The sequence below is a fragment of the Sciurus carolinensis genome, chromosome 16 (genome assembly GCF_902686445.1).
Source record: "Sciurus carolinensis chromosome 16, mSciCar1.2, whole genome shotgun sequence".
NCBI classification, from domain to species: Eukaryota; Metazoa; Chordata; class Mammalia; order Rodentia; family Sciuridae; genus Sciurus; species Sciurus carolinensis.
The window spans coordinates 11,516,041-11,577,569 of NC_062228.1; the positions used below are offsets into that span (position 1 = coordinate 11,516,041).

General features: G+C 47.8%; 1 protein-coding gene across 1 annotated transcript; it reads left to right on the forward strand.

Annotated features, from left to right (window-relative positions):
• Positions 1 to 3,266: 3,266 nt before the first annotated feature.
• Fa2h (fatty acid 2-hydroxylase) lies at positions 3,267 to 55,253 on the forward strand. The gene is made up of 7 exons (XM_047528982.1): positions 3,267 to 3,583; positions 31,931 to 32,023; positions 41,968 to 42,110; positions 42,701 to 42,807; positions 49,334 to 49,506; positions 52,403 to 52,655; positions 53,834 to 55,253. Exons 1-7 carry the CDS (start codon positions 3,314 to 3,316, stop codon positions 53,911 to 53,913), a joined length of 1,119 nt encoding a protein of 372 aa, XP_047384938.1. The 5' UTR covers positions 3,267 to 3,313; the 3' UTR covers positions 53,914 to 55,253.
• The last annotated feature ends 6,276 nt before the right edge of the window (positions 55,254 to 61,529 follow it).

Genomic DNA, 61,529 nt, shown 5'->3' on the forward strand with positions numbered 1-61,529 from the left:
TGCTCTTTATGCCTTGTTTGTCTTTTGCTTTTCTTATATCACTGGCTGGAACCTCTAATCATAGAGGTTTAAAATAGTATAATCACTTAGAAGTTAATTTACATTATCTTGTAAATTTCAACACTTAAATATTGTAGGACACAGTAATTGTACTCCTAATACATGTACAAAAATGATCATAATAGAAATAAAGAAAGAAGCAACTCAAATTACTGTTAAGAGGAAAGGGAAAGAGAACAAATAGATTCACATAGTGGAATATCACACAAAGCAAAATTGATGGACTGCCGTGACTCTCAACCACATGGACGAATTTTATTGAGTGAAATATTCAAAGTCACATAAAACTAAAACAATCAATACAAATGATTTTCGTAAAATTTAAAACCAAACTGATCTAAATATATTTCAGAAGCATACACATAGATGTGATAAAAATATTAAAAATAGATGAATAGTTAAAGAAAATGTGGTATATATATATTTGATGGAATATTACTCAGCTTTAAAGAAGAATAAAATTAGGCATTTGCTGGTAAATGGATGGAGTTGGAGAATATCGTGCTAAGTGAAATAAACCAATCCCAAAAAACCCAAAGGCCAAATATTTTCCCTGATATGTGGATGCTAATTCACAATAAAGAGGGGACACTAGGGAAGAATAGACTTACTTTAGATTAGGTAGAGGGAGTAAAAGGAGGGGAGAGGACACAGGGATAGGAAGGATAGTAGAATGAAGTGGACATTATTACCTCATGTACATATATGACTACATGACTGATGTGATTCTACAACATGTACAGTCAGAAATTACACCCCATTTATTTATATCAAAGTGCATAAATGCATTCTACTGTCATGTATAACTAATTAGAATATATGAAAATTTTTAAAAATATTAAAAATAAAAAACAAAGGAGTCAGTGTGGTGGCACATGCCTTTAATCCCAGTGACTCAGGAGGCTGAGACAGGAGGATCATGAGTTCAAAGCCAGCCTCAGCAATGTAGCAAGATGCTAAGCAACTCAGGAAGACCCTGTATCTAAATAAAATACAAAATGGGGCTGCTCAATGGTTGAGTATTCCTGAGTTCAATCCCCAGTACCCCCAAAAATAAAAAAATAAAAAGGAAAGATAAGCACAGAAGTCAGGACATTGATTACCTTTTGGTAACCAGGAGGCAGAGAGGTAGAAAGTTTGGAGAACAGAAGTAGATACAAGTTTTTGGTAACATCTTAGCTCTTGGGTGGAAAACAGATTCAAGGAGTCTATTATATGATTTTTGCTTTAAAACTTACATATACAAAATACTTTGAGAATAATTAAAATACCAAACTAATCCTTAGCATGTTGTACACACTATTCTTTGTTGTTGTTGTTGTTCTTTTTAGGTATACGTGACAGTAATACACACTATTCTTGTTGTAGTCTATTACAAGGTCCTGAAGATTGTTCCAAATCAGAACACATAAGTCTTTCTCATTCTTTCTAATTGCCACATGGTACTTCATGATCTGAACATACCATAATTTATTTAATCGGTTCTCCCTAATGATGAATATTTGGTCTGTTTCTAGTCTACAAATAATAGTATTATCAATAGTATTATCCATGCATCCTGATACAGTATGTCTATAAGATCAAATTTCTAGAAGTGGAATTACTAGGGCAAGAAATGTGAGTGTTAAAATTCTGAGTAGATGACTAGCCTGTTTGTTCAGTTTCAGACATTGAGAGTTTAAGCCAATGGTGAGAAACCTAAAGGGGGTGTCCTGCAGATACTGTTGGCGGGCATACCCGAGTACACCTGAGTGTTGCTTGGCTGCTTTGGCACATGCAGAGTATTTGGAACAGAGTAGGAGTGGAAGTGAGTGAGGGTGACTATGTGTTTGCTGTTTGAGAAAAGCAGTAAGTCTAGTGACCTAAGGCCTCAGGCCTGATGGGTAGCTGTTTCATAGCAGACCCACAGACTCAGTAGAACTCTTGCCTACTCCCTGAGGGTGAGTCAGGAGAGGTCTAGAAGGGAGACAGGAAAGGACAACTATTCTGACCTTGGGCACTTCTATTCTTAGGGTGGCCCCTGAGCCATCTGATCCAGCTTCCCACTTCCCACTGGCCCCAGCAGGGCATAAACAGAAACAATCCTGAAAATACCATTTCCTGAGAAGGGCAAAGGCCAGGGGAATGTGCTAGCCCTCAGAAACAGGAGTCTTTGATTACCAATCATGAGTTCAAGTGGGATCCTCCAGGATTGGGCAAGTGAAGCTGTGTGCTGTTGGGCCCTGTTCTCAACAAAACTGATGAACACAGTCCTGTCGCTTCAGCACGACCCCCAGTCTTTACTCCCACCAAACCTCTTATAATGGAGACAGTATTATCTGTTCTTTAGATTTCTCTTCCAGGGACCACAACTAGAAAATGTGATGTGTGTATATATATATATATATATATATATATATGATGGAATATTGTATTTGAGGGAATGAGGCACTGACCTTTGGTGCAAAATTGAAGAGAATGTCCAAAGATTCAATTTCGAGACACTATTTTAATGTAGCATTTGAAGAATTGAAAGTAATGAAAACAAACAAAAAATCCACAATGAACAGGACAGCCAAACTTCAAAATAAGAATGTGATCCAGCCATGCACTTTCACTACCCTGTTAATACTACCCTTGGTTTCAGTAAAACTTTATTTACACACAAAGTTGTCCAACTCAACCTCATTTTTTAATTCTTTTAAATACTACATTAAAATATTATATATTGTGATTACTGAGTTCTGGGTGACACCTTCGATTTTATGCCTGAGGCTAGGGTCCCACTAGCCGTACCCTAGACCCCCGCCTGCTTCTCCCGCTTTGGCAACTCCAGGGGCCGGAGGATCCCATACTGTCAATTTCTCCCTGGTAGCTGCAGCAGAAGAGTTACTAATTCCAGTGGCGATCAGACTGGACAGCCACCCGCGACGGGAAGACCAGCTCTGCTCGCCTTCGCCCGCCCTCCTCCTGTGACTCGACACACCTGGCCGGCACGCCCTCTACCTGCCCAGGGCCACCTGGCCGGCCGCACTCAGCGCCTGGCCCGCCCCACTCGGGTCGTGCCGGGTCTTCCTGCGGGCCAATGGGGAGGGGGCCCCTCCGAGCTCCGGCCTCGTTCCGCGGAGCGGCCAATGGGAGCGCGGCATGCAAATGAGCAGGTGCGGTGGCGGCGGGCCCGTTGCGGCCGCTGGGCTCCCGGGATGTTAGAGGCGCGCTGGGCGGCCGCCGAGCAGACGCCCGGGCTTCAAGCGGAGAGCTCCGGTCTCCAGCCATGGCCCCCGCTCCGCCCCCCGCCGCCTCCTTCTCACCCGCCGAGGTCCAGCGGCGCCTGGCGGCCGGTGCCTGCTGGGTCCGCCGCGGGGCCCGCCTCTACGACCTCACCGGCTTCGTGCGGCACCACCCTGGGGGCGAGCAGCTGCTGCGGTCGCGGGCGGGCCAGGACATCAGCGCCGACCTGGACGGACCACCGCACAGACACTCGGACAACGCACGCCGCTGGCTGGAGCAGTACTACGTGGGCGAGCTGCGAGGGGACCTGCAGGTACCGCCGGACTGGAGTCACACCCTACTCCCCCCCTTCCCCTCCCCCAGCTCTCCATTTGAGGGCGAGTCCGGAGCACCTGCCCTCTAGGAGGACGCAAGGTGACAGCCCCCGCCCTCTCCTCCCTCTGCTATCCCTCTTTTCTTCCCAGGTAACAGGTCACTACCCTCCTTCCTTTCACCAGGAGCTTGCTCTTCCCAGCCTCACCCGATTACCTGCCTCCATCCTCAAATTCGTCCACCTCTGGAGTTACCTGATCCTTCCAACTTGTTCCTTCTGCGAATCTAGCCCTCTGACAAACTTGGATTCCCGTTTCTGTCTCCAGCCCCCTACACGCCCATTCTTTCCTTCCTTTCCCCGATCAGCCTCTCTTCTTTGCAATTAGTCTACTTTTTGTTTGAATAATAGGTTTCAAGTCCTCCCCTCCCGTACCACCCCATTCCTGCCTCAAAAAGACACACATCCCAAGCTCTGCACAACTAACTTGCATTTCCTGGGTTGGGGTAGGGGGCTAGTCTTGCACCAGAGCAAGTGGGTGGGTGGAGAGATCCCCACAGTGTTTTGTGTGGACTGTGTCTTCCAACTCCTCAGACATGCCTTTATTTCTTGTCCTACATGCTGGTGTGGGTGTGGAAGAGTGAAATGAAAGGCATCTGCCAGTTTTGCTGAGGAAAAGGGATTAGTGCTTTGAACCCAGGCTGTGTTCTAAGTTGCACATTGCTGTATAATGTGGGCTCATTTTGATATTTAAACCTTCAACGGATCCGGGTAGGTTTCGTTATCCCCATTTGAGAATGTGGAAGGAGGCTCAGAGAGGCTCTGTAAATGTCTGAGGTCAAACATTTAGCTAGTGGAAAAGCCAAGTGTATCTGACTGCAAAATCAACCCAAGGATTGGCGGACAAAGGGTGGGCGGGCAAGGGATACAGTGCCTATCCACAGGACTCCAGGTGGACTCAGGACAGAAGCGAGCTGAATCCTTGTTCTCCCAGCCTGGTGGGAGGACCGGTGAAAGTGGGGCCATCATGCTTGGATATAAACCAACAGTTGTTCCCCACTGCCAGCTCTTGCTTTCAAGTGCTTTTAGAGCTTTGCTTAAAAGGACTTGCCACCCACTATTCCAGGTGGCTCCTCTTTGGGCCATCTTGACTAATTCTTCAGTCTTTCTTTAGTAACTTACTTGGTTTCTTAATGGGTCAACAGCATTGCTAGGCACAGGTGGGTACCAGTTAACAAAATGAATATGGTTCCTGCCTTCATAGAATAAACCAACTAGGGGGAATGGGGAGAGAACATACTAATCACATAATTATTTAATTACATAGTGCCATCAAGTACAAATCTGGAGGAGAGGGGTTCAGAGAAAGCTTTCTTGAGAAGGTGACGTTTACATGGAGAACTAATTGGTGGATAAGGCTTAGCCAGGCAGGTACTGGGAAGAACATTCCAGACAGAGGGAACAGCATGTGCAAAGCCTCTGAAGAGAAAGGGACAGAAATAAAACCAACATGACCAGAGACTGGTGGGCAAGGAGAGGGATGTGGAAGGAGGCCAGAGGTCAGCAGAGGCCAGATCACACAGGGCCAATAGGTTGTGCTCAGAATTTGGGGTTTGATGATGGAAAAATGAGAAGCCAGGGAAGGGACTCAAGCAGGGCTGTGACATGGTCAGATTTGTATTTTTGGACGAGTATTCTCACTGCAGTGCCAAGAAGGAAGGGAGGGAGCCCAAGTGGCTTTGAGGAGACCAGACAGAAAGCTACTGAATGACCTGTACTGCAGGGACTGGGATGGAGGGAGATGGGTATAAATTTGGAAGTCTTCCAAAGATAAAATCCAGGATTTGGCATTCTGAAGTGGGAACCCAGTCTAATTTTGGAAGTTGATATTTGGTGTCAGGTCCTGATGAAGGGGCAGAAGGTTCAGATATAAGAAAAACTGAGTGCAGAAAAGAATACTGGAGACTGCCAGGCTTGTGCTGGCTCATGGGTCCTGATCTGTACTGTAATGTGTCCTACAGGCAGGAGCCTTGGGCTGTGGCTTTCCCTCTCAGTACCCTTCTGAATGTCACTCCTGGCCAACTCCTCTGAATGACCCCACCTGCCAACTGTGCCAACCACCTAACAGTAGGGTTTGGTTTCGCTCTGCCTTACTTTGTCTTGCCTTGCCTGACCCTCAGGGAGGACTCAGGGGGAATACTGAGTCCTCATTTGCTTCTACCCCTGCACTCACCTGTTACCCTAGGAATTCTAGTGTGGCCATGTTGCAGGCATCCTTATTTCTGGGCCCCAACCTGAGGATGTGGAGAAAACTAAAAAGGTAACGGTGCACCTGCAAAGTCATGGCCCAATCTTGACCAGGGCCACAGTCATCCCACACGGCAGAGCCTGTCAGCTTCTGTAGACAGAGTTCTAATCTAGGTACTAGTACAAAGTACAAGGTTCTCCTTAAATTTGGTGAGAGAGGTGGTCAGAGGAGAAATCTGGAGTGGGATATCATTTTAGAAACCTAGATGGAGAGGAGACATTCGTAAACTTCTCTCTAGCTAAGTCCTCCTAGCAACCCTTCACCATGTCCCTTCACCATGTCCCTCCTCTCCTTTCTACCAGGGGTGCTAACACCTGTTGAGGTGAGAGTCCCACCTGCTGCTGTAGTGGAAGGAGCAGGAGGGAAGTGCCCTGGACCAGCTCTGTTGTTTGGGGCTCATTTCTGAACGGTGCCCCCTGAGAAGGCCCCTGCCATGTTCACTTCCCCTGTTCCCCACTTTGCCACACCCCCTCTATCTACGCACTTACACACACATTCACACTCACATGAAGGCACACACACAAAACAAGTCAAACTTGTTTGAGTTAACATGCTGTGAGGGGAATAAGACAAGTTCTACTGTGGTCATGGCCTTGAACTTGGGGAAGCTGAGCTGCCCACTCTGAGCAAGTGAAAGAGCCATGGCTGAGCTGGGAAGTCTGGCCCTCTTTTCATCACCCCTGGCCTCTCAGGGGCCAGCAGGATCAAACACCTCACGCCGAGCAGTAAGAGCAGTGTTCTTCCAACTGTGGACATGAAGTTCATTTCTTGAGCTGCAACCAGAGTTTTTTTGAAAAAGAAATAGAAAAACAAGATAGATATTGTGTTTTCTAGACTTTGATCATCCATGAATTGCTGCCCAACTTGACATTTCACTTGAACTAAATATTCTTAATATTTATATTGACTCACTTTTAATTTTACCATTTACTCACCATAGGTGATAAGACCAGTGAAATTATAGACTTTATATACATCTTAAAATAAATATAAAACTATAAAATAAGAAAAGCTTACCCTTGTGTTCCCTAAATCATCGTGGGCTCCACCAGTGGAGTACATGTCACACTTTGGAAAACATGCAGAACAGGGCATCTTAAACCTTACATTCTATGGATCATTTCTGCAAGTGATGAAAGATATGAAATTTTATGTGAAGAACTTATGAATGTGCATTTTTCTAGTAAGGTTTTATCACAGTCTAACCAGGGTCCTTTTTCAACCCCAAACTTGCTACGAAACCATAACTGTCAGAGAGTGGCTCATACTTTCTCCACATCACACACATACATCTGGATAAAAGTCCTCTGTTTGAGAAGACAGTGGAAGAAGACTTGCCAGATCCAACTCCCCAGCCACGGATGTTGGGGTCACCTGATGTATGAAAGTCTCTGGTCACCATGACCTAATCCCACAGCATAAGTCTGTCTCTCTAAGTGTCTGGGAAGTCTGCAGATTCTACCTTGTGTGGTTCTGCCAGGTTTGGGGATACCATTTAGAACTTTGGGACTGGAGTAATTAAATGGGGATGGCCAATAGGGAGAATATCTAAGTGCAGGAAAACCTGAGGTTCCCACCCTACCCTAGGTCTCAGAACATCTCCAACACAGCCCAACCTGGAAAGCTGGTCTGAGCTGAGAACTCAGATTAAAGCTGATGCTTGGGGAACTTGCTACACTGCCTACCGCCCCCACCTGTAGCATGGATGGTGATGAGATGTTGCCTAGTCCAAAGGGACTGAGATCCACTTGTCCTACAAGTGAGCCTACAGTTGGGCCCTGCCTGGCCAGTCAGCAATCACTGCCCTTCACTACCTGCCAGGGACTGCCGAGCTCTGGCAGCTGCGGTGTCAGGCAAGTCTTACCTGGAAGATGAAGCCAGGGTCCTCTGACAGCATCAGGGGCCATGTCACTGGTTCTGTGCCCACCCTGGAGTAAGCAAACATCCCAGGATTGCTTTCTGTTGTTACCTCCAAAATTTAGCAAATGGCTTCAGGACCCAGAGTTGAGAGAGAAGGTCAAAAACTAGGTTTCCCTGGGAAAAATAGAAACTATGAGCAGAAATTCCAGAAACACAAGAGAAATCATTCTTGAGAAGACTCCCAGGGAGTAACCTAAACTGATGCCTGAGCAGCACCCTTCATCCTCCCTTTCCTCCTCCGTTTTTCTTTTGACACTTGTCATTGGTCTATTGTAGTCTTCATTTATGTAGACAGGTAACAACATTGCTGTTCTCTTCAAACCCACCATGACACTGAAGCAGCCCTCTCCAGGGTCACCAAAGCCTTCATTTCCCCAAACCGGTAGTCCATTCTCACCTCACCTCACCTTACCTGGCCTGGCAGTGATTCCTGCAAGCTGACCATAGTCCCTACTTGTACTCCTTCCTCACTTGGCTTCTGGATGTCTTGCTGTTTTGGTTTTCTGCCTGAATCCATTTTCTTTTGGTACTGTAATTAAATACCACAAACCTGGTGACTTAAAGCAGCACAGATGTATTCTCTTACAGTTGGAGGCCCGAAGTCAGGAATAAGTGGCAGAGCAGTGTTCCTTCTAAAAGCTCTAGAATCTGTTTTCTAACCTCAACTCAAGGAGTCCTGGCCCCCAGTCAGCAATCTGGTTACTCCGGCCTCCCCTTCCATCATCACTTCTACTCTGATTCTTCTGCTTCCATCTTCCATTTATAAGTGCCCTGTGATTACATTGGGCACACCCAGATAATCTAGGATAATCCCTCCATCTCAAGATCTTTAGCTTAATCACATCTGTAAAGTGCTTTTTGACAAGTCAAGTGACATACAGGTTCCAGATACTGGGACAGACACTGGGGAGGGAAGGGAATTATTCTGCCTATCATACCACCTATACCCCTCATCATTACTTCTGAGTCTCCATTGCTGGTCTCTCTTGCTTCTCATTTCCCAGAAAAGTGGACATAGCATAAATGTACATCCTGGTGACTTTTTTTTAAACTCAGGTGAACCCTTCTGTCACCACCACCCAGATCCAGATATAAGGCTGTCCCAGCGCCAGTGGTGGGCTCCTCCCAGCCAACAGCGCCCCCCAGAGGTGGCCACTGTGCTCACCACTATCACCACTTGTGCCTGTGTGAACTGCACAGAGGTGGAATCATGCACTCAGCTCCACCACCTCCATTCACTCAGTATCATGCCTGGGAGGTCATCTGTGTTTTCCTCACTTTTAACAGCAACTGCCTCCATTGCCTGCCCTGACCTAAGGAATTTATATCCATGTGAAGGGAAAACACAGGGATTAGCTGGAGAAAAAAGGGTCAAGAGGCAGTAACAAGGGCTGGGGATATAGCTCGGTTGGTAGAGTGTTTGCCTCGCAAGCACAAGGCCCCAGGTTCAAATCCCCAGCACTGCAAAAAAAAAAAAAAAAAAAAAAAAAAAAAAAAGAGTCAGTAACTAATCAGCTATAATGAAGAATGAAATTATGGCATTTGCCAGTAAATGAATGAAACTGGAAACTATCATGCTAAGTGAAATAAGCCAATTCCCCAAAATCAAAGGCCAAATGTTTTCTCTGATATGTGGCTGCTAACAATAAGCAGGGAATGGGACAAATAGAAGTTCAGTGGATTAGACAAAGGGGAATAAAGGGAAGGGGAGGGGAGGGGATAAGGAACAACAGTTGAATGACTTGGACATTACTTTTCTATGTTCTTATGTGAATACACAACCAGTGTAATACACATCATGTGCAACCACAAAAGTGGGAATTTATAGTCCATGTATGTATGATATGTCAAAATACATTCTACTGTCATGTGTAAAAAGAACAAATAAAAAAATTTTAAAAAGAGTCAATAACTTAGATTAACTCAAGAGCCTGGTTCTCCCTTCTGTAGCATTTCCCCCTTCTACCCTACTTTGGCAAGTGCTCCATTATGCCTGTGAAGCTTTTTAAAGAGAATTTGATTATATGATGGCAGTGCCCCTAAGTCTTCAATGGATCCCTATTGCTGTAACTTTTAAGTCCAATTCAGATGCTTTGTCTGCCACACAGAATCTCCTTACCTCCTCATCTAGAACTGTTCTTCCTTCTCCCAAATTCTCATAGCACTTTACCTATACCTATTTTATGTCGTTTATAACATTCTTCCCTATTTAAAGTTCTTTCACTCTATGTCTTATCTTCTCTGTTCTCTTATCTACTAAACTATAAACTCTGTGAGGAAGGAATTATCTGATTCACCTGGGTTTCTCGAGGACACCAGAACACTGGTGCACACCAATAGGAACTAAAAAGTATTTGAATAAGTGAGTGAATGAGCTGCTTGGAAAACTCAGCTATGTGCATACAGCTCGGTTCATAGAGTGCTTGACTAGAGGCCCTGGGTTCAATCCCCAGCACCGCAAAAAAAAAAAAAAAAAAAAGGCAAATATTCGCATCCACAAGATACTCCAAGAATTAAAATGTAAAAAAAAAAAAAGTAAAAATCTCTTTCCTGTTTATTAGCTGAAAGAGTTAGGAGTTGCTGGGAAGAAGGGAGGGCTAGCAAGGGACTCGCTCATTTCTGCCATTACCCTCAGTCACAGCCAGAATGGGCAGAGCATCTTCTATGCCAGGCAGTTCACTTCTCCCGGGGATCTCTACAAGGGATAAAGTGAAGTTGACCATTGAAAACACCAACCAAGAGCCCTTGTTGTTCATAGGGCCGTGACCAGTACCCCTGTGGCTCTCAGTGCCTAGATAGCATGCATAGGCATGACCCAGGCTGCCTGGGTTTCCAGTCCTGTTTAATTTTTCTGATGTCTTTTCATGTAAATTTGTAATCTCAGAGCAATGGTTCTCCACCTTCTCTAATCTACTCATCTGAGGTGAACAGATGACTTTGACAACCACTCTCCCCACTTGCTCTTTCTTCTGATGGAAAAAGAGCTCTGTTGTAATAAAAAAAAAAAAAAAAAATGTCAGGAAACAAGAAACTCTGTGCTCGCAGTACTCAGAAAGCTTATAACTGAGAAATATAAACTTCAGACTCAGAATTTTATATTGTGAAGCATTGTCCCAGTGCGTAATTATCCAAATACTGTGGTTTAAATAGCAGTACCAGGTAACCAAATTTGAGGGAACTTGCTTTAATGTTTTTGAACTACATTGCATCCAAGATGTTTTTAAGTCCTGCTATAAGAAAGTCAGGCCCAGTGCAGTTGCACATACCTATAATCCCAGTTACTGGGGAAGCTGAGGCAGGGAGATCACAAGTTCGAGGCCAGCCTGCACAATTTAGCAAGACCGCATCTCAAAATAAAATTAAAAAGAGAACTGGGGATGTAGCTCAGTGGTAGAATGTCCCTGTGTTCAATACCCAGTACTATGAGAAAAGAAAAAAGAAAAAAAGACTAGTAGCCAGAAATTCCATTATTGCAAGTACACAAGATTACATAGAGTCAGCCATACAATCTACCAAACACTCAGTTGATAATTATCCAGGTGAATTAGTCATACTTTCTCCTTGAGGATGAAGAGTAGATAGAATTCTCTTTCTCTGCTTTCTCCTGTGTCCAATAGGACCTTTTTTGGCATTGCTTAGAACTACATGATGCTAAGGCTTCCTAATGAAAAATGGATTCTGAGTTTTTAGGAGGTTTCTAGTAACAGCTGATCTCCACTTGTGAATTCCAAATGCTAATAACTTATAACAACCTCCTTAGTTACTCTTGAGTAGGGGTTTCAGTATGTAGTAATGAAAGTTTATGAAGCAGGCCATCATTTATTCACAAAGATCAAAGACCCACCTCAAATTTTTAAGTCAGTTCATGGTCTACACTTTGATGCTCATTGCTGGGGTAGAGTAAGGAGCTCCTACACTGTACAGAATAAAGGTGGCTTCTGTGATCCTACACGATCCCAAATCAGGGGAAAGACCAGACCAGCCTGGCTTTCTGGATGATTCCATTCCCATCCCAGACAAGTCCTCTGGAGGACACGTTGGTTGGACACAGGGCTCTATAAAAACATTCAGCTGTTCCTCGGATCTAAGTAGAAGAGACCCCAAACACTAGGATAAAAGGCCTCAAAGTGCATCTACCTTAAATGAAGACCAAAATCCCATAGGAAATGGGACTAGAGGCTGGGGAGTAGAAATTGATCACCTATAAAAAAGAAACCAAAAAGTGTGTGCGTGTCACCGAACGATGGAGATAAGTTCTGAGAGATGTGCCGCTCGGGGATTTCGCCAGAGGAGCATCACAGAACACGCTTACACGGTGAAGACTCGGCGATGCCATCTTAAGGGACCACGTTCATACATGCAAAGGATTGCTATGCAGGGTGGGACTGTATTCAGGATGAAGAGGGCAGTTGTGCACCAGTTCTTAAACTGGAAAGACAATGAGTCAAGTAGTATTGTTTTTGTACAGAAGTTGATTTTTCTGACAAATCTGTGCCAAAGCACAACATGATGTTCAAAACTCCACTTTGGACATTCACAGTCCAATTGTAAAGCCGGTTGAGCAAATGTACATGAAGGCGAAGGGTGTCCTGATCCTTTGATAAGCAGGTCAGTCTCTTTTGAAGGGCCTCATCCTCTGTTGATTACCTGTCATCTGGCGTTAACTGGCCTAACTTTGCCAGATCCTTATTTGGCAATGGAGTGGTGAGTCAAATAGTGCTCTGTAGCTTTCATTGAATTCATGACATTTTGATATTTTGACATCGATTTTTCAATTTCACTTTGCATTTTGTTACATTGCATTTTGTCAAAAGATAGCAACTCCAACCATTAAAGAGAGAACGCGTTGCCTAGATGGGCTGGGCAGAATTGGGAAAGGAGGTGGTCAGTGTGCGACCAGGGACTGAACTTATGTCATCAACTGACTCAGGTTCTTTGCTGCCCTTTGCAACTTGAATCTTCAGGGACTTACAGAATGCTTGAATGACAATGATCCTTGTAGAACGAACAGTAATAAACCTTAAGTTTGTATAGTGATTTACATTTAAAAAAAACATTTCCCTGAGATTTCCATTTGAATTCTTCGAATGGGTGGGGCAAATGAAGGAACCTGTAGCTCAAAGAGATCTTGAAATGTGGGTTCCTAGGTGACTGGTATTTCCATTATGTAACCATTAGGGACCATCCTTCTGCCTGAGATTAAACCAAGGAGGTGCACATGTGTTTCTTTTGGGGCTCAGATGGATGAGGTGCAATTTAGGTTCTCTTGTTATCCCTCTTCTGGGACTGAGGTCAACCTCTGAAGACAGAAGAAGAATCCTTAGGCTGGACCTGACTGTTTTCTGGACCTCACCAGCTGCCTCTGCCTTCTGGGATGACGTGTGGCGATGTGTGTACTTGTGCGAGGGAGATTTCCAGAGTGGAGCCAGCACGCCTTCCCCCACCACGTGACTCATTCCCTGCATATTCAGTTACTGATTAATCCGAGGGTCAAACACTCCAGCCTCCTGGCAGCTGCCCTTCCATAGAGGGGCTGGAAGTCAAATTGTGAGAAAGGGTGATGTGTTGGCCTAAAAAGACGCATCTGGAGTCACTGGAAGGATCCTTATTTGCTGCAGCCGTACCCTGGAGTCTTATTTAGATAATTTTAGTTGAACCAGGCTAGAGAAGTTCTGCCTTTATGAGCAATAGGGCCTGTGAGACATCCCAAATCTGTGGGGTACCTGAAATAATAATGATTCATGGCCCCCAGAATGCTCCCTAAGAGGCCTGATGTTCTAGAGGTGAGTCTGATTTGCTTGGAGTTATGGGTATCTGGCCTAAGCTGAGGTGGAGGAGCAGGGACTTGCAGGGAGGTGGACAAGTCTCTCTTCTGTTAAATGTGGAAAGGGGTTTCCAGATCAGGAAGGGCAGCTGCTGAGCTAAGGTTCCTGTCCACTTTGTGTGTCAAGGTGACGCTGTAGGCCCTCAGCTCCCTCCAAAAAGTTAACATAGGTTGCTCTGCATTATATCTTCACCAGAGCTCTCCCAACTCACAGGAAGTGAGAGGGGACACATGGGAGGTGACTGCTGCTTCTCCTCTCCAAGATGTGAGTCCATCTGCATAAGGTGGAGCACTCTTCCTTCAGGGACCCTGCTGCTCTGCCAGAGGACAGTGCTAGCCTGTTCCTCTTGCAGAGCATCAAGCCAGTGTGGTGGTGACTCTGAGCAGTGCTTTCGAAGACTGCAGTAACCTCTGGAATGTCAGGCTGGCAGAGGTGACCCTCCAAGGGGAAGGGAGTGAATTTCCAAAGTCCTTCCTATTTGGATTTCCCTTGTTTGTGTTCTTTACAAAACATCATTGAAGTACATGCTGGTGACACATTGGAGTGTATAAAACAGGCTTAAGAGCAGAGCCCTTTAGTGGGAAGGGAATAAAGGAATTCACCTTGTTTGAATTCACCTCCAAAGGAGAGTTTCCCTCCACCTTGACCTTGAGGAGTCAAGCTGATCCCAGCCAATGGACCTGTCACCCCGTCTCAGCAGTCAGATAAGGGCCCCCAATATCAGGCTGTTTCCAAGATGGTGTCTGGTTTGATATGGGGAAGAGGTCTGTGGGAAGATGTATATATCAAGAATGTAACACCTGGGGCACTATGTATGTATGAATTTAGAGGGTAAAGACTGACAGAAGTTCCCTTAGGAAAGAAATGACTCCTGGAGTTCAGACCCCTGGTTGCACCTTTTCTAAATACCTTCTCTGCTCTAGGTTAAGGGCATAAAGGATGTTCCAGACTAGATATCAGGTCTTGGAGCTGGCTCAAGGAGAACCTGCCAGGTGCAGTGGAATGAAGTTGACCTGACAGGCAAAGGACCAAGGAGAGACATGAACTTTGGTGCAGAGCTAGGCAGCCAGTGGTGAAAGCAGAGTTTGCCGGGAGCTGACTGGTTTTGAGTCTCACATGTAACCAAGATCTGTGATCTTCAGAGGGTTGCCTTGGCGGACTGTTCCAGATGTAGTATGTAGTACTCGCTAAAAGTGCCAAGAAGGAACTTGGACCTGGACTGTTTCCAGCCCACTGTGTCCCACAAACTGTTTATTTTTTTTCTGTGCATTTTAATTATACCTAGTGTGGGATTCATTATGCTGTATTCACACACACATACAGTATAGTCCGATCAGTCTTATTCCCCAGAAGCATCCCCTCTGTTTTTTGTTTGTTTTGTTTTTTTGCTGGTACAGGAATTGAACCCAGGGATGCTCTGCCACCGAGATACATCCCCAGCCCTTTGTGGTTTTTATTATGTAGTGACAGGATCTCACTAAATTGCCCAGACTATCCTCAAACTTTCCATTCTCCGGCCTCAGCCTCTAAAATTGCTGGGATTACACGCATGCACCACTGTGCCCAGCCAGAAACCCTGGTTTTAATTGACATTAAATACTCAATACTCACTAAGGACATCTCATTAAAGAAAATTGTCAAAGGTTTATCCCATTCAGCAGTCTGGGGGAGGATAGTACAGTTGATGAAAATTAGACTATAGAGCCCCACCTTTTTCTCTATCATAATTTTATATAGCTTTTATATAGCTTACAAAATTTAAATATTAAAAGGAATGTACTTCCCACCCTAAGCCCTCTATAAATACTATCAACAATTTCTTGTGCAGCCTCACAGAAATATTCCACATGTGCACACACACGCACACTGTCTTCTTCATTTCTAGCACAAAGAAATTGAATGATCTATGCTGGTCCACAAACTGCTGCTTTTTTGCCTAATGTCATATTTTGTCCTTCTTTCCAATATCAGCAGCATAGAAAAAAGAATCCATTTACTTCATTCTTTTAAAATAGCTGTCCCTGTCGGGTTTTTGCCTATTATATCAGCTCTACAAGATGCAGCCTTACACATTTTGCATAGACGTGCAAATAAATTTGTAATATAGAGTCCTAGGTTTGAAATTTCTGGATTAAAATAATATACACTTTGCATTTTGATGGAATTGCCAAATTTCCCTCTAATTTAAACCAATTTAAATTCCCTCCCAAAATGTCTAAGAATGACTGTTCCTTCACATTCTTGTCAATGAGATATGTTATCAGTATTAAAAAATACTGATACTGATACCTTTGCCAATGAGTAAAAAAAAAAGTTGTTCCCTGATTAAATTTGTATTCATAGGATGTACAAGAGACGTGTGATGTCTCTTCATGTTTCTACATTAATTTGCACATATTTACATCATCCATCCAACTTCTGTTTGCATAGTTGCCTTTTCCTTTTGATTTTATGATCACTCTTTAGATATAAAGGATATTAGCCTTTTCTCCATCATCTCATTTACTCTTTTCCCTCCACTTTCTACTTATTTCTTGATTCGTTTAAGATATTTTTTCTCCATAACAAACCTTGAAATCTTCCATGAAGTTAAAAGATCCCAGTTTGATCATTCTCAGAAAGTCCTCCCTGTTTTAAGATTTTATACATAAAGAAGCCCTCAGCCCAGTGTGGTGGTGAATGCCTGTGATCCCAGTGACTCCGGAGGCTGAGGCAGGAGGATCCCAAGCTCAAAGCCAACCTCAGCAACTCAGCAAGGCCAGGTATCTAAATAAAATTCAAAAAACGGGCTGGGGATGTGGCTCAGTGGTTAAGTGTCCTGAGTTCAATCCTTGGTACCAAAAAAAAGAAAGAAAGAAAGAAAGAAGCCCTCAGTATCCTGCTAACACGTTTATGCTTCTTGTTTGTCTTTGTTTAAATGTTTTACTTCCCTGGAGACTTTTTTTTTTTTTTCCCCAAATGACTAACTGGTTGTCCTCGTAGATTTATGAAATAATCTTTTTCTTATTTGTTTAAAAGACACCTTTATTATATATCAATCATTTACATATATTTTTAAAACTATTTTTGCAGTATTCTGGACCAATGGGATCACTAAATTTTTATTAGGTTCTTACCATTCATTTGTTCTTTCCTACTTTCAATTTAGCCAAGATTATGCTCCACTAGAGAAGACAAAGGGCAGGGCAGGAGCCAAGTTTCATCCCTGGTCATATTGCTGATCTGGGGGACACAGTTGAATCTGACTTTCAGAGGCTGGGGCTACCCAGCTTGCTTAGGGCCCTGAGGTTGGGGAGCCAGAGCAAAGGAGGAAGCCACTTTGGAGAACCCCACGCAGCTGGTAGGCCCCAGTCAGTGAACCCATGGTGGGGGTTGGAGGAGGGTTCAAAGTGGGGGCTGTCCAAGCAGTCATGGAATGACAGCAATTCCAGCTGGGGAATGCTCGGATAGGGAGGGGTGTGGAAGGAGAATGTGGAAGCAGCCTTGCCCTTGAACTTAGCATTCGTGTGGGTCCTGTACACCCTTTCTGCTCAATGTTTATAGTCTGTGTTTGGAGGAAAGGCCCACAGGTCAGGTTCAATGTGTGCGTGAATGGCCTGAGGCCAGGAGAACCAGAAAGCAGCCATGTTTGCTAGGAGGGAGCCTGATACCTCTCTTGGAAAGCCTTGTAAATCTGAAACTTCTTGACCCTCTGGCCAAGGGAACTGGAAATTTATTCCCCCACCTGCTTCCTGTTCCTATTATTAGAATGGCATGAAAGCTTATCGATACCTGGGACTTTCTAGGGTGGTGGAAATATTCTCTATCTTGATTTGGACATTGGCTACAAGGAGATATAGAGTTGTCAAAACTTATCAAACTATATTTTTTAATCTATATTTTTAAAAAATACCTTTATTTTATTTTTATGTGGTGCTGAGGATTGAATCCAGGGCCTCACATATGCTAGGCGAGTGCTCTACCACTGAGCCATAATTCCAGCCCCATCAAACTATATTCTTAATTAGGGTGTATACATTTTTTTTTTTTTACTATATCAATATTATTCTCCATGGGGGTAAAAGGAGAGAGAAGTAAATTTAGCACAGACTTCATTTTCACTTCTAAGGATGTGACCTCACAATTGCAGGAGTTACGTGCTGGTACAGACATGCCTTGTAAGGATTATTTTTAAAAAGAAATAACAGAACATGAATGGTGAGTGCTGGTACTGTGGCTTAGTGGTAGAGCGCTTGCCTTGCAAGTGTGAGGCACTGGGTTTGAGCCTCAGCACCACATAAAAAATAACTACATAAAGACATTGTGTCCATCTACGACTAAAAAATATTTTTAAAAAAGAATGTGAATGGTGAAATCTAGTACAGGAGATTTCAGTAAGTATTCACATTGAATTATTTACAGCTTTGCTCCATATTTGAAATTTTTCATAATGTTGAAAGAAATATTAAGTAGTTACTTTGTAGAAATCACTCAAAGATGTTTGTGTGTATGTGCCTGTGTGTCTGCTGGGGTTGAACCCAGGGCCTCACACTTGCTAAGCAAGTGCTCTACCACTGAGCTGCACCCCCAGCCCACTCACAAATATGTTCTTAAAGGAAAAGTGGAAAAATAAAATAACAGCACACAAATGGTTACTTGCAGCAAAGGATTGCATTTCCAGTGATGCTGCGTTGGTTTCCAGAGCTGCTATCACAAAGCGCCACACACTGAATGGCTTAAAACAACAGAAAGTTATTTTCTTGCAGTTCTAGAGACTGGGCAGTAGACACGAGATATCAGCAGCATTGGTTCTTTCTGGAGCCCCTGACCTGTTCCAGGTCTTTCCCAGCTTCCGGAAGGGGTTGGCTCTCCTTAGCTTGTAAACCTGTCCCTCCAGTCTCTGCCTGCCCCTTTATCAGATGTTCTTCCTTGTGGCTCCACATCTGTGTCTCCACATTGTACCCTCCTTACGAGGACACAGTCATCTTGAAGTGAGAGTCCACCCTGATCCAGTCTAGTCTGACCTCATTTAACTGGATTACATCACAGACCATATTTCGAAATAAAGCCACATTCATAGGCTCTCGGAGGACATGCTTTGGGGGGGATGCTATTTCACCCAACCCAGATATCACTACGTGGATTCTGCCACTCAAACAGCTTAGATGGATGTGACTGTGATGCCCAAAGGAGAATTGTGTTATATTTTAGAAAAATGACCCAGTAGTGACAGAGGTCCCAATGTGGAAGGTTCATGTGAAGAGTTTGATGCTTCACTTGAGTGAAAAAGATAACATAATTAAAGAGTTACTTAGCATATGGTGATATTAAAAAAGATTCTTGGGCCACTCTCTAAACCTATGAAATCAGAATCTCTCAAAGCAAGACCCCAGAAATCATGGAGTACTAACAAGTACTCCATGTGACTCAGGAGCACCATAGTGTTTGTGACATACCATCTTAGAAGGCTAAGGTTGAGAGGAAGACTGAAGATGAGAAAACTAGAGTACCGAACCTGGCTGGTTGGGAGAGTTCCATGGGGTTATCAGCGTCCTAGCTGGGCATGGTCACTCCTGCCTGTAATCCCAGTGACTCAGGAGGTTGAGGCAGGAGGATTGCAAGTTCAAAGCCAGTCTTGGCAATTTAGTGAGGCCCTAAGCAACTTAGTGAGACTCTGTCTCAAAAATAAAAAATAAAATAAAAATGAAAAGAATCAGCATCCTCAATTTGCAGTATGGAGCTGGGTGCAGGACAGTTGCAAGGTGAAGGTGGCCCACACTGCTGCCCTGTAGGACAGAGGAGGAAGCCTGGGATCTGGAGTCCTAAGACGGTGCCATACTCCTGCCTCAGCATCTTCTTGACTGTGTGACTTTGAGTGTGCCATTTCACCTTGTGATTTTACCCTGTCATTTCACCCTGACTCCCCCGCAGGGTTGTGTGTGGTTGCAGTGAGACCATATGAGAGCTGTAAAACAGCACATGTTGATCAAATGGAATCAGTTCCAGCCTCTGCTCAGAAAGGGGTAGGTTTCTGCTAGGTGATGAGGGATGGATGTTTTCAAAGCCTGACTTGCTTTGTGTTTGGACCCTCCTGGGGTCCTGTCCACACCCTTGGAGGAGCATGAGGGTATTCTCTTCTCTGAGTTGCCCTTCCCTGTGACCAGGACCTGTGGGGCCCTCATCCTGTCTGTACCTGGACAGGTGCAACTCTAGACCTGAGATACTCATGCTGGTTAGGGAAGAATAGATTCCAAAGACAAGGCTGGTCAAGGCCTCAGGTGGTCCCAAGGGCTCTCAGGTATGACTTTCTCTCACATTCCTTCTGCTGTGCAACCACAGACATAGTGGATTTCTCTTCTGGGGCTGCCCAGTGCTTGCTGCTAGCTTCAAGAGGCTTACCCATCAGTGGAAGTAGCCAGACACAATAATTATGTGTGGTGGCAAGTGCTACAACAGAACATAAATATTCTGTATGTGTATTACACAGTGGAATAATAGACTAGATGATATGATATATTTTAGACCAGGGGGCTGTGGCAAAGTGGCAGCCAAGGCTTCAGATGGGGGTTATCAGGGAAAGCCTCTCTAAGGAGTCCATAGTTGATGGATAAAAAAGGAGCCGTCCCAAAGGTGGGTCCGGAGGTATGACCAAGGGGCGCTGGTGTTGCCAGGCGTGGTGGGTGAGGAAGTGTGGAGGGAGGGGCAATGAGAGGTAAGCCGGGGCTCTGTCTTGGTGAGGTTCCTGTGTCACAGTCAGGGAATTAGATTTTGTTCTGAGGCAGTCGGCAGCCACTGGAAGGTTTTAAGCAGAAGGCTAAAGAAGTTGGTCTGTTTTATTAGATAGTTCTCGTTGCTGTACGGAGGATAGATTGCAGGTGGTCAAGAGTAGCATCAGGAAGAGTTAGAGGCCATCAGTGTTGTCCAGGTGACTGGAGGATAGGATGGCCTCTGCTCGGTGGCCTTGAGGATGGGGAGATGAGCAACTGCCTTAGACATAGAACCACTAGAATTTGCTAATGGATTAGATGTTGACATTGAGGAAAGGGAGGACTTGAGGGCAAGGCCAAGGTTTTGCCCTGAACAACTGGGTGGTTTGATTTATGCAAATGATAAATCCTAGGGTGGGGTCCCAGGTTTGGGATGGGACAAAGTTCCCTGGGGTCATGTCAGGTTGGAGATGCCAAGAAAACATCCAAGATGAGATTTCAAATAGTACTGTTCAATGATGAGTCCAGAGCTTGCTATCCACATGTGGCCATTGAAATTTAAATTAGTTAGAATAAAGCAAAAATTTCCTCAGTCACACCAGCCACATTTCCAGGGTTCAGTAGGGGTTATTGGCTACTACATTAGCACAAATATAGGACATTTTCATCATTGTAGAAAATACCCCTTGGGCAGTGCTGTTCTAGCACTGTGGCCCAGGGCCCCTGGTATTTCTCTCTGGGATACTAGTCTCTAGTTTAGGGGTGGTTTGGCTCCAGGATGATGTTCCTGTGTCATTCATAAATGGCTCACTCTTGCCCTCTCTGCTTGACACAGTGATAGTGATGTCCATCACTTGTGGCCATGTCAGACAGGTGAAGGACACCTTGCCCCGGGGTTGTTCAGGCTGAGGTACTATCACAGTGGTGCGTCTAAAGCGTGGTGTTTAACCCTTCTGAAATTTGGAATAGAAGCTACAGCTCACAGGAATCACCAGTCGTTCCCCCTTCTAGGGCTCTCTGTGTAGGCTGGGTGAGGTTTAGAGTTGTGCAGTGGGTCTCAAGCAGCCCAACAATCTTGTGTCCCAGATCTCACAGTGTCACCTGAGACAGGTCATCTAACCTCTGTCAGTATAAACATCCTCCACTATAAAGGGGAAGGGTTGCAGGGCTGGGCACGGAGGTAGAAACTGTTTAAATCTATAAATAAGAGTAGTCAACCGGGTATGGTGGTGGACACCTGTAACCCCAGCGACTCCAGAAGCTGACACAGGAAGATTGCGAGTTCGAGGGTAGTCAGGGGCAACTTAGGGAGACCTGGTTTCAATATAAAAATTAAAAAGGGCTGGGGAAGTAGCTCAGTGGTAGAGTACCCCTAAGTTCTATCCCTGATGCCTGACCCCACAAAAGTAGTAGTGAGGTATGAGGCAAGTTGCTTTGTTGTTGTGATTTGGGTTTTTTTGTTTTTTGAACAAAACAGTTCAGTGACTATTATAGTTTCTTGTAACTCATTTGCCATTTTATAAGCAATGGCAAAAACAACAATTATTTTTCTTAAGTAGAATATAAAAGACGTACTTGGGATTATTGCTTCTGAAACATGATATAAGGTTGTTTGTGGATCGATGGCTTCATTTCTTCTTTAAAAATTAGCAAAATACAGCGTTGAGGATGTGATAGAGCTGAAATACATTGTTCTGTCATGAAAGTTGGGCCAGTGAGGAGATGATGTGTTCAGGGGGCTTCGGTGTGTTTTTCTTGCGGGTAGCCTGTCCTGTGAGCCTCTCAGAGGGGCTCTAAGGTCCAAGTCCTGAGAGACTGCATCGGTCAGTCAGTCAGATGTGGCCCTCACCAAGTCTGCAAAAGGATGCGTTTTGATGAGCTCTTGCCCTGCAGACTCTGATGTTGCCCATCACAGTTGCAACAAGAGGCAGGATTTTGTTGAGAAGGATCCTTGGGTGAGCCTCAGAGAGCTCCCTGCATTCACCCTTTCCAAGCCCAGGTGAATCAGAATAATAGCACAAAAACTTGTGGGGGCACTTTGGCAAGTTTCGAGAAGTAATTTAGTATTTTCAGGCCGTTGGCCTTGTTCCGATGTCCTGGGTGCCCACCTATGCTGCTTCTGGTGGTGAGGTTGCAGGCATTGACATCAGAGAAGGCTCATTTCACAAGAAGCAATGCCAGGTCCCAGGGGACTGGTCCCATCTTCCTGTCCTCCTCTCCACATTCCTGAGCAGGAGCATCTGGTCACACCTCAGGCACAAGCTTCCCTCTTATTTCCTTCTTGTCCTTTTTCTCACCATGAATGCGGGATTGTGGCCTTGCAGAGCTATGGTCTTGCAGTGATGTGGGGAGGGTCAGGTGGGGGCCTGCTTTGCGGGGATCTGTGGCTTCTCACTTCCTGCACCACAGAAGGGTAGTCAGAGCTCTGCCCTGCTGGGCCGGGCTTCTGATTTGGACCTAGCGAGACAGGGAGCAGCCTATTAGAAGAGAAAGCAAGTAGATTCTGCTGCCTTGGTTGTGGCTAAGTTTCCAGCTCCTCAGAACCACCAGCCCCAGGAGACTGCTCCCTGGGGGCTGTGTGGGTGGGCTTGTCAACACAAAAGGCTTCCCAGGAAGAAGGCTCTCCAGTCGGATGAGGCTCAGGACAGCCCTGCTCATCACCTTTCTCTGAGTTGTCCGTCTGTGTGCTCCCAGGTGTGCTGCAGGGGCTGGGGGCAGCTGGACATGGGGCCCAGGGTGCCATCTCATCTCAGAGAAAGGGTTTTCAGGCACAACCGGGCTGAGGGATAAAAGGCCATCTGTCCATCTCTCGGTGCCCAGCCCCGGCCTTCTCGAACAACATTCCTTTATGCAGCCGCCCCGCCCCCCGCAGCCCCCGCTGCCGCACACTGCCTCCTTTCAGGCCGCCTCTATGCTGGACTTGTTTGTTTGCGGTGCAGAGCGCAGACTCTCTGTTGTTCTTCTCTGTTCTCTCCCCCAGGCACCCTCCAAGCACACCCTCTCCAGGGAAGACAGGGCCTGGGCACTGGAGAAGGGCTGGGGGCTGAGACAGAGGCCCCTGCTAGGACCTTGGGGACCTCCCAGTGAGTCCCCATCCATCATCTGAAAGATCCCGCGTGAGTGACTCAGTTTGCCCCGTCTAGGGAAAGCTCCTGCCAGTCTCTCAGGGAGAATTACGCCAGTCCCAATGGGATGCCTGCCGCATGTACTCACCATGAAGGTGGCGTGGCTGGCCCGGGGCCATGTGGTGGGGTGGAGGTGGGAAGAGGGCAGAACAAGGTTTGCATCTAAGCGGGCAGCAGTTTGTGTAGCCCCGGCACTGCCACCTGCCACTCACCACACACCAAGTGGGCAAGACTTGGGGGGTGGCTTCTCAGGCTCCAGGAAGGGGAAAAGGGCCTCCTCTGAGTTAGGAAGGGATATACTTGAGTGTCCCTCCAAGAGCAATCTATGCGGGCTGCCACTGTGGACCAGGAGGAAGGGTGCATTGACCGGGAGACCCTGATTTCTGCCACCTGCCGCAGAGGACCACATGCAGACTCTGGCTCCATATCTCCTCGCTTACGTTTCTCAGTGTGGTTCTCTCTCCTGGTTGAATTCCTCTCCTTCCATGGCCCTATGTGGATCCCTGGGGAAACTGAGTCAGTCCTTGGATTACTTTCCTAGTACTGCCATAACTACCACAAAGTAGGTGGTTTAAAAACATGAATTTGTCATCTACGTTAAGCACAGTGGCACATGCTTATAATTCCAGGCACCCCAGAGGCTGAGGCAGGAGGATAGCAAATCCAAGGCCAACCTCAACAACTTATTGAGGCTATAAGGAATTTAATGAGACTGTCCCAAAATAAAAAACACAAAGGTCTAGGCTCAGTGGTAAAGCACCTCTGCATTCAACCCCCGGTACCAAAACAAACAAAAAAAAAGAATTATCTTCTCACAGTTTACGGTTCTGGAGGCCACAAGTCTTAAGACCAAGGGTGTGCAGGATAGGTTCCTTCTGAGGGATGTAATGGATGTGAGGAAGAGTCTCCCCTAGCTTCTGGTGTTTTGCCGGGGTCCCTAGTGTTCCTTGGATTGTACCTTGATTTTCACATGGTGCTCTCTGTGTTCACATTTTCCCATTTCGAAGGGATTCCAGTTTTATTGGGTTGGACACACCGTAATGACCTCATTAATTACATCTTCAATGGCCCCTAACAAGGTCACCTTCTAGGGTACTAGGGGTTAGGAATTGTACATATGAATTTACAGCATGAGGCAGACACAGTTCAAGCCCAGGACAGGCCTCTTCCTTGGAAAGCGTGATATTGGAGGTGACATCTTTGGTGCATGGCCTGGGTCCCCACTGCAATTTCTTCATCCTCACAGATTTCATCTCCTTCCCAGACACAAAGGAAGGAATACCAGTAAAAATCATTGCCTGCTCCCACCTCTGCTCCCCACCCTCTGCTTCCTCTCGAAGCTGATCGTTACCACCCTAGAATGGAGGGAGGAGGAGACCCAGGCTCACCCTTCATTGGGTCTTGCTAGGCCTCCGGTTCCTATGGTGCCAGCCTGTCACCCAAGTCGCCCAGGACCTTGACTCTGTAGGCCTACACCCTGTGGGTACAGCCTGGGCTCCCCATCTGGATTCCCTATTCTGGAAATTAAGCCGGTGGAGTGGAGAACAAAATCCTTGCTCTTGCCTGTCCCTCCCAACTTCTCTGCAAAGGGGCACCCGCAGAGAGCAGGAGGCGGCAGCTCTCCCTGTTTTCGGCACACCAGAGCTGTATTTATATTCAAACATGGTGGCTTGGCCCACAGCACTCAATTGCTTTAAATGCAAGCTAAATTTAAAACTCTGGAGATTTCACACACAAAACACTAGCTTTCCCAGTTTTCTTAGAAATCCTAAGGTCTGATAATCTCCCACAACCTGCCCCCTCATCACAGGGCACGGCCCTTGTATCTCACGATAGTCTGCTCCATTCCCTTTGGCCACTGTGACCTCAGGACCAAATGACAATGGCCATTGCCACTGCCCTTTTTACATTTGTTTTTTTTCTCCATGCCAATGCCTCTGGTAAAAAGGGGCCTCATGGTTTTGTCTGAGTCGTGCTTCTTGGTGTCTCACGTCTTAAGGAAAATCAGAATAAGCATCTCACTTTGAGGAAGCGGTGACGACTCCTGCCTGTTTAACATGCAAACAAAGTAAGTCTGTGTCGTGAACCACCCCTCCCTGCCTGCTACACTCCACACCGTCACCCTGCTACCCTCTGAAGACAGAGCTGGAAGCTGGGGTGCCCTTGCCAGAGAGAAGCAACTTCTTGTTCCAGGAGGAAGATCTGGAGGTTACAAGCTGGCAGTGGAACCTGTCTAGAACGTGCCCCTTGGTCTAGAGCTGAGTCTAAAGCAAGAACTAAATGGCTGCCTTGGATTCTTCCCAGCCCAGACGCCTCCGAGGGCTGCCTCCCTGAGAGACGGCCTGTTGTGGAGCTGACTGGGGACTTCAGGGAGCCACTGCTGGATGCTCTGTGCATCTGGGTCTGAGGGTGCTGAACCTAGTATGAAAGTGCTGGCAGAGGAGGGAGCCCGGGAGGGCCACTGGTGTGAGCAGGGCGCTTGCCAGTCAGGAGTTGACCCAGTGCTGGGAGAAAGCATGGCTGGTGCTCTTGTTTTCAGACTTCTCTCCTGCCTGGTCTCAGACTATATCTGGAGGTATCTAAGGAGGACAAACACGCTCTTGACCCCACCACCACATTGCCTAGCATGTCTAGCAGCTCTCAGCTAGAAATGTGCTGTGCCTGCCTGTGCCATCTCCTTGGCAGGTGACATTGGTGGCTCCTTGTACCTGTCCTTTCTAAGTAAACACAAACTGTGGAAGGCATTGGGCAGCTGCCCTCCTGCTGCCCTGACTACACGATGGCCTTCCCACCCAAGCAGACTACTCATGAATGCATCATTCAGCAAGTATTTGAGTGGCAACCCTGTGCCAGGCCCTCGCAGTGAACAAGATGAGCACAGAAGTTACACTGTAGCTTGGGAGACAACAGGTAAATAAGGTGAAAGGAGAGGAAGATGCTTTCAGCGCTGAGCAACTGAGCACAAAGTGCTTCTTCCCAGAGGTGGGGAGAAGGGCCCAAAGGAGGGACTGGGTCTGCAGCACCCTTCTTCTTGCCCCCAGGACTGTCTCCTGTTCCTCAGGTGGACTCTGTGAGAAAGCTGTCATTTGACACAGGTGAATTGGACACCCTCTGCCACGTCCACTCATCACACTTGTGTTAGTCATTCTTGTGAGAGTCAATAAAAGTCTGACCACAAAATTACTCACCATCCTCCCCAAACACTGAAGCACACCCAATCCAAAGGCACAGTGCAGAACCGTCTGCTAATACTGGAAATATGCACAGGTTTTCTTCACTTTGAGATTCTTTTAGGTTTTTAAAGTTTCCTTTGTCTTCCTTCCAGGATCAGGAGAGTTTTTTTTAAAAAAGTGTCCAGGAAACTTTTTTTAAAAACCTTTTTGGGGACCCTAGCTGCAGGAATGACCTTTACACATTTGTGATTCATGGATGGTGTTTGCCTGTGGAATGCAGGGTGAGCCCAGCTCAACTGTAAAATAAACACCGGGGCTCAGGTACCTGGAAACAAGGTCCAGATCAGCGTGTGTGGTACGGCTGCTACTGGAAAGACAAGTTCCTGGAGCCCCCCAAGTGGGATTGGAAGACCCTCTTCAGAAGAGTCTTCTGTCTGCAGGCAGAGAAGGTTTTCAGAACTTGTGGAATCTCACAGCCAGACTCAAGGAAGTTAATCAATAATGAAATAGGAGCCGGGGACCCTTTCCCGTCCCTAAGAGTATTCCTGCTCTGCCGATGCTGATGCGTGGCTGGCTCTGGCTCTCCTTGGAGTCTCCTCCTCTATTGGAGGTGCATTCAATCTCGTGATAATAACCTGGGCTTCTGCCAGTAAGGGGTGTGGTCCCATAAGGCCACCCAGAAAGCACCTTATTTAAATGGTCACTCCAGGGTTTATTTGTCAAAAGCACATCACTCTTGACATTATTCCCTGTTGAACACAGGCTCCTCAAGGTGTGATTAGGCTGGGGCAGCAGAAAGATGGAGAAGGACAGGAAGAGGTCACACCTACTGCCTTCCCCTTTGTCCCTCTTTTCCTCATCCTCTGTGGGCAGGGTGTTCCCTGCCTTCAGACTGGCACTGGTCCGTGATTCAGAGGAAATCTCTGACTGCTCCGTGCAGGGATGTGAGCTGGTGAGCCACACTCAGCCTGTGCAGCTCCCCAGCCTCTTGGCTCAGGTGGAGGTGCTGGCTCAGGATCAGGGGCCCCTCCACTTCCCTTGTTTCACTCAGGATATTTCTAATTGAACAAAAAAGTTTCAAGGTTCTCTTTCTGTATTGAGTCAACATCTTTCTATAAAACTGGACTTTCAGTAATTTTTCAAAGACTTAGAACTGGTACAAAGTGAACAGTTGATCTACTTCCTGTTATAGAGTCCCACATCAACCAGCTTAAACCAAGGAAACAATCGCGTACAATGAATGCTAATATACAAAAGTTTACATTGTTATTTTCCTGCATAATACACATTTTAAAACAGGACCTCCTTTTTTAATGTCCGTATCAAGTTGCCAACTGGGCTTCCTTGGAATGATCTACCTTTTGTTCTGAAAACATATATTTCCTATGTATTTGATATGAAATTTCCTCTTGTTTATAAAATGCTGACAGCAATTTAAAATTTTTTTTCTTTTTCTTTTTTTGTGCTGGAGATGGAGCCCAGGGCCTTCTGCTTCTAAGCAAGTGCTCTACTCTTAAGTTACACCTTCAACCCCAAAATATTTTTATTTAGAAAAAAAAAAAAAATGCTGGCAATCTGAAATCAGTTTTATGTACTGTTAGTTAGATCTCCTCATACCTTTTTTATGTACTCAGACAAAGTTCACTTAAAATCTGCAGTCTAGAGTGTTGGGATTTTTGTTTGTTTGTTTTTTTATACTGGGATTGAACTAAGGGGCACTTAACCTCCAAGCCACATCCCCAACCCTTTGTCATATTTTATTTAGAGACAGGGTCTCACTGAGTTGCTTAGGGCTTTGCTAAGTTGCTGAAGTGGCTTTGAACTCACCATCCTCCTGCCTCAGACTCCTGAGCCCCTGGGATTACAGGCGTGCACCACCACGCTGAGTGTGATCCACGCATATGGACCCTGCTCTTCCAGCCCAGAGTGGCATTCCAGGATGACCTGACCCTGGGCCACCCCGCTCAGGCAGAGAGCCTCATTTCCCCTCTGTGAGGCGATTCTAAGAGGATGTCATACCTGCTCCACTCACAGCAGCCAGTCCCACCACGTGGCAGGAGTCAGGCTGCTTTGCAAAGACCCCGTGTTGAAACGTGGCCCTCTGAGATCAGGTGGGTGGGACATAGAGTATTAGTAAGAGCCCATTAGGAAGCTGGAGAAACAGGAAAGAGTAATCCATAGGTCCCTGAGGTGCTGGTATCTATAATGCCATTGGTCAAACAAGATAATTACTCAAATTTTCAAAAACAACCAGAAGCAAGAAATTAAAACTATCCACTGAGGCAGTGAGTATTTAAATACATGGAAAGCATGGTTTTTTAAAAGTTGGAAAATGAAAAGATCATCTTTGGCGAGGATGGGAGGGAAGAAGAGCATAATGGGAAAGAGAATATTCCAGAGTCCCACTGTTGGCTGGGCCCCCGCACCCCCACTCACTGTGGAACCACTCCATGCTTAGGTTTCCTCCTCTGTCATGGAAATAATATCATGCAGTCGTTAGGAAAATTAAAGGGACAGGCTACAGTCAGCATTCATGAAATGTTAACCTCTGTGCCCATCCTGGACACGGTGATGCTTGGAAAGGAAAATGAAAAGCATGTTTAAAAAATGGCAGGTCAGGGGCTGGGGAGATAGCTCAGTTGGTAGAGTGCTTGCCTTGTAAGCATAAGGCCCTGGGTTCAAACCCCAGCACCAAAAAAAAAAAAAAAAAAAAAATGGCAGGTCATCCCATCTGGTTAGAATAGGGGAAAAGGGTTAATCCCAGGGTGCACCAGAAGAGGAGTTTGGAAATATAGGGGAAAGATTTCTAATACAGGAAGTCATATAAGCCGATCTGCAGAGGATATCACTGTGTTTACTTTAGGAATGTTGTGTTGGAGGTGACAGCAGGGCTTTCTGGTGAGATTCTGCTGTGGGAAGTCAAACTTTCTTCAGGGGCAAGGAATGAGGCCAGGGTCAGAGAGAGAGAGGGGTTTTCGAGAGTCATATGAGCTGATGCTTCTGGCACATTGGGGATGCTCAGACGTGTGTGCCAGCGAATGAGTGGATGGAAGCCCTGATGCGGTGAGATCCTTGTGCGAGGGAAGAATTGGGGGAAAGAGGAGAGGAGGGGAGGGGGCCCTCGTGGTACTTCACTGAGGAAGGAAATGCCATGAAAGAAAGGCCAATATAGGAACCCCGCAAACCTTCCTCCGTGATCTCCCTCCTCAGGCTTTCTGTTTTCCGCTGGCCCCACTCTGCCTGCCCACTGTCCCATGCATCACTACACCAGGCTCCCTAGCCTCACTATGTGGCTTCTGTATCTCCGCACTGAGCAGGCCCGTGGGTCCAGGTCACCTCCTAGACCACATGCAGCCACAACCTCATGCCAGCAGCAGTAGCCCATAGAAAAGCTGCAGGCGTCCATCAGCTGAGTCAATGAGCTGATAGGCTGGTAACCAAAAGGGCCAGTGTTTGCTCAGTTCCCAGGGTCAGAAGTACGATGATGCAGGAGAGGGGGGTGCAGCCCTGCTGGGTTCTTCACAGGTCCCATCACACCTGCTTGGAAGAGGAAGAGCTACAGGGGCCAAACAGCAAGCTTAGAGACCCTGTTGCATCCCACAAGGGTCCAGGGGAAAGCACATGGCAGAGGGTGGGAATACTGGCTGTCTTCAAGTATTTATAGCCCATTGGGTGAAAGAAAAGGGACTTGTGCAGCCAGAGAGTGGAAGACCCAGGAATGATTCCAGGAAACCTGGAGGTGAGCAGCTGAGCACAAGGGAGACTGTGCCAACGACTGGAAACATGTCAGGAGAGTCCTTAGCACCGTGCTAAGAGGCAGCTGGACAGATGCCCTCTCTTCTGTTTTCAGAGGTTGTCAGGTGGATGAGTCCAAGTCAGACCAGTGTACATACAAAAAGCCTTGAATGATAACCTCTTGCCAGGGAAGACTTGTTGAGAAGGGAAAATGGGGTTGCAGTGAGTGGAGTTGGGGTGCAGAGAACAAGGAGATCACTCTAAGAAAGGACTTAAGGTAACTGAGAGAAAATGTCCAGGAGGGAAGAGGATCAGAGCCCTGTGGCTGGGTGCATTCTGGGATATTCTAAGAGTAAAACAATTGGAAGGAAGAAGATAATTGACTACTGATGGGAAGTGGGAAGACACCCTATGTGGGATATTTCAGGAGCTTCTATGCATGATGTGCTGTAAAAGTCACTCTTCCGTGTCCTCCGAAGAGCATGAAATGCTTTTTAAAAAATATTTCAGTATTAGTTTTTTGACACAGACTGAATATATGGAGGTAAGCAGACTAAAACAGGGCACAGAAGCCCACTTTCATTTGCACCCTAAATGGGTTTTCCCAGGAAACACCATTGTGACCATTGTCACCATTAGGTTCTCCTGGCTTCCTCTGGAAACAGAGTTGTAAGAATCATGACAAGAAAGACCCCAAATGGCTGCTCAGACCTCCTTAACCTCTTGCTAATACCCAGCTTCTAAGAGCCACCAGCATGATGGAGTCCTTTAGTCCCAGGGATCTGGAGGAAGGTCCCCTGGGCAAGGGCCCTCCGGCCCTTCCTACAGGGAAGCAGGAGTTTTTCTTACCTGCCCGCCTGCTCTCTCTGACCTCGCCCCATGTGACGTCAGAGCTGGCAGAGCTCTGTGATTTTCCCAGCACATTCCATTTCCTTCTGACTTTACCTCTTTGCTCTTTCTGTTTAACCTTGAGCCCACTTGGGCACTCCTCTGCCAGTTCTGCCCCATGTGTGGCAGCTGACAGACCATGGGGTTGCTAGAGGGACAGTCTCCCTGGCTCCCTGCCACCTTTCTTTCCTGTGGGCACGTGGACCTGGAAGTCCCAGCCCGTGACCCATGGGATCTGTTGAATGGCCAGGGAGAAAGGGAAGCAGGTAGGGAGGGAGGGCTGGGAGTCATTGAGCCTGGCACCATGAGCCCCACCAGGTGCCCTCAGTGCCACCCTGTGACTCGCTGTGACGAACACTTGCCTGGGACTTGGAGGAAGACTAGTAGGAACCTTTTCCAGAACATTCCCACTAACCACTCTCACATCCCCACAGTCTCGGCCAGCTTGCTTTCTCTCTTCTGCTTCTTTTACTTTCACAGAAATCTTTCCAAAGGAGAAAAAAATGTACAAAGAATAATAACGCCCACATCAACGTCTGTTTTCAAAAGTACTTGGTGTCCTTGATTTCCACCCATCCAGCCCCACCCATGGGACTCCCCATCCCTGGCTGCCTCATTTCAGGGCAGCTCAGGGCTCCATTCTCTCCCCGTATCCGCTGTAAGTAATCCCCGCATGCCTTCTCTTTCCAGGGTTCCATGGAGAATGTGACTGTGGCCTCTGTGGAAACTCAGAAGGCAGACCCTGCTATAGAACCAAGATTCAAAGCGGTGGATTGGGACAAGGTAGCTGGCACAGGATGGAAAGGGGTGATGGTCGGGGAGCACTGGGGCCAGGGGGTAGCATGTGAAGCCAGAGGCTGTGATATTCATGGTGTATGCCCAGGAAAGATGAAGAAGGGATGCAGCATGCACATCTCACAGTTGTGACGGGAGTAGCAAACCCAGGTGCAGGTGTAGGGGTGTCTCTCTGGTGGAAAGCTGGAATGGACAGCACATAAGGTCTCTGTGTAGAACCAGTCCCCAAACACCATTGGGGACAATGACAGGGTCAGCAGGCCCAGGCATGCCCAATTTGACAAGTGCACACAGCAGAGCTGCCCCGGGCACCTGAGACCACTCAGAAGAGTCACTGGTGGATAGACGCCTGGGAACCTGTGAAGGCTGGGCAGGAAATGGGACTGGAACCAACCACAATGTCTGGGAGAAGCCAAAGGGACTCTAGAGCCTTACGATAAACTCCTCTTGGAGTTTAGAGGCCAAGCAGACCCCACTTGTTGTGAGATGAGTACTGAGGAGCTGAGAGGTCCCAGGCAGACATGGAGGCTCTCAGTAGGGAGCTGAGAGAAGCCATGTTGCCTGGTGGCTCAGGAGGGAACCAGGCTTGGATGTCATTTCTCTTCAGCATGGGTCATAGGACTGCCCAAAGTCATGTTACCATTTCCTCTTGGAATAAACACGAGTGTGCATGTCTAAAACTGCTGGACCGGTGTGTCCAATGCCTACACCAAACACCAGAGGCACAGATAAAACAGGACCATTAGCCTCTTTCTCCACCCACCCCCTAACAGTTGTAGCAACATGAAGAAATGCAAGAAGCATAGCAGGAACACAGGTGACCAGAGGATATGGAGCAGGGGTCAGGGGTTTCCACACAAGCTGACTGCTTACTGGGCCCCCTCAGACCAGGAGTCAAAGCCCTGACCCTGGACCCGGAGATTACTTCTGTCAAGTAGGATTGCCACAGCCTTAGGAGAGCCCATAGCCAGTGGCAAAGATACCTTGGGGCATCCAGCTGGAGACCTGAAATGTTTTTTCCATGCCCTGTCCTCTCCAGAGAGGCAAGCGAGCAAGAAGAAAACACAAGGCCATCGAGAAGAAAGACTTGGAAGGCCACACAATGGGCCTCCCGTTGGGACCTGATTTCCTGACCTCAACCCCTGGTGTGACCACGGCTGCTCATCACCAGTGTGAGGCATCAGGCCAGGGACCCAGATAGGAGGCCTTAGTACAATTAGCAGACTTTTGGGGTGATTTGTGAGGACCTGGACTTGCTCTGCCTATGGGCAGGATGCAAGGGGAGCAGCCAGCCTGAGTAGGTCAAAGAGCCCAGGAGCTGGTGGTGTCTGGACCTTACCATGGAATGGGAAGAGCTTTAGAGAGAGATGGGATGGATCTGGGAATGAGACTAGGGAGTAAGCTGTAGCATGTCCTGTCTCAGGGCTGTGAGTGGCCAGTAGAAGGTACTAGAAGGAGTGGCAGGGAAGGATTGCTGGGGTCAGCACCTGTGGGTTTGGTTTTAGGCTTGAATATTGGAAAGAAAGTACTATAAGAGAAAGTTAACCGTGACTGGATTGTTGTGATATCCTGTGGAGTCACAGGCAAAGAACCATCCAGGAAGGGAGGGGCTGAGCTGGGTTGGGGCAAATTCCTCCTACAGTCTCCTAGCTTGGTTTCAGGCTAACCCCATCCCATCACTACGTGAGGCAAAGGGAGGATCATGTCCACTGGGGCTGGTCCACCCGCACTTATGCTCTGAGGGAGACTGTACCCAAGGGGAAGCGAGTGTCCCCTCCCCTAGGCTGTTCCCAGCCTGGCTCCTGAGCAGACCCCTGACTCCAGGGCTGCCCCCTGATTCACCTTCCCACCTCTCTTTTGTTTTCTTTCACACATACTTTCTCACCCTTTCCCCTTTCCTCCTGTGTCCCCCTGTCTGAGAAAGGAGGACAGGGCTGGCCTAGGAAAGGAGGTGGAGACCACTCTGGCAGGGAGCCCCCACCCTGCTGGAGTCTGTGTGACGCCTCCCCAGCAACCCACAAAGAAAACCAGGAAAGCTTCCCAGAGCCAAGCTTCCTCGGGAGGGTACAGGGTACATTGTTCTTTTCCTTTAAACTTCAAAAAAAAAAAAAAAAAAAAAAAATTCCTACTCCTGACTCCACCACATTGTCAATCCCCAGGCCCTTGGGAGGGAACAGAGTGGCAGGGAGAGCAGTGACCAGCCAGGGTGCATTTGCAGGTGGCTCCTGGGACAGAGGGATTTGCCAGAGTTAGCCCTTGTGCCTCAAATTCAAGGTAGGCCTCTGGATGCCACCCAGGCTCCCTGGCCCTTGATGCTGGGGAGCCAAATGGGCCATGATGGAAAGAGCGAGGGCAAACTGGAGCAGGGTGCAGGGCCCAGGGTGGAAGGGTCTGAAGAACCAGCGAAACGGAGCGAGAAGCAGGAAGGCAGGCCGGGCCCCGCCCTGCTTCGAGGTGGGGTTCCCTCTGACTTTCTGGCTCGGCGAGGAACTTTACTGGAACGATTTCTAACTCATTCCTTCATTTACCCCACTGGGCAGAACCCGGCCTGCAGCTCCCCACCCTGCACATCTCTCCCTGTTTTCAGGAACCCAGCTGACTTGAGACTGGCCCTGTTCCTGTTCCAGTGGCCAGAGCTGCCCATTGCTCTTGGCTTCTGGGCACCCCTGTCCCCTTTGTCCTGCCACCTCTTTTGGTCATTTCACTGTGTCCTTTCCAGAGCCCTTCCTTGGAAACCCTCTCCACCCTTCCCACTCTGATGGAACAGGTGGGATTTGAAGGGTTTGGGGAAGTTCCCTGCCCAGATCACAGCGCCCCCCATCCTCTCCCCCCCAACACACACAACCACAACATAATTAGCACCAAATGAATGTTTCTTTTATTAAGTTCTTACCTCCAAACCAGTCTTTTAAATGTATTATCTGTTATCTGATTTGCTTCTCCTAACAACACCAGGAGATAAGGATTATAATTATCCTGATGTAACTAATGAGGTGGAGCTTAAGTCTCCTGCCAAAGTCACTTGGCTGCAGGTCAACAGCCCAGCTGGCTGGCAGTACTTGCTGAGCCCTCTCCTCCCTGCTCCCCCCATGTGTCCTGTAGTCTTTCACCCTGACAGCTGGGCCTGTGACTGGGACAGGGGGTGGCAGACAGGGGGAGGTATTTCCACAACTCCAGCACATCCTCTTCCTCCTCGGGCCTCAGGATAAGCCAGATTCCCGCAGAACCAGCTTCCTGCCACCCAGGAGAAGCTGTCAGCGCGTGCCACATTTTTCCCCTCAAGTGACAGAATCATCCAGACAGGTGTATCACCAAACCAAATGCAGTGGTCAACTCCCCAAACTCCTTGTCCCTGCCCACTGCCTAATACTACACACACAACCCTTGACGAGGGGCTCCTCCAAGGGTCCCCAGAGTCTAGCAAAGGTATTGATGCTGACCATATGGATTTTACCTTTTGGGTCACTCACATAAGTCACTGAGAACTCGGGAGTCTAACACCTGGATAAGAACAAGGGCTTTCATGGCAAATTTGCCTCTGGGAAGGACAAAGCTCAAAGCTGTGGGTAACAGCTTGGATCACCTCTGGGCATTCTGCCACCTCCCCAGCCACTGTGTCCTCTGGTGAGGGGAGGGTCACCAAGGAGGTTTCCTCTGTGGACTTGAGCTAGTCCCAGTTAGACTGCAGGGCAGGCCTGTAGCAGCCCCACAAGACCAACAAGAGTCTCTCCTCAGTGCTCCAGCTGACAGCTGCACCAGACACCATAACCTCTGTGGCGAGGAGGCCACAGCTACAGGGGCCTGATTCAGCTAAGCAGGGGCCTCCCAGAGTGGCTGCTGATCTGGAGGCCTGGGTCCAGGCCCTGCCCCAGCACCAAGGGCTGAGCATCCAGCCCTCACCTTCCCAACTATAAAATCAAATTGTCACAATCTCCCTCTCAAAAGTAAGGCTCATAGAGGCTAATGGACACGAGGCCCCAGCCCAGTGGGGCCATGACAAGGGTGCAGAAAATGTAGCCCGGATTCCTGGGGAGCTGCTTGTCACCCTTCCCCTCCACTCTCCTTGGGCTGCTGCCTAGAAGCCCATCCTCCCCCTCTCTGGCTCAGAAAGCTGCCCTGGAGCCATGTGCTCTGGGGTTTGGGTGGACATTTCTTTAAACAATTGGCTCAGCTCTTGGCCCTGGTGGTGGTGGTGGCAGCGGTGGTGGGAGGAGCTGCTGGCCCTGAGCAGCTGCCCCCTCAGCCCCCTGCTGCCCTGGAGAGAAGCAGATTTTCAGCATTGGCTCCTGGGCGGGGGCTGCCCCAGGGAAGTGTCCTGTGCCACCTGGTCCCTGTGCTGCATGTGAAGAGGGATCTGGGGAGTGGGAGGGAGGGCAGAGGTGACCCCTCCCCACCCTGGCAGCAGGCCCCCTGCCCACACTGCTCCAGGCAGCAGGGGCAGGCCGCCCTTTTCCCCCCGCTGCAGGCTACATTCCTGGCATAGTCCAGACAGGCCCTCCCCTCCCGTTGGGGTAGAGGCAGATCTGGGTGGGGGAGGGCCCTGTGGTGTACAAGGTGTTTGGGTCAAACCCACCCAGACTTGCATCTGCCTTCTGGAGCCCAGCCTGTGCTCAGGTCTGTGAATCACCAAAGGACCCCCTCTAACCCAGCGAGCTGCCCACTCTGGAGCAGTTGTTGGGCATAGCCTCACCCTCAGCCACACAGTCCTGCTGGGTGACCCTGAGTGCTGGACTTGCCTTCTCTGAGCATCAAGTTCCACAACTGTAGGAGGGGGATTTGTTACTGTGATGGTGGCTCTGGAAGTCCCCAGATGCACGGGAACTGGAGGCATGATCAGTGACCTAGTCTCCCCTTCTTTCTCCCACCATCCTAAGAGGCCACAGACCTTTGCCATGCCTTCCTATTATCTCCCAAGCCTTAGGCAAATGCAGGGTGGGAGGAAGAAAGCCATTGTATGGGAGGGCAAGAGGCCAAGGGGTCCTTAACCCAGTAGAGTAGAAGTGAAATTTATCTTAAGTCCCTCTCCAAACCTCATTGGAAATTGCCCGAGAGCAGACAGCTTGTGCCTTTCTCCCATCTCAAAACCATTTCCCAGCCAGCTGCCATGTTGGAAATGACCAGCATGTGACAGGCATTGAACCCATTAGCACCCAGTCTGAGGGAGACTGTCTCCCTCAGTGGCCAGGACTAGAACTGAGAAAGGCCACCCTGTCAGCACATGTACAAACTAAACCAGGGTCTAGCACCCAGGAGAAGGTCTGTGTGGAGGGTGCTATAGGCTAGAGGAAGAAGGTGAGGTAGTTCCCAGTTCAGGACCAATGGACCCCATCCACAGGGTCATCTAACCTCTTGAACTTCAGTATCCTCACCCCCCCAAATTGGAAGAAGACCAGCTACTCTGGAGGTTGAGGCAGAAGGATGACAAGTTCAAGGCCAGCCTGGGCAACTTAGTGAGACCCTATCTTAAAACAATAGAAAGGGCTGGGATGTAACTCCGTGGTAGAATGCCACTGGGTTCAATCCCTAGTACTGCTACTACGGCTACTAACAACGACAATAACAATTAAGTAAAATGGGGAGGAGCCCAATAAGCTGGATTTCCCTTCCCATATGGATAGCTCACTTTACTTCCCTGGAAGAGTGGGGCTAGACCCTGGCAACGGGGTTTTAGATTTTGGCTTTTGATGACCAAGGGGGTTGTTTGCAGGGGCTGAGGGAGCATCCTCCAGGGTGCTCATTCAGACACCAGAGTGAAGTGGCCCTCCCTGGCATTGAGGATGGCTATCTCAGAGACATACTATTATAACGTGAGCTAGTCGTGTGTCACAGGTGGGCCAGAGGCAGCCTTGGGACTGACTCTAGACAGCAAGCCTGCCATGTGTGCAGGAGGCCAGGGCCTGCTGGGCTCCCCGGAGTAACTGAAATCATGTCCACAGGTCAAATGGGTAACAGGACATCAAATGACAAACCCATGTGTTAGGGGGGCTCTGTTCCTGCCGACCCAGAAAACACCTCTTCACGATCTAGCTCCCACCTTCCCTAGCTGTGCAGTTCCTGTCCCATTACAAAAGGGCACGAGATTTGGGCTGGAGTCCCTGCCTGCTCAGATCACTGCGACATTTCTTTGCGTATCTCAACTTAATTATACTTATGAACCCTATGCTGCTTTCTGCTTGCTTTGCAAAGTAAGAGTGGGCCAGGACAGCGGTTCGACTCAGGAGCCTGAGGTGGGAGGATCACAAGATTGAGGCCAGCCTCAGCAATTTAGCAAGACCCTTTCTCAAAATAAAAAATAAAAAGGACTGGGGCTGTAGCTCAGTGGTAGAGTACCGTGGGTTCAATCCACTGTACAACAAAGGAAGTAAACGGGTCAACAGGTCAAAATTCACCCAAACCACTGCTAAGCAGAGAGAAAGGTGCCTGACTGGTCACATCCCCATGCTACAGGTAGAAATGTTTGTGGTCAAAGGTAGCTAAGTCCAAATTAAGTGTACAAATGGGGGTGTCCTGTGTGACATCCAAAAGTGGGACAGATAAAAACCAGGGGATTCACTTAAGACGGATGGTAATAAGAAGGATCTCATCCTCAGAGCAACTCAGGGGGAAATACAATGACATGGCTAAAACCTACTAGAGAAGACAGAATATGTTTAAATAATTAAGGCAAACAAGACAAGGAGAACAGAAGCTGGGTGTGGTGGCACGCACCTCTAATCCCCATGACTTGGGAGGCTGGGGCAGGAGAATCACATGTTTGAGGTCAGCCTCAGCAACTTAGTGAGATCCTGTCCCAGTATACTCAACATAAAAAATAAAAAAAGGGCTGGGGATGTGGCTCAGTGGTAGATGGCCCTAGGTTCAATCCCCAGTACCACCAAAAAAAAAAAAAAAAAAAAAATTAAATAAAAAGAAAAGAAGAGGGCTGGGGAGATAGCTCAGCTGGTAGAGTGCTTGCCTCGCAAGCACAAGGCCCTGAGTTCGATCCCCAGTACCGCAAAAAAAAAAAAAAAAAAAAAAAAGAGAAGAAATATAAAGCCAGAGGAAACAGGAAACAACAAGAAAATAATATTCTAATAGTAATCTAATACTCTAATATTAAATGTAAATAAACTAAATCCTGCAATTAAAAAGCAGAGATTAGACTGGGGTTTGGGTGTATGTTCACCCAACTGTATGCTGTCCACAAAAGATGCACTTTAAACGTAAGACATACACAAGTTAAAGGGAAAAGAGTGTTAAAGGTAGTTCATGCAAACACCAAGCTTCAGGAAACAGCAAGGTTCTGTTAATACCACATGGGGCTTCAGGACGAGAACTTTTATAAGGACCAAGATGACTATTTCCCAATGGTAAAAGCACCAACTCACCAAGAAAGTATAACTGGGCAACCTTGGCAGGTTACCAGCCTTAGTTTCCCCATCGGTAAAGTGGTAACAATTTTAGTGGCTGCCTCATTGGGGTATGGCAAGGAGCAAATGATTTAACCCACAGCTAGTATTTCGAGCCGTGCTTGGCACACGGCAACGGCTCTGTCTGCTCTCGGCGTTACTGCAGTTGGGACAGAGCTTTAAGCTCTCACCACGACCCTGGCCAGCTTCTTCTGAGGTGAGGCTCCATAGGTGGCTCAAGATAAGATGCAAACACAGGCCACTAGCTGGTTCCTCCAGTTCTTTTTCCTGGTGGCGGTGGAGCAAGGAGCGCGCAGGTGCGTGTTTAGAGAGCCGGGGTGGAGGAATGGAAGGAAGGGCCCGCGTGCAGCCGGTGGATCTGTTTGCTTCTAGATCCAAGGGATGAGGTGAAGGAGACTGGGTTAGGGAGAGAGCCCAACTGGGCGGAGTTTGGATGGCCAGCTCTTTAGCTGGTGCTGGAAATGAGTTGGCTCAGGGTGACCCGGGTTGTCTTTCAGCCACAAGAAGGCAGCCAGCACCTGGGACATGGCAGGAGCCACAGCCTACTTTGGGCCTTTCCACCTGGTCACAGGCGCAGGGAGAATGCCCAGTGGCATCGCCTGCCTGCTCCAACGCTGTGATGGCAACACTAGCTTTGCCTCCGGAAGGACTGGGAGCACGTGAAGGCTGTGTCCGGGGAGGCCTGAGCAGGGATGAGAAGGCTGGCTTTGGGACTGTGGTTGGCTCTTATTCCCACACTTGCGCTTTCTTCCTCACTCCAGCTGTGACTCCTTTCCTCTCCTCACCTGTCACTTCTGTCCTTCCCACCTGCCGTGGCCACCCACCTCCCTTGTATTGGAGATTGACTGAGCACCCACCGTGTGCCATACCTCGCCCCTATTCTAACTGTAGGTGGTGGGGCAGTGCCCACCAACTTCACAGATAAGAAAACAGAGGGACTCTGAAAGATAAAGACACTTACCCAGGGTCTCACGAAACTGATAAGACAGCAGAGCCAGGCTTTGGAGATCTTCTCCCTGACCTTCATCGTTTCTTCATCCCACATTGATGTTCTTTACTGTTTGGGCTCCAGATTTATCTTCTTTAGTGCACTGAATCATCCTAAATCTTCAAGGGTTTCCCATTGCCCAAAGATGTGGACTCCAGTTTTTTAAAATCTGCATCCCTATGATTAATATTTTGTGAGCATGTTCTGCATTATATGTTCATTTTAACCATCTATAAGTTATTTGCTTATGCCAATGTACCATTCTGGGCATTAGAACACAGTCACATGTGGGTTGAAGATGAGATGAATATATCATAAATAGAAATAGCATCTCTAGTATTTTCCCCCTGCCTCTGGGGTCGAGCCTGTGAGTACTGTTGGGGTGTGCATGCATCCCTGCCTTGGGAACAACCTGACTGGCAGATGAAGCACCAACTCCGAGACCTGGTGTAGGTATTCTGTTTTCCAACATTCTCAGCCAATTTCCTCCTACTATCCACAGAGCAGTGTTAAGGAACCAGATGGACCACAGGCATTCTGAACTCCACATCTGTACACACTCCCTCTGTTCCCTTCCCTCTCCCCCTTGCCAAACCCTGCATGTTATGTGATCAAACTCCAGATCATCTGCAAAACCATTCTCACCACCCCTGCACCTGGGTATTTGTACCAAGCATCCTGCCTCTGGATCTCACCCTCCCTTGTATCATCAGCACTAAACTGTCTTGCTTGGCATGCCTCATCTTGCTTAATGAACACTTAATGCAGGTACCATTATTGCTTCCATTTTATAGGTAGGTACACCAAGGCTCAGAGAAGTCAAATAATTTCCCCAAGGTCACACCGTAAATGGAAGAGCCAGGATTTGTACCTGAGACTGAAACTCTGATTAAGCACTAAGCTATATGAAGTGAAAATGGTGCCTTGCATTCCTGTTGGTTCATTCTAGCCCTTGGCACATACACACATGTGCATTCGCTTGCTTTCATTCTCTGTCTCTCTCACACACACACACCAAATGTTAAGCAAATTGTTAAATGAACGATTGTTTGAAAGGGTGAATGAAGAAGTTACCCAGACCAACACAAAGAACAAAGCCCATGATGGAAGGGAAAGAGCCTCTTTTGTTCTTGATATAGAATATATTGACTCCTGTATTGAAAGAGTTCCAAGTAAAACTACAGGTTTCAGCTGTGGCTGAATCCAGGCGCTCAGGGATCATCACCAGGATTCTGCCTCTAGCTGTGGCTTGGCCAACCTCTGTGCTGAGTCCTTAGGCAAGCTCTGCTAGCAGCCCCATCAGGAAGAAAGCTCATTGCACCAGCTTAGGTCATAGGCCTCTTCTGAATCCCATGGCTGTAGCCAGGGGTGGTGGTGTGTGATCAGTTCTGCATCCTGAATCAGAAGGGTGGATAGTGCTAACAAACTGCATGAGCTGAGACGGGTGGGGAATGGGTTGCTATAACCAGAAGATGGGTGAATGCATTCGAGAATGGGAAGGCATGAATATCTAGGGTCCACCTTGTCTCTTGCAGGACCTGGTGGACTGGCAGAAGCCTCTCCTGTGGCAGGTGGGCCACTTGGGAGAAAAGTATGATGAATGGGTCCACCAGCCCGTGACCAGGCCCATTCGCCTCTTTCACTCAGACCTTGTCGAGGCCCTCTCCAAGACTGCCTGGTGAGCCCTGAAAGGAATCTATGGTGGGATGTCCTTCTCTCCTGATAGTGCCAGTCAGATATCAAAGGATGGGCAATCAGGTCCCTCCCTAGAATGCAGGGATGTACTCTTAAGCTCTTGGGGAAGGTGGGACATGCCATAGACATAATCTATTCCTGTGCATTTTGTCCATTCACTCAGTGTAACCAGAAACCTACATTTAACCATAAACTACTCTGAATGCCACCCCTGGTCTATTTCACATTCCTTTGCTCGGTTAGCAGCTTCTAATACCCATGGGAACAATTTTACCTGCAATTATCTCCTCTGCCACAAGAGGTCAGTATCTATCAAGCTGCACAAAGTAAGTAGCAATGGGATGCAGTTCTTTTCTTCCAATGACACATCTCAGATTAGTAGATGGATTCAAAGCCTTTTTTCTCCCCCTATCACTTCCATGAGTGTCCCTTTGATTCCAGGTCTCCACATACTTTCTGCATGTGCTTTGGTGTCACCTTGTCCCCATCCCCAGTTGAACTGTGTTTCTAGGGAAAGTGAACCCTGTGGATCCCCCATGCATATATCTCTCTTACCCGATGGCTCTCCTGCAGGTATAGTGTGCCCATCATCTGGGTGCCCCTGATGCTGTATCTCAGCTGGTCCTACTACCGAACTCTTGCCCAAGGCAACGTCCGCCTCTTTACATCGTTCACAACAGGTAATACTTGTTCCTTTCAGACTTGCTCCCGTGGGTCCTGGAGGCAGGACATCTGTGTTCTCCCTGCACTTACATTTCTAAGAGCATAAGACCCCAAACCACATAATCAAGACTTTTAAGTGAGGCCTATTTATTTATTTATTTATTTATTTATTTATTTGTTTGTTTTGTTTTGTTTTGTTTTTTGTGAGGCCTATTTACAGAGAACATTTGAAACATTTTTTCAGACTTCTACCCCACCGCCAAATGGATACAAAACTTAGCAAAACATCAGCAGAAACTAAACTAAGTCATTTCCCCAGATGGCATAGCAATAAACAGGTGGTGGCAGGCAGGGAGTAGGGGTCTTCTCAACATGTGTAAGACCAGGAAATATAGAACCTGGGATTCTTTGTCAAGAAACTAAACAAGGGGGCTGGAGTTGTAGAGTACTTGCCTAGCATGTGTGAGGCACTGCATTTGATTCTCAGCACCACATATAAATAAATAAAATAAAGGTCCGTCGACAACTACACACACACACACACACACACACACACACACACACACATTTTTAAAATACATGTATTTAAATAAATAAATAAATAAATAAACTAGACAAAGCCAGGCATGGTGCACACCTGTCATTCCAGAAAGTAGGGAGGCCAAGGCAGGAGGACTGCATGGTTGAGGCCAGTTGACAACTTGGCAATACCCTGTCTCAAAATTAAAAATAAAAAGAGCTGGGGATGTAGGACAGTGGTGCATAACACGCACAAGGCCCTGGGTTCCATCCCCAGCACTGCAAAAGGACAAAGAGGAAGAAAAAAGAAAATGAAATCACTTCACCAGGTGGCACAGCTGAGAGCTATATTCAGACTGATCTGTGATCAGAGCACAGATCAGCAGAGAACCTGGGAGAGAAAGATCTGACAGTGTCCTACCTCATGTCCAAGGCAAAGGACCATGCAGCAGAGCCCTGGCTTGGGAATAACACAGCTCCCCTTCACTGAGCACTTAGCCGTGTGCTTTCCAGGGACTAGCTTGTGGAACCCTTAGCAGCTCTGTGGGAATAGCACTGCCGTCATCCCCTCCCGGAAGGAGGAAATGTGGTCATTCCTCAGTATATTCATACTTCAGAACATCATGCAGTGCACAGGAAATGCATGATTTAAAAAAATCAAAAATAAGAGTTGAGGAAATGGAGCCTCACAGATGTCAAGCAAGTGATCCAGGGTCCTGTGGTCCAGGATGCAGAGACAAGGTGTCCACCAGCTTCTAATCAGGGGACAGAGAGCACTGTCAAAGAAAAGAGCCTGTGGGACCCCGTGTCTCAGGGTGGCCATTCTGCTAACCTACTCCACAAGCTCACTGCATACCCTAAGGCTCCAGGTATCCTGAGCCTCCACCTGCCCAGGTGGTCTGGTACCTCGGGGAGGTGTCAAGAGTATCAAGCCTCTCAGGAGGGCTTCCTCTGCTGACCACAGTCACAGTCCCGCCTCTGAGCTCTCTGCTGTCTGCCAAGTGCAGGTGAGGACTTCTTTCCCCATCCCCCAAGGCTTCTCTCCTGGCCATCTCTCTCAGGGGCAGCAAGTCAAGGCCTTAAAGATCTAAACAAGAGAGGCCATGGCCACAGCACTGGGAGCCTCAGTTTATCCACCTCACCCAGGATGGGGTGTAGGATGAGCAATTTGGGGCAGCCCCCCTCCAACCCAGCCCAGAACTGCTGCTCCCAGTCACTGAGGGTTACCATGTATGCCCTGCGAGCCAAAGTCAGCCTGCTCTGCCCACACTGAATAGCTCAGGCACAGCACAGGGCCTGTTGCTCAGAAGGCCCACTCACTGAATCGCCCACTGTCCACTCAGAGCTCCCCAAACAATCACTGACAGTGGCAGGGCCGCCAGGGCTGGCAGCCGGAGGGGGAAGGGGACACCGTAGCTTTGGCCCAGATCCCTCTGCCGGATTCCTCCCGAGATGCCACTCAGTACCAGCTCCAGCCGGCTGGGCAGACAGGGTGATGCTGGGGTGAGGGGGTGGGCGGAGGCTTGACCTATAGGAGGGACTGTTCTGCATGGCAGGGAGGGCAATTTGAGGACTCTGCAGGGCACAGGCCTCTGCAAGCAGCTAAGATGTGCCTGTGAAATCAAATAAAGGTCCAGTGTGGAGGGCCAGTAAGGCCGTGACCATGTGACCAGCAAGGGGGCATGATTTCCCAGCTCGTCACGTAAGGCACAAGCCATAGAGCACATAAGAGCCCACAGTGCAAGGCAAGGGGACACTCGGCAGAGTCCCAGTGCTGCTGCTGTACAAAGGGATGCCCTAGAATACATTCAGAAGAGTCAGGGTGCCAGGATGCAGTGCCAGCTGAAGGGAGACACTAGTTCAAGACCAAAATTCCTAAATGTATGTACGAAAACACTTTGAAAAACCAGCTACATTCTGCAAATTCAGGATGACCCCCAGAACACACTAGGACTGTCAGGATTCCTAAGAGAATGTTAAACTAAGGCCAAGCTGGAACTGTTGCTGAACAGCATCCTGGATGAGCGTGCTGGCCTCCAGTGGGATTGTGTGATGGGAGCCCTGGCAAAAGGTCAAGGCCAAAGTCTATGACCAGGAAATATTCCTGTGTGTCTAGTCCCATGTGTCCAGAATATGTGACAAGGAAGGGCACCCTCAAGGTCAAGGGAGAACCAGAGAAGAAACCCCTTTTCCCTCAACAAGGAACCCTGCAGAACTCTGCGAGGAGAATTGAAAGAAAGGATAAAAGTAGGACTCTTGGAAGTATTAATATAGAATAAGGTATTATTTGGTGTTTTGTTTTGTTTTGTTTTGTTTTGTTTTTCAGTGCTGGGGATTGAACTCAGGGCCTTGTGTTTGCAAGGCAAGCACTCTACCAACTGAGCTATATCCCCAGCCCTGTTTTTGTTTTCTTTTGTTTGCAGTACTAAGGATTGAACCAGGGGCACTTTATCATTGAGTTACATCCCCAGCCCTTTAAAAAAAAATTTTTTTTTTTAAGACAGGTTCTCACTAATTTGCTCAGACTGGCCTTGACCTTTTGATCCTCCTACCTCAGCCCCTGAGTCACTGGGATTACAAGCTTGCACCACTGCTCATGGCTATATATTGTTCTTATTATATAATCTAACATATGCTCATCATATAATCAGATATTATATTACCTCAACCTTAAAAACAACCCTTCAAGGTGGGTAGGGTATTTTACTGTAGGTAAGGCAGGTCCAGATTTGAATGCAGGTCTACAAATCCAGAACCCGTGTTCTCTGCACTTCACCAGAGTGCTCTGAAGGACCCCAGAAGTATCCGGACTTCCCTGGAAGCTGGGCCTCTTGCCAACCAGAGCAGACGAGCCAAGATCAAATGGCCACTTGCAGTCAGAGCCAGTAAAGCTGTTAGGCAAGCCCCTAGGATCAAAGATGGGCATGGCAGGCCCCACAGATGAGAGGTGTTAGAGCAACTTGAAACCAGACGAGCGAGATGCAGCCTTTAGAACTGGTTCTTGGCTGCATTGTATGCCAGTTCCCAGGTGCATCATTTGTTGATTCCCAGGTGCATGGAGATTCATTCAGACATTAGAAGGGGGCTTGACCCAAGTCTGGCCAAAGAGCCTCCTGCCTTCTTAGCCTTTATTCCTTCCTCAGCAGCCACCATGGTCCTGGGCCTGCCATAGCCTGCAGACAGCCCCAGCCCTTCAGAAGAACCTCCTTAACCAAACCCAAAGGTGCCTCCCTCTGGTCCTGGCTCTGTCTGCTCTGGGAGTAGCAAAAATCTAATCTCATCCCTGCAGTGAGGTTTTCCTCTGTTATTCCCCCAACAAATCTCTGTGTACTGGAGATACAAGAGGAAGGGCCCCGATCCCACCCATAAGAGTCTCATTACCCATGGGTAGAGGTGGAAGTGAAAAATGACCCACAGTACAGAGGGGTCCCAGGGGATGAGGGCAGGCAGAGCAGGAGGCAGGAACAGCCAAGTGGGTGAAGGCGTCAACGCAGGCCTCACACATGGACTGGGTCTCTAGGGCTAAGGCAGGCAGGGGGATTCCAGGGAAGGAAATGGGAGCAAAAGTACAGAGCTGGGGGGAGAGAATGCAGTATATCTGAGGAGCCACAAGTGATTTGTTTTGGCCCCACTAAGGTGACAGGAGCCAAACCTCAGGCAGGGATGTGGTCAGCAAGATCAGAACTTGAGAGACTTGAGTGCTCTGCCTCAGAGACTGGACTTTGCCTAAAGACCACGAGGCCATGGAAGGTTTTAACAGCATCTGGAGGCAGAATGGGGGTGGAGGGGGAGCCAGTGATGCCATGGGGCAAAAGGTGACAAGGTAATGGGATTAAGAGCCCCAAAAGGACCCAAGGTAGGTAGGTGGGTTGATTGATTTCAATTGAGGTGTGATCCATACACCATCAAATTAGCCATTTTAAAGTCAACAGTTGCTGGCACACACCTGTAATCCCAGCTGCGCCAGAGGCTGAGGCAGAAGGATCACAAGTTCAAAGCCAGCTTCAGCAACTTAGCAAGACCCTGTCTCTGAATAAAAAATTAAAATGGCTGGGGATGTGGCTCCATGGTTAAGCACCTCTGGGCTCACTCCCTGATAACCAAAAAATCAATTAATTAACTACCTTTAATAAAACCAACAGTTCAGCGGCCTTTAGTACATTCACAGTGTCGCGCAGCTACCCTCTCTGTTAGTTTCAAATCCTTCTTATCACCCCGAAAGGAAACCCCTGTGCCCATCGAGCCCTCGCTCCCCTGTTCACTGGCCCGCAGCCCCTGGCAACCACCCTTCTGCTCTGTGTTCCACAAATGTACCTATTCTGAGTGTTTCATGTAAATGGAGTCAAACACCCTCTGACCTTTTGTGCCCAGCTTCTGTAACTTTGCCAAGAGGTCTTCGGGAAGTAGAAGTGGCAGGACTTGGGGACTCTGGGACTGGGGGACAGCGGGCAAGTTGAGTCTGGCTCCTTTGGTGACGTGAAAACCCCTCACTGAGGAGGAAGCCCCAGGAGGAGCAGCCCAGAGGGGCAGAGGTGAGATGCCGGAAGGAAGAGGAAGACAACTGACTTCCCTCAGGGATGTCAGCCCTGGGGGCATGTGCACACATGGAGATGCCCAGTTGCCAGCAACCATGGGGGAGGGTGGGAGGTACAGGCATGGGGGCTGTCAGTGTGGGGGGTGTGGTTGAAGTGAGATGAGCAGGGAGGGTGGAGGGGAAAGGCTTCAGCCCCGGGGACAGAGGCAGAGTTTCCATGATGGAGCCTAAGAAGGGACAGATAGACACATCAGTTGACACTGCACAACTCAAGATGACCACCGATTGTACACTCTATCTAGCTGGGGTTTTTTAATATGTATATTTTTTGGTTGTAGATGGACACAATATCTTTATTTGTTCTTATGTGGTGCTGAGGATTGAACCCAGTGCCTCACACATGCGGGGCAAGCACTCCACCGCTGAGCGAGAGCCCAGCCCCTTGATGCCGATGGTTTATAGCGCACGAGAACTGTGTTTTGATAAAGCTGTTATTTAGAGAGAGAAAGCGTGGCCAACGCGATGGTATGTGGGAAAGAGAAGTGAAGCTCAGAGGGTGGAGACAGACATGGAAGAAACAGGACAGGAGCTGAAGGGGCAAGGATGGATGTCTCCATGAGGTCAAAGGAAGAATGAAGTGGAGAGAAGTAACAAGGAGAGAGTTGCAAGGGCTGCAGGTGCCATCGCCCCACACTTGAAAATAATTAGGAGGGGCTGGGGTTGGGGCTCAGTGGTAGAGCGCCTGCCTGGTATGAGAGAGGGTTAGGGTTCCACCCTGAGCACCACATATAAATAAATAAGGGGCTGGGGAGGGGATGCAGCTCAGTTGGTAGAGTGCTTGCCTCGCATGCACAAGACCCTGGGTTCAATCCCCAGCACCGCAAAAATAAATAAATAAATATCCATTGACAACTAAAAAAAATGGAAAAAAAAAAAGAAAATAATTAGGTCCGTCTAGCCTTCCTGTCCCCATCCAGGCTAGTCTTCAGTTTTCTCAAGTCTTCCTCAGATGCTGTGATTTCGAGTCTTGGCTGCTGAGCTTTCCACTTGGGTTTTCCTGCCCTTCCTGCCTGTGGTCCCCAGCCGTTCACTTCTTCCCTCGGTAACCCCTGACTCTGCTGGCTCTGTCGGGATCGTCTCTTCTCCCCCATGCCACTGTGGCAAGGTCACCCTCCCAGGCAGCTGTCCAGCATCTGGCCGTCGCCATGCTTCCTATGCTGTGCTGTGCTTTCCTCCAAGGAAAACATCCGCTCTCTGGCCAAAGCACCCTTGCTGTGGTAAAGGGTCCCTCCGGTGCCCAGTACAGATCCTCACAGCCTCTTCCCAGCATCAATCCCAGGCCCCCAACTGTGTTGCCTGGCCCCTTCGCACAGGGCACAGGGCAGCAGCTCCCAAGCTTACGAGCGGTGATGAGGCGGGGCCTCCACAGCCCCTAGGCCTTGGTGTACCCGGAACGCATCAGCTCTGACTGCCTCTCTGCCTCCCTGCAGAGTACTCAGTGGCTGTGCCTGAGTCTGTGTTCCCCGGCCTCTTCGTGCTGGGGATGTTCCTCTGGAGCCTCATCGAGTACCTCATCCACCGCTTCCTGTTCCACATGAAGCCTCCCAGTAACAGCTATTACCTCATCATGCTGCACTTCGTCATGCACGGCCAGCACCACAAGGTGAGTGGCGCGGGACCCACCGGGCAGCACGCACAGCCAGCTGCCTGCAGCTATAACCAGTCCCCCGGGGTGGATCTTTCTGGGGGTCTGATGTCGGGCTGGAGTGACAGGAAACCAAGGGTGTTTGCTCTCGCTTAGTGGGATAACTGGGTTGGGCCTCCTAATCCGAGCCAGGTGGACAGGGCCAGCGTGTCTCTGTGCACACGCTCCATTGTTATTCATTTATTTAATTATTGGTACAGGAGACTGAACCCAGAGGCACTTTACCACAGAGCCACATCCCCAGTCCTTTTTATTTTTTATTTTGAGACAGGGTCTTGTTAAGTTGCTTAGGTCCTTGCTAAGTTGCTGAGGCTGGCCTCGAACTTGCAATCCTCCTCTCTCAGTCTCCCAACTGCTGGGATTACAGGCGTGTACCTCTAGGCCCGGTTCCACTGTTATTACCACCAGGCACTCTGCACCACCCTTCACGCATCATCCTCTTCAATCCTCACAATAACTTATTCATTCATTCACCCAACGTAAGTTCACTGAGTGCTTCCTAAGTGCCAGGCCTTGTGCTAGACAAAACAGACAAGACCCTTGCCCTGTGGCTTCATTCATTTTTTTGGTTTGTTGGTCCTGGGGATTGAATCCAGAGCCGCTTTACCACTGAGCCACATCGCCAGCCTTTTTATTTTGAGACAGGGCCTCACCAAGTTGCCAAGGCTGGCCTTGGACTTGTGACCCTCCTGCCTCACCTTCCCAAGTCACTGGGATCACAGCGTGTGCCCTGGTACCCGGCTGCCCTTGTGGCTTCCCTTTGAAGATGGTGCTACAGTCTGTCCATTCCACAGAGCAGGAAACTGAGCTCTGGGGACACTAAGTAACCAAGCAACCCACCCAAGGTCACACCGGGCACAGGCACAGCCAGGATGTTGTGCCCCACCCTGTGGCCTGCAGCGTCAGTACTCTCAAGCACTCACCCCCTAAAGACACTTCGTGACTTTCCTAGACACTGGGACTGGAAGCCAGCTCTGCCCTGCACTGTGCTGTCTTTTTCCTGTCCCAGAGTGAACCCCAGGGAGCCCCCATGCTCCGACTTCCCTGAACATTTACATTTTCCCAGAAGTGAGTCCCTGGGCTGGGGATGCAGCTCACTGGGAGCCTGCTTACCTGGCACGCACGGGGCCGTGGATTCAATCCCAGGCACCAAAACAAGAAGAAGAAAAGTGAGTTCTTACCACCACCACACACACTCTGTTTCTTGCTGGGCATAAATCAGAAAATGTGGCAGACAGGATACTTGCAGGACACAAGTTCAGATGTGGAAAAAAGAAAACTGTAAAACCCTTGTATTGCTGCTGCTGAACTTGGGTTTCATGGCAGCAACTCAGCCTAACTTGTCTGAATGAGTTCAGTCAAACTCAGGATTTTACAGACCTACTGAGAGAGTTGTCAGGTGGGTTGGGAGGGTACTCTCCCTGTTCTCCCAGAGCTGATCTGTGTTCCAGGGGTCCTATAGAGCGGCCAGTCTTGGTGGGGTGACCAGTCCTGGGCCAACTTGTCACTCAGGTATGTTCCAAGAGTTGCCATGGCCCAGGCCCAGCCTGGCCAGTGCCCTTCCTGCAGGTGGACCTGCAGCCCATCCGGCCCATTCTCTCCAGGGCGTGCAGCATCTGCAGCCGTGTCCCTTGTAGCGTTCTCAAACCTTTTCAGATCTGCCGCCCCCGGTGTCAACTTCACCATCCTCAGAGGATGAAAGAACCTCCCGAGGATCTGCTCAGCTTACCCCGGGGCTCCGGGTGCTGTCTCAGTCTCCCCTTGATAGACACTTCCACACCAGTACCTCGGGGCCCCTGCTGCCTCACCACCCATGAGGACGTGAAGGGCCTGTGTGGCCTGTAGCCACCTGGGCTCCAATTAGGAACCTCTCCTCAGACCTCCAGTGCTCTGCGAGGGCCCTAACCCCACTGCGCCCTGCAGCCAGCTCAGACCAACTCACGAGAGAGCAACACCCATCCCTTCCCAGCTCCACCTTGGTGACGGTAGCTTGAAATCGGCCATGGTGGAGGCGTTTTTCACTACAAGAATTGGCAGATGCTACAAGCCAGGGCTCATTCCTCTCTCTCCCTTTCTCCCCAGTCCTCTCTCCCTCCTTTTTCTGCGAGCTGGTTCTCTAGTCCTGCACGGTCCTGTTGCTGCTGCTCTGAGAGTAGGAAGACCCACATTGCTCTCTCTCTCCCTCCCTCCCTCCCTCTCTCTCTCTCTCTCTCTCTCTCTCTCTCTCTCTCTCTCTCTCTCTCCCTCTCCAGTCGGCAGAGGGTCTCTCTTTTTCACAATGCTCGCCAAGCAGTCTGAAGGCTCACCAGGGCCTTTGAAACTTATCAAAGGGCCTAGACCTTCTGTTCTCTGGTTCCCTGTGACACCTCTTGGAAGAAGACCTCCTGTTAGGAAATGGGGGTGGGGACACCACCAGGTTCATCTCACTACCAACTGCACTGACCTCAGGTCAGTCTCCAAAAAGACCCTTGTATTTGGGGGCAGGACTCCTGTCTAGCACCTAACAAGTTCTAGAACCCAGTAGCTTCTGGAGAATGCGGTAGCTCTGAGCTGCTGGCACACCCACACCCATCCTGCCCATGGCACACCCAGCCCCGCGTGCCCGGGGCGTTTGCCTGATCTCTTCCCTGTTTGAGATCGGAGAACAGCAGCTCTCTCTAGGTCTTTCAGGAATGGTGGCCTGCTCTCTGCAAAGCTGCCAAAGGTGCCAAGCCTACCCATGATGGATGGCTGTCCCCTCGCTGGTATGTCTGGCTGCTCTGCCCCACCCTCCATGGGGAGTGTCTCTGGTTCAGCATCACAGAGAGGCCCTGGGGCCCAGGGCTGCCTCTGACACCCAGGCCTCCATCCACAGGCCCCCTTCGATGGCTCCCGCCTGGTCTTCCCCCCGGTACCGGCTTCTGCGGTGGTCGCCTTCTTCTACACGTTGCTCCGGCTCATCCTGCCTGAGGCGGTGGGGGGCGCTCTGTTTGCTGGCGGCCTCCTGGGCTACATCGTCTATGACATGACCCATTACTACCTGCACTTCGGCTCTCCACGCAAGGGCTCCTACCTGTACAGGATGAAGGCCCACCACGTGAAGCACCACTTTGCACACCAGAAGTCAGGTGAGAACAGCCCCGCCTCCAGCCTCCCTTGTTCATGTGTTGATTTAGTTGACAGCTGCTATGGAGTAGCTAGCTACCAAGATCCAGGCTCCACTCAGGGTACTGGGCACACACAGAGGGCTCCCTCTCCACTACCCGTTGGTGCAGGTGGCTGTGCAGAGATAGGCAAGCAAGGAAAGCAATGCATGGCAAAGATGATTTCTGATAGCCATAAGCACCATAAGGAAAATAAAGCAAGGTGGTGTTTGAAGAGCTACATGGGTGGGAGGAGGGGCCAGACGCTGTCGAGTGAAATATTATGTGACCTCGTGTGTGCTTTTAAACTTTCTGACAGCCACATTAAAAAGGAAGAATAAACAGGTGAATGGATGGAACTTTAACGCTATATTTATTAAACCCAGTATACCTAAACTATCATCATTTCAACATGTAATTAACATAAAAAAAATCATGAATGAGCTGTCTTGCATTCTTCCTCTAATACTAAGTCTTCAAAATCCAAGGTATACTTTGCACCAACACCGCATTCAATGGATGCCAGTTTCCCCTGGGAATACTTGATCTATATCTAGACCTCATAGTCTAGATTCACAGACGTAAGCTGCTGCAAACATGCTCTCCTCTTTTCCAGAAACTGAATCAAATATCCTTTTTTACATTGAAACTTAGTTTGAATGAAATGAAATCAGAAATTCAGTTCCTCTGGAGCTGTTGCCACAGTCCCAGTTCCCTGTGGCCACATGCAGCTAGAGGACAGCAAAGCTCAAAACAGCATGGCCCAGGAAGGGGTCACTGCAGGTGTCCTTAGAGCTGAGGCCCAAATAAAGAGAATCCAGCACTGCTGCCTGGGGAAGGAGTGTGCCAAGAGCAGCAGCCCCGGGCAGAGGGGAAGAAGTCAGAGGTGAGAAGGGCCAGGCGAGAGGCAGGCACAGCCAGGCCACCCAGGGACTCAGGCCAGACCCAGAGTTTGGGTTAATTCCTGCTGTTTGCTGGGGACACCAGAAACACAGTTGCCTTGCACTCATCTTCTGCCAGGGTGGCCCTGGCATCCTGGCAGACGGGGCAGATGTTGAAATCTAACCTGCACGCGATCCCTGCCCTGGCTCCCTTCCCAAGTAAGTTTATCTCTGCCTCTTCATCAGCACCTCACCTTCTTCCCCATTTGTCTCCCTTTCTAGGATTTGGCATCAGCACTAAATTGTGGGATTACTTTTTCCACACGCTCATCCCAGAGGAAGCCCACCCAAAGACGCAGTGACAGCTCCTCCCAGCTCCTCCATTCTGCCCTCAGCCTGGCTGTGGCCCCCGTCCCCACCCTCCATCCAGACCCTGCTAAGAAGGTTGGCTTGGCCAGGCAGGATGGGCTCTGTCGGGCCCTGGGGCTTGGTAGAGGGTACCAAGGAGACCCTGAGGCAGGACTGCCCTCCTGGCTCACCATGGGAGGATCATGGCCTCTTAATGGCCAGGTGGCCCTCAGGGACTGGCTCTTCCCCAGAACATCCTGGCCTTTCCACTGGCACCCCTGACTCAGCCTCAGCCCACAAGACTACTTCAGAGCCCAACCAACAGCCCCAAGGGGCATGAAGAAAACTGACCCCTGAGGCCAGACCTGTGCCCCATCTGTGCCTTAGCATCTTGGGCTCCCTGGGAGCCGCCTCAAGCGGTGGAGGGACCAATGTCACAGCAGGGGCAGGGTTGTGTGGCCTGTGGCTCTGTCTGCCCCTCCTGTGCTTTCTGGAGAGGGTTTCATGCCTCTGAGGTGAATGAAGGTCTCTCACAAGAAGAGACAGCACGATGCCTCCCACCGGCTGGCCTGGGCCCCAGGGCAGCCCATCCGGCCCTGCCAACCACAGGTGCCTGCTGCACCCTGTGCTCTCCAGTGCTCACTCAACCGGCCCTCACCTGTCTGTACAGAAGCCTAGGGGTGTCTGGCCTCTGCCTCAAGGCGGGCAGGCGCCCTGGCCCCGTCTTTGAAAATCACCAGCTGCTCTAGCCATCTCTCCTCTGGCCCCAGAACCACAAAACTTCTTCCCCAGGGAGGCTGAAGAGGCCCTTCCTCTGGCGGGGGCCCCACCCCAGCCCTAGCCACTCTCGGCCTCCACCTGGCACAAGTGGGCCCCTGTGCCCCACTCAGGATCCTCCCAGCCAGTGCCTCCTGAAGCCAAGGAGGAGCCTTCATGTGGTGCCTTACCTCCCACCCCACATCCCACACCCTGCAGATGAGGCTCCGTCCAGTCTTCCTCGTAACCAAAATCCTCACTGCTCCCGAGAGGGTCTTATTTATAAACGATAGAACTGTCCTTAGTCTGGCCACAGACCAAGCAGCTAGTCAGACAGCCCTTTCTAATCCTACATGTCGAGCTCATGTAGAAATCGCTTTGCCCTGTTTCTGGCTCTTCTTACCCACAGACCATTACTACTTGAAACTTGTTAAAAACTCCACGCGTGGAAAGGCTAAAGAGAAGCAGTTCGACCGATCCTGTGATTTATACTGTTTACTGCGAGGCTATTTAAAGATTTTGGAATAAATATACAAAATTACAGTTGTGAAAAAAAAAAAAAGATGTAAATAAATTGTATATTTTGAAAAATAAAACATTGAAAAGAAACCCGCAAGGACTCGTTGCTGTTGGTTGATGGCGACTCAGTCAGACTCCAGGGTGACTGGGAAGTAGCAGGGGGACCAACAGGGAGGAGGATTCTATTACTAGCCAGGTTGTATAGAATTGTTGGGGCATGGAGACAATAAAAAGCTGACCAACTCTTATGCTCTTACTTGGATTTATTATTGTTTTTAAATCCTCCATAGGTGGCATCTCACCTTATTGCCTGCATGGGGGGGATCGCTCTCACAAACCACCTGGATACAGCCACTGGGGAGGGGTCTCTTCTGGAATTTATGCAACCCTAGCTAAGATTCATCAAGAAAGTTTAAAGTTTGCTAGGCACAGTGGCTCATTCCTATAATCCCAGTGACTTGGGAGGCCAAGATAGGAGGATCTCGAGTTCATAGCCAGCCTCAGCAACTTAGGGAGGCCCTAAGTAACTCAGCAAGACCCTATCTCTAATAAAATATTTTTAAAAGGCTGGGGATGTGGCTTGGTGATTAAGTATCTCAGGGTTCAATCCCTAGTACCATAAAAAAAAAAAGAGTTTAATGTTTGCTCAGGAGAAGTGCTATTTAAATTATGATTAGTGTGAAGTAAATATGAGCCGGTATAGGGGCACAGGCCTGTAATCTCAGCTCCTCAGGAGGCTGAGGCAGGAGAATTTCAAGTTCAACCACCAGCCTGGGCAACTTAGCAAGACCCTGTCTCAAAATTACAAATTTTTTAAAGAGCTGGGAATGCTGCTCAGTAGTAGAGCACCCCCACCCCAGGTTCAATCCCCAGTACCACAAAAAAAAATTTTAAAAGACATGCAGGGTGACTGACCCTCAATGATCCTAGCAATCTGCCTCACCTGATTCTCCAGCAAAAAGACCCAGCTGGCCAAGGACAGGATGGAGCTATCTTGTCTGTCTATACGGTACATCACATCTGCTTCCACAGACCTGCAGCTTTGGGGCACTTCCTGGTGGACCTGAAGAACTATCCTCTTAATTCTGCGCCCGTTCCATTCCTCTGTTGCCTCTAGCCTCTGATCTCTGCTTTTGAACTCTGTACAATTTCTTATTGTGTCCAGCACAATGACCAACTTGTAATAAGCTTGTCTTCTCTCCACCAGATCTCTGGTCAGTATCATCTAATGGTTGCCTCCCAGTGTGTTTCCTGGCCTCTGCTGCCCTCTGGTGGTAGCAGAGAGCCCTGCCCCTTCATGATTACCCTCACATGAAGCAGTGTCTGATTTTTAAATGCCAGTACTTTCCCACTTTACCTGTTCTCTTGATTTACCTTTTTTTTTTTTTTGGGGGGGGGGTGCTGGGGATCGAACCCAGGGCCTTGTGCTTACAAGGCAAGCACTCTACCGACTGAGCTATCTCCCCAGCCCCTTGATTTACTTTCTTGTCTCATTACAATGTGTGAGAGCAATTGTGTATAAACTTACATCTCTAAGTTTCCAAAAAACTACAATGACAGCAAAGTTTCAACTGGAGATTTCTTTACAGTTAGGTGCTTTGTATGAATGAATTTTAGTCACAAAGGATGTCAGAGAATCAATGTAAAATTAGAAAATGCCAGGACTCTCATCTGCAGAGAGAGTCCATCCCAGTCAGCTATAACAGAAAATAAGAAATTAGAATAAAATCTCTAGTTCTGGAAAAAGCATAAGGGTGGAATCCTAGGTCCTTGAAATGCAAACCCCCAAACAAGAACATAGGTGCAGGTAGTCTATTGAAGAGGAGATTGCAGAAGTAAAGAGCGAGGGTTGGGGAGGTTTGGGAATCGTGGGGAATGCTATGTGAGGGTGAGTATATGTTCTCATACAAGCTCTGTAAGAGCATCTTGAGAAGTATAGTGAATACCTGCCAAAATTGTCCATCTAAAGGACAAGAAACTAGAACATTCGCTTACCAGCTTCCACCCCTATTGGTTGAGGATTGTCTTCTGGGGCATCAACTGCCCCCTCACTTATGGGCTACCCCCTGACACGCAAATTCTCTTGGTCCATTTTGTGTCGTTATAACAGAAGCCTAAGACTGGATACCTTACAAAGAAAAGAGTTTGACTCTATTTTATTCCACTCTTCTCATAGAAAATTTGAGGGGCTTTATTAGTTTAAAAGATATTTCAGTTTGTAAATATGAGCCTGTTTTCATTATATTGCATGCATTGATCATCTAATTCTAGTTGAAACTCAAATAGCTATAATGTGTTTGATTTTTCTCCATGTGATTTATACTGATTCATGTTCATTTTTAAAATCATCAGAATTATATTTGACAGACTTAACTGGCTTTCTTACAGATATTAATATAAAATATTACTTGCAAAAAATGTTTAGGCTTTCTTAGAATGGATGCTGAGGTGCATATCTAAAAGTAGTCACATTCCAGAGAGGCTTAAAAATAAAGACATTAGTCATGCTGTATGCTTTCCATCCTTAGCTCATAATTATACAAAATTAAATATTAAAATTATATTGCCACAACAAACGAAGTGATTATAAACATATATCATTTGTTTTAAAATGAATAATCATGAACAATTTATGGTTATAATGATATTTTGCTGAATGTAGTTAATGAGTTTCTGTAACCTAACTATCTTTTTATTGTAAAATAAAAACTTAATTTGCTAGAGGGACTCATTAAAAAAAAAGAAAAGAGTTTGTGGCGGGGGTGAGTATTTTTTGAGTTTTAGGCGTTTTTTTGTTTTTGTTTTACTTTGTACTGGGGATTGAACCCAGAGCACTCTACCACTAAGCTGCAACCACAGTCTCTTTTATTTTTTGAGACAGAGTTTTACTAAGTTGCCCAGGCTGGACTTGAGCTTGTGAACTTGCAATTCTCCTGCCTCTGCCTCCCTAGTAGCTGGGGTTACAGGTGTGAAACCACCACCCCTGGCTGAAGAGAGGTTTATTTAGCTCACAGTTTTGGGGAGTGAAATTTCAAGATCGGGTGTCCCCATCTGCTTGACACCTAATGAGGGATTCTAGCTATGTCATATTATGGTGGGGGGTATCATGGCAGGAGCACGTGGGGAAGAGGGATTCAGGGGCTGTGCCAGGCTTGCATATAACAACCTGCTGTGGTGAGTTTTGATCTAATCCTACAAGAGCTAGAATTCCCACATGACAGCATTAACCCCTCTTAAAGACCTAATCACCTCTCTTAAAGTTTTCACTTCCTGGGGAATTAAGCTCAACACCGGGTGCTGGTGGGAATGAATCACTCCAAACCATAGGGCAAGTCAAGCAGATTCCTTGGCTTTAGCAAGGTTCTCAGGCAAAAACAGGAAGACGGAGCTGTGCACTTGAAAAAGGATGCTGCCAGTACAAGTTGAGTGTGGGAGCCCAGCCTTGGGAGGCTGAGGCAGGAGGATCACAGGTTCTAGGCCACCTCTGGCAGTTTAGCAAGACCCTGTCTCTCTTCCTAAATGGAAGTACCAGTAAAAGCCTTACCAGCATATATCCACTTGTCTGACACAATTTTGTTTCCATCATCAGGTCAAAAGCTGTCAGCGTCTGATACCATGACAACTGAACTGTACACCCAGCCTGATAGTTTAGTTTTGTTTTGTTTCATTTCCATAAGATCGGTAGTCGGGTCCCCACTTCCACCAGTGATTTTTGTTATTTTTGTCTTCGCTATTTTAGTCAATCTGGCTAAAGGTCTGTCAGTTTTGTTAATCTTTTCAAAGAACCAAATTTAGCCCGGAACAGTGATGCACACCTGCAATCCCAGTGACTTTAAATGCTGAGGTAGGAAGATCTCAAGTTCAAGACCAGCCTCAGCAATTTAGTAAGGCCCTAAGCAACTTAATGAGACCCTGCCTCAAAATAGAAAAAGGATGGGGGATGTACTCAGTTGTAAAGCATCCCTGGGTTCAATCTCCAGTACCGAAATAAAAACAAAGAGCCAACTTTTGGTTCTGTAGATTATCTCTACTTTAGTCTTTACTCTCTCCTTCTTCCTGCTAGCTTTGAGTTTGGTTTGCTCTTCTTCTTGTTCCTGAAAGTGTAGAGTTGGGTAATTGAGATTCTTTCTGGGCTGGGGAGATAGCTCAGTGGGTAGAGTGCTTGCCTTGCAAGCACAAGGCCCTGATTTCGATCCCCAGTACCTCAAAAAAAAAAAAAGAGAGAGAGAGATTCTTTCTTCTTTTTTTTCACTGAAGGCATTTACAGATTTAAATTTCCCTATAAGCCCTGCTTTCGCTGCATCCCATAAGTATTGGAAATTATAAAAACATTTTCCAATGTCCCCTGTGACTTCTTTGACCCACTGGTTGTTTAAGAGTGTTTTCTAATTTCTATATATTTGTGAATTTTCTAGTTTCCCTTCTGTTATTGATATCACACTTCATTCCCTTATTGTTGGGGAATACAATTTATATGTATTTTCACTTTCCTTGAGTAAATTTTCTCTTTGACTCATGAATTATTCAGAAATATGTTATTTGATATGTGTGGTTTGCAAACATTTTCTCCCAGTCTGTAGCTTGTCTTTTCATCCTCTTAACAGGATCTTTGCAGAGCAGGTTTTAAATTTTGATTAAGTCTGGCTATCATTTTTTTAAATTTATTTTTTTAGTTGTCAGTGGATCTTTTATTTTATTTATTTATATGTGGTGCTGAGTTTTGGACCCAGGGCCTCACACATGCCAGGCAAGCGCTCTACCACTGGGCCACAACTCCAGCCCTCATTTTTTAATTTTATAGATAATGCTTTATGAGTGGGCAAGGGGTTCAGGGGATTGAGCCCAGGGTCTTGCACATGCTAGGAAAGTGTCTTACCACCCTGCTACATCCCTAGTCCTAGACAGTGCTTTCAATATCATGTCTAAGAATTCTTCACTCAGCTTTAGGTCCTGAAGATTTCCTCCTGTTTTCTTCTAAAACTTTTTTTTTTAATTTTTTAAATGACAGTTCTAGGGCTGGGGCTGTAGCTCCGTGGCAGAGTGCTTGCCTAGCATGTGTGAGGCACCGGGTTCAATCCCTAACACCACATAAAAATAAACAAATAAAATAAAAGCATTCTGGGGCTGGGGATATAACTCAGTTGGCAGAGTGCTTACCTCACATGCACAAGGCCCTGGGTTCAATCTCCAGCACCACAAAAAAAAAAAAAAAGGCATGCTGTTCACATACAGCTACAAAAAACTTTTTTTGAAGTCATAAAAAATGACAATTCTAAGATAAATCCAAAGAAAGTGGGAATTATTCTGAATATACATTTTTAGTATGAATAACCATTCTTATTAAATAGACTCATTTAAAACTTTTTCAAAAATTTACATTTTATCTATAGGAAAAGAATCTTTCACTCCATTTGCTCATTTTTCTGCACTTTCCAAAAGTTTTAAATTTTACATTTACATCTATGATCCATTTGAGTTAGTTTTTGTATAAGGTATGCAGGTTAGGTCAAGTTTATCTTTTGTCCAGTTACTCCACCACCATCCGGACACATGTATCTAACAAAGGATTACTTTCTAGGATATAAAAACCCTCAAAACTTAAAAGTAAAAAAAATGTAAATGGATAAAAGACATAGCTCCACATTCACCAAACAGGCACACAGATGGCAAACAGCACGTGAAAAGATGCTCAACATCATTAGGCACTAAGGAAGTGCAAATTAAAGCCACTTTGAGATATCACTCCTCACCTAATTAGAATAACTAAAATTAAAAATAGTTCTGGGTGTGACAGCACATGCTGGTAACCTCAGTAACTCAGGAGGCTGAGGCAGGAGGATGGTAAGTTTAAGGCCAGCTTGGAACACTTGGTGAGACCCTGTTTCAAATGAAGAACAGAAAGGACTCGGGGGTAGCTCAGGGTAGAACATCCAGTTCAATCCCCAGTACCACAAATAAACAGTTTAAAACAACAACAAAACAAAATGCTGATGAGGATGCAGAGAAAGTGGTATTTGCAAACCACATATGGAAAACAAGCTCAAAGGTTATGCACTTAATGAGTCCATTTCTATCAGGCCAGTGCACCCATTAGGCAGCAACTGTGAGTGTTGATCCCTAGGGGCTTGTGTTCTCTGGCCATTGCTGTCTCTTGCCCTTGAACTTCATGCCCCAAAAGTCTCTGTGACATCTGGCTGACCTTCCCATTGTCTATCTAGTCTCTACTGAGACCACATCCTCATTTCACTCTTTTCCCTCTGTCCTTCCCATCCCGAGAGCCTTTCTTCAATAAATCACGTCCCTGAATCTCTTGACCTAAGAAGAAAATTGATGATACAGTAGATGGAGAACAATT

What these genes read in the sequence shown, in the direction of transcription:
- Fa2h (XM_047528982.1), top strand. Translation starts at nt 3,314, where the DNA reads ATGGCCCCCGCTCCGCCCCCCGCCGCCTCCTTCTCACCCGCCGAGGTC. An exon ending in AGCTGCGAGGGGACCTGCAG is followed by an intron (nt 3,584 to 31,930) that starts GTACCGCCGGAC and finishes TTCTCTTTCCAG; the next exon opens with GGTTCCATGGAGAATGTGAC. An exon ending in CTTTGCACACCAGAAGTCAG is followed by an intron (nt 52,656 to 53,833) that starts GTGAGAACAGCC and finishes CTCCCTTTCTAG; the next exon opens with GATTTGGCATCAGCACTAAA.